At 45.2% G+C, this 72,089-nt stretch overlaps 1 protein-coding gene across 1 annotated transcript; it reads left to right on the forward strand.

The window, feature by feature from the left end:
* The first annotated feature begins 29,145 nt into the window (after positions 1–29,145).
* Positions 29,146–39,870, forward strand: LOC134575291 (DPY30 domain-containing protein 1-like). Its single transcript, XM_063434552.1, has 5 exons — positions 29,146–29,206; positions 30,926–31,074; positions 36,940–37,062; positions 38,775–38,882; positions 39,363–39,870. The coding sequence occupies exons 2-5, from the start codon at positions 30,928–30,930 to the stop codon at positions 39,675–39,677; spliced, it is 693 nt and encodes a 230-aa protein (XP_063290622.1). The 5' UTR covers positions 29,146–29,206; positions 30,926–30,927; the 3' UTR covers positions 39,678–39,870.
* The last annotated feature ends 32,219 nt before the right edge of the window (positions 39,871–72,089 follow it).

Genomic DNA, 72,089 nt, shown 5'->3' on the forward strand with positions numbered 1-72,089 from the left:
ATAACTGCTATATCTGGAATTTCAGGGAAAAAAAACAAGAATTCCAAATGTAAGTATTAGAGCCCCCAAAAACATTATAAGCCACTCTTCTTCAACACAGTGACCGTGTCATCTTCCTCAGAGCAAAATTAACAATAAGGAGACATTGGGAGGCCGACTAGGGCACAGGAATTAGATAGGGGATCCAGAACCAACAATTTCCTTGTTCAACATCCCTGTGTGACGAATAAAGAGGGGGCCCCAAACTGGCAACTTGCTTAAGTTTCTGTGGGATCTTGATCATTTTCTGGTCTTTATAATGTAATTTAAGTAAACCTGCTTTAACATGTATGTACGTAGTGGGGAATTACGATGCAGCATAAACATAATTAAACCCCATTCAACCTCCCCCCAATAACGACAGACAACGTGGTATGGATGAACAGGCCGCAGCATTTATTATAACATAAATAAATTACTGTATAACACACCCATAACTCCATATATTAAACTCTTCTTTCTGTAACGAAATTGTTAGCAACAAAACATAAATAACATATATATATAAATAACAACTCAACATACAGTGCTATACAGAGAACCCCCCGTCCTTGCCAATAAAAACCTGCAGTGGCTCCTAAACACCACTGCCTCTCACCTCCCCCCCCGTCATAAAAAACATATTCCAATGCCTGCCATCAGCCGACCTTATCCACGCTCGATGGGCACGAGACCTCAGGCAACCTAAAGATAAACCTTTTGAAGCAGGGGAGGCTGAGACCTGTAAACATGAGGAACTTATTCCATCCTTAACATAACCACACTTAATTGGCAAGGACATACCCCCGCCACCAGACCCGCTGTTTTACCCCTAAATCAGCGGGGAACCCCACCAAAACCAGCCATGGCCTGTTCCACCGCCTCCTGTAGGGCGAGATTAAAAAGGTCGAGCCCGACCTCCGTGAGATGTACCCCGTCCCTGCAAAAAAAATGAGCCGCCTCCTTTTCAAAAACCCTATGGCGGACCGGGAGTCCATGAGCCCCCAAAACAAACTGGGAAACCCGCTTATTCAACTTGCGCCGGCAACGCTCCATGGCACTCTGACTCCTGGCGCCACGCCAATAGTTGCGGGCGACAACTTCAGACCAGATTAAGCGCACGCCCGGGAACAGAACCAAGATGCGGGCCAAGTCCCGCTTCACTTCCGAGATCAAATCCCAAATGGGCACCGAACCCAGATCATTCCCCCCCAGGTGGATCACCAGGACACTCGGCGCACCCAGGAGCATAGACAGCCGTACCAACTCGGGGAGGAGCCGTGACCACCGCATACCCCGTGCCCCGAGCCATCGAACATCCGCTTCGGAGGGCGAGAAACCCAACCTCGAACCTCCAGGCCGAACCGCCGCCCGCTGCCCAGCCCAGTAAACATAAGAGTGTCCGACGATCCAGATCCTGGGGGGAACAGAAACTGTAGAAAGAAATCACGTCAATAAACCGGCCGGACGAACATATGAAATATAGCGCCCTGAGTCCCACCTACCAATCCTCTGAACCACCTGCGCTGGCATGCCTAGCCGAGAGGCCTCGGTCGCCGCCCCAATACGGAAGGAATGGCCCCCGAACTCCCTGCTATCCAACCCCATTGCTTCCAGCCCCAAACGAAACACTCTAACAAACTGGAAATGGGAAAGGAAACTACCATCCCCATGCACCAGGAGAGGCAGCGCAGGAGAAGAGCGCACAGCACAATATTCCCCAAAGGACCACACGGGACAAATGCCGGAACCCGGCACAGCCCCCAAACGGACCCACTTACCCTTCCCCAAGACATCCGTCTTAGAGCGGCGTATTCGGAACGAGATCTGATCAGTGATGCACGAAACGTCACCAAATAGCACCCCCCCTACCTGCCGCCGGCTGGGGCACACTAGCTCCCCAATCCGCATGGCGCCGAAAAATGCCAGGGAAAAGGCAAGGCGAAACAGCCGAACCTCGAAATCCGAATGGCAAACCTCGTGCAACGCCTCACACAAAGCAGTCAGGAGCGTGCCCGAGACCGGACGCCTTGAGTCCAGCACAGACACCCTCCCCCGTCTCAAGCCTTTTAGTGCCTGCCGCACAATGAACGCCTTAGTAGCGTCCTCCCAACCCCGTAACTTAAACAGGAAGCTGAGTCCTGACAAGCGAGCCGAAATGGCCGAGGGCGACAGTCCTGCGGCCTCCCAATCCCCCAAGAGCCGAACCAAACCCTGCAGACGAGAGGATGAGTCCTGGAAGCCCCCGTGGGCTCCCTCCCACCCTTCCCATTCCCGCCAAACCTTATTATAGCGGTCCCATGTTGCCGCAGTGACCGACCCACGGACCAGCTCCATCAGTCTGCCAGACCCAAGGACCACATCTCTGCCGGACACGGGACACCCTCCATTTCGGCCTGTGGAGCCACGGCCCGAAACACGTCCCACTGTGAACGAGAGAGAGCATCGGCCATCACATTACGCACACCCGGGATGTGCACAGCCCTACAATACACATTCAGCTCCAGACAGCGCAGCACTAGGCGCCGGAGCAAGCGAACCACGGGGGGGGAAGATGCAGACAGCTGGTTGATAGCCTGGACTACACCCAAGTTGTCACAATGAAAAACCACCCGCCTATCCACCAGCAGGGAACCCCATACCTCCAATGCTACCAAGATTGGGAAGAGCTCCAGAAACGCCAGATTACGAGTGAGCCCCTCCGCATACCAGGACTCCGGCCACGAGTCAGCGCACCACCTAGCCCCTAGAATGGCTCCAAAACCGGCAGAACCCGCCGCATCGGTAAACAAATGGAGGTCCGCATTAGAGACCTCCGGTGCCTGCCAGTAAGACCTGCCATTATAGGAGGCCAAAAAGGAGTCCCAGACAGCCAAATCGGCCCGCAAGGGCCGGGTAAGCCGGATAAAATGCAGCGGATGAGCAACCCCCGATGTCGCCGCCGCCAGGCGCCTATTAAAGATCCGCCCCATTGGCAAGATCCGACAGGCAAAATTAAATTTCCCCAGCAAAGACTGCAGGCAGCGCAGCTGGATCTTACGCCGACCCAGTGCACGGGACACCGCAAGGCGCAGGTCCAAGACCTTATCGGGCGGCAGCCGACATTCCCCAGCCATCGAATCAAGTTCGATGCCCAGAAAGCTCAAGCACGTGACCGGACCCACCGTCTTGTCGTGCGCCAGCGGGACCCCGAAGCGCTGAAACACCTCCCCGAGAACCCGCACCAGGAGAGCACAGACGTGCGACTCCGCCGGGCCTACACACAGGAAATCATCCAGGTAGTGCAGGAGGGAAGCGACCCCCGCTTCCCTCCGCACCACCCATTCCAGAAAAGTGCTAAAGCACTCAAAATAAAAACAAAATAGCGAGCAACCCATGGGGAGGCACATGTCCACAAAAAACTGGCCCTCAAAGGCACACCCCAAAAGATGATGGCAATCCGGATGCACCGGGAGCAGCCGGAAAGCGGATTCCACATCCGCCTTAGCTAGCAGCGCCCCCGGGCCCGCTGCTCTCACCATGCGAACCGCCGCATCAAAGGATGCGTAGGAAACCCTGCAGAGTTCCGTGGAAATGTCGTCATTCACCGAACCACCACGAGGGTATGACAAATGGTGAATCAAACGATATTTCCCGGGGTCCTTCTTGGGCACCACACCCAAGGGAGAAACCCGCAAATTCGCCATCGGTGGGGCGGAGAAAGGGCCGGCCATCCGACCAAAGGAAACCTCTTTATCCAATTTCTCCCGCACCACTTGGGGAAAAGCCCGCACGGACTTGAGGTTCCGTACGGTGAGCATAGGAGGGCGCTCCGTGAACGGGATCCAAAACCCCTGTTCAAACCCCTCCACTAAGATACGCGCCGCAGCCCGATTCTCATAAAGGTCGAGCCACGGGCGCATCGCGTTTACGAGGACCGGCGTCGTCGCCCTTTGCCCCCATGTCCCCTTTCTCCCCCGTTTTGCCCCGCTTGAAACAGCGGGAGGCAGGATGGGCCCCACCGCAGCCGGAGCATTCGTGCTTAAACCGGCACGAGGACCCCCACTTACAGAGACTGTCGTTAAATTTCCAACAACAGCCGGACCTCGGACTGGAGGCCGATGAGGAGGAGGATGCGCCCCCACCGGCCCCCCCGAGAAAAGACGAAAAAGCACCCTGTTGAGGGGCAGGACGAGTCATGATGGAGAGCCACAGACCGATATCCATCTGGTCCCACGACAGCGAGGGACGCACTGCCAGCCGCTGTCGAAACTGCTCGTCGTACCTCCACCAACCTAATCCCCCATAGGTGCGACAAGCGTTCCAAATCGTGTCCTGATAACAGAACAGAGCGGAACACTTCTGGGGAGACTTCTCCCCCACCACACTGGCCAAAATAGAGAAAGCCCGAATCCAGTTCCCAAAGTTTTTGGGAATTTTGCGATAACGGTACTTCTCCCTATCCTTTTCTGACTCCTTGCTGTCCTTGTCCGCCACGGGAGGAGCCTCCTCCAGCGGCAGAAGGGAAAATATCTCTACAAACTCCCCCTTCCAAATTTTTTCTTTAGTCTCCTGCTTCAAGTGCAAGCCCAGGGGGCCAGACCAGCACATGTAAGCAGCACCTCACGCCACGTCTGCGACCGCGAGACAAGCATCGTCCGCGGCGGAACCAACACTGGCCACCGTGGGCGCCGGGGAACCCAGAGGTACCGCACCGCCACCCGACCCGGGAAGGGGCCCAGTAGTAGGAGAAGACTGAACCTGAGGAGGGAGCAGGGCAGGGGACCACGCTGACCGGAGCTGACCATCAATAGCATTACCGCTAACCGCCACCCCCTTCTCCCACTGATCAAAAAAAAACCCTAAGACCTAAGAGGAACCCCCCCAACCCGGGACCCGCAGCGCCAGAAACGGAAGGAATAAGGTACTCACCGGTCGCAGACTGGCGATCCAAGCCCGGTACTGCGCTCACAGAAGGCTGAGGCAAGGAAACTGCAGTTCCAGCATCCACTGAAGACGTCAGTTGGGATCCAGACGCCACCTGCTGGACGGATCCATGAAGTGCAGCAGTATCCTGAGAAGAGAGCAGCAGAGAGGACGTGAGCCCATGCCCCAGCGGAGATGGCCGAGGTAAGTGACCTGCAGGGGGGGAGGGGGGCCAGGCAGGGCAGAGGAGGCAGGATAGAAAGGAGGGGGGGTAGACAGGGAGGAAAGGGGACCAGAAGAAGGGGAAGAAAAGACAGGAGGAGAAAGAAAAGAGGGTGGAGGGGTAAGAAACGAAAGGAGAGGGGGAGGGGGCCCCCCAGAGGAGGAAAGGGAGGGGGCAGAAACCGGGCCAGATGGAGGGGGACCAGGGGGCCCAGGAAAGGGGAGGCTGGGCCCCCTGGAGGAGATAGCAGAACGAGGAGGGGAGACAGAGCCCTGGGAGCCATCCTCACTGGCAGAGGAGGCTCCTGACGGGCAGGGAGACCCCCCACGGACCCCCAACGGCGGTACAGAGGTACCCCGCGCGGCCCGCGAGGGCCTACTCACCGCCCTACTGCCCCGCCGGCCGCGGGGGGACCTGGATCGTTGCCGGCCGGCCGCCTGCCGCCCGGATGGCATATTCCGCCGCCCACCGCCCCCGGACCGCAAACCAGCACAGGCGGCCGGGGTGGCAGGTGTAGCAGGGGATCCACTGGTAGGCCGCGCGGCACCCGCACCAGGAGGCCGCATCCCCGGCCTGGGAGTGATAGGCCGCGCGGCCTGCGGCCGCGTCCCCGGCCTCAAGTTGGTAGGCCGTGCGGCAGTAGAGGCGGCTGGCCGCGCGGCAGTGGCAGGCCCCGTGTCTGAAGGCCGTGCCACGCGCGCGGCCGCAGAAGGCCGCAATTTACTCCTCCTAGTAGCAGGCCGCGTGTCTGGAGCCCCAGACACGCGGTCCTGGCGACAACTCGGGCCCGGGCTCCCAGTCCTCAACCGGTCCCGAGGAGTAGGATCAGGGGAGAGCCTGGCAGGCGGCCGGGAACGCCTGCCAGTGCTGGTGCGGCCCCCAGGGGCAGGGACCGTAGAAGGAGCAGCAGGGGGGACCACAGAAGATACCCCAGGGGAGGGTAGGCCACGGGGGGTGCCCACACCGCTAGCCATACCTCCAGTAATGTTGGCAAATTGCTCCCTCAGTTGCCGGCCACCATCCAGCGCAGCAGCAGCCCTGAGGGATGACAGAATCGCCTCAACATCCATCCCTCAAGCTGTGGAGACTAAAGGCCCAGGCAAACAGGAGCAAGAGGAAGCTGTTCACTGGCCCGAATCCCAAGTGGCACTGAGGTAAGACCTCCCCCCTGCTAGCTCACATAGCCCTAACCCCCACCCACACAATACACCCACTATCAAAGACCCTCCCCTGCATCTATCCCCACACTCCTACATGTGCCCTTGTCCGCTTAGCTGCGCTATCTCCCCAGGGCCTAGACAGGGTTTTATAGAAATCTTAATGCACTGTCACATTTATGTCTATAATTTGAATGTATCTTTAGCAGAAAAATAACCTTTTAAATGGCGCTGTTTTGTTTAGAGATACATTTTAAAAAAGTAGAATTAAGCAATTTTACTGAATATCAGCAATCCATTGAACAATTTAAAAATGCTGTCAATAAATATATAAAGATATACACTGCGTGCAGAATTATTAGGCAAATGAGTATTTTGACCACATCATCCTCTTTATGCATGTTGTCTTACTCCAAGCTGTATAGGCTCGAAAGCCTACTACCAATTAAGCATATTAGGTGATGTGCATCTCTGTAATGAGAAGGGGTGTGGTCTAATGACATCAACACCCTATATCAGGTGTGCATAATTATTAGGCAACCTCCTTTCCTTTGGCAAAATGGGTCAAAAGAAGGACTTGACAGGCTCAGAAAAGTCAAAAATAGTGAGATATCTTGCAGAGGGATGCAGCACTCTTAAAATTGCAAAGCTTCTGAAGCGTGATCATCGAACAATCAAGCGTTTCATTCAAAATAGTCAACAGGGTCGCAAGAAGCGTGTGGAGAAACCAAGGCGCAAAATAACTGCCCATGAACTGAGAAAAGTCAAGCGTGCAGCTGCCAAGATGCCACTTGCCACCAGTTTGGCCATATTTTAGAGCTGCAACATCACTGGAGTGCCCAAAAGCACAAGGTGTGCAATACTCAGAGACATGGCCAAGGTAAGAAAGGCTGAAAGACGACCACCACTGAACAAGACACACAAGCTGAAACGTCAAGACTGGGCCAAGAAATATCTCAAGACTGATTTTTCTAAGGTTTTATGGACTGATGAAATGAGAGTGAGTCTTGATGGGCCAGATGGATGGATTGGTAAAGGGCAGAGAGCTCCAGTCCGACTCAGACGCCAGCAAGGTGGAGGTGGAGTACTGGTTTGGGCTGGTATCATCAAAGATGAGCTTGTGGGGCCTTTTCGGGTTGAGGATGGAGTCAAGCTCAACTCCCAGTCCTACTGCCAGTTTCTGGAAGACACCTTCTTCAAGCAGTGGTACAGGAAGAAGTCTGCATCCTTCAAGAAAAACATGATTTTCATGCAGGACAATGCTCCATCACACGCGTCCAAGTACTCCACAGCGTGGCTGGCAAGAAAGGGTATAAAAGAAGAAAATCTAATGACATGGCCTCCTTGTTCACCTGATCTGAACCCCATTGAGAACCTGTGGTCCATCATCAAATGTGAGATTTACAAGGAGGGAAAACAGTACACCTCTCTGAACAGTGTCTGGGAGGCTGTGGTTGCTGCTGCACGCAATGTTGATGGTGAACAGATCAAAACACTGACAGAATCCATGGATGGCAGGCTTTTGAGTGTCCTTGCAAAGAAAGGTGGCTATATTGGTCACTGATTTGTTTTTGTTATGTTTTTGAATGTCAGAAATGTATATTTGTGAATGTTGAGATGTTATATTGGTTTCACTGGTAAAAATAAATAATTGAAATGGGTATATATTTGTTTTTTGTTAAGTTGCCTAATAATTATGCACAGTAATAGTCACCTGCACACACAGATATCCCCCTAAAATAGCTATAACTAAAAACAAACTAAAAACTACTTCCAAATATATTCAGCTTTGATATTAATTAGTTTTTTGGGTTCATTGAGAACATGGTTGTTGTTCAATAATAAAATTAATCCGCAAAAATACAACTTGCCTAATAATTCTGCACTCCCTGTATAGACCATTAAGAAAACCAAAATACAGCTAATGTGGGAGGAATAACAGGTTCCTATATATTTATCTCATATATTTAGCACATAGCTAGACAATACGTTTTGCCATTTTTATGTTATAATTGGAGTGTTTACAATTTTAATTTTGATGTAGACTGCCACTTGTTTACATTGACAATTGTTTTTTTGCTTTTTTTCATTGAAGGAGGGATCTGGAGAAGTTCTTACTCTCCAGTAACACATCCAAAGTGTAATGGAGGAGTGCCTCTCGTAGCATAAATTCGGCACTGGTTAAGGATTTCATTAATATTTACAAACGGTTTTATGGCATTTTGACCTCTTATCAAATAATGTTAAAGGACCACTCTAGTGCCAGGAAAACATACTCGTTTTCTTGGCACTAGAGTGCCCTGAGGGTGCCCCCACCCTCAGGGACCCCCTCCCGCCCGGCTCTGGAAAGGGGAAAGTGTTTAAAACTTACCTTTTTCCAGCGGTGGGCGGAGAGCTCTCCACCTCCGATCCTCCTCTTCTCCTCCCCGTTGGCTGAATGCGCACGCGCATTCAGCCGGTCACATAGGAAAGCATTCATAATGCTTTCCTATGGACGCTTGCGTGATCTCACTGTGATTTTCACAGTGAGAATCACGCAAGCGCCTCTAGCGGCTGTCAATGAGACAGCCACTAGAGGAAATAGGGGAAGGCTTAACCCATTCTCTGAAACTGCTATGTTTATGAAAAAATGGGTTAACCCTAGAAGGACCTGGCACCCAGACCCCTTCATTAAGCTTAAGTGGTCTGGGTGCCTAGAGTGGTCCTTTAAAGTCAGGTATGGTTAAACATTGCTGGTTTAAGAAATACAAACAATAGATTCATGTTAAAACAATTAATTAAAACTCACCGTAAGAAAACCTGCTGATAAAATAATGAAAATAGCGATGGTGCAGTTTTAGGACAATGGAATCCTTTAAAATACACTCGTAAAAAGGCAATTTTTAAATCATTTAATATTTATATATTCTATGAATTTCGTATTTATATCATATGTATATTAAATAACTGAGCACCTGGACTTCTATTATGATGTCATTTTTCTACATCACACAACTCATCACATGCACCTCCATATAAGGGCAGAATTCCTTTGTGATGTAAGGGATGTGTGACCACTGAGTATTGTGATTTCACTAACCAGTGATCCAAGGCGCACTCAGGAATTTTGATACCTATTGCAATATAAACTGCTAAAATGTTTGCCAGAATTATAGTATTTCTACGATTAATATTTTCACGATTATTATGTATTCAAGGGGCTGAAAATGGAGGTAAGTTTAATATTATAAGTAATATAAAAAGATGTAGCTATAAAGGCCATTGAACATTATTACAAGTGTGAATATCTAATACACTCTTTGAAAAGTGGACAAACTACAATTTACATATTGTAGCTACCCATAATGAGGGAGTTGAGCCCTCAAAGAGTTATAGTACCCAGAGGAAACAAATTATGGCTACAAAGAAATTTTCATTAACAGTTTACTTAATTTGTTAATTATTTAAATTTTTGTTAACAAAAGCTATCCATTACAAAAAGGAAACAAACGAAAAATATAACTAGCATATTGAACACAAAACAAACATATATACACCATCAAATTCCTGCTATGGCTTCCTACATCTAAAGAAGTCTACCTGGAGAGTAATAAAGATGGAGACCGTAAACTCCCTGTTATAATTCATAGCGCTTTAATTAGAAATGTTTCTTCTAGGAAATATCCAGCAAGGCACGCAGCCCCAAAGGAGAATAAGACTTAGAAGATCTCCTCTTCCAAATATAGAGACGATCGGTCCAATGGACATCGCTCAGCCACCCCCAACACCAGCACGAACCGATGCACAAGTTCGCCGTATGCAGCGGAGGAACAGGGGAGGTATTATAGTGGGGAATATGCCTCAGGCTCTTCCAATTGAGAATGTGAGCCCCCTAGAAGCATAACATCAAGGTTGTTCGGAGTTGGATTCTTCCCCTGAGACTGGTAAATTGCATATGTTATACCACTTCACTAAAATAGCCATATACATTTATGTGTGTAAAAAACATGTAATGAATATTTTTGTACACTCTAGGCTAAATACAGTCAGCAACCAAAACATAGCGTACTAGCCAAGACAAAAGTTTATTTCCCTGATTCAGGCCTTGCCAGAGGTGTGTTTTTCACATTGTTTTGAGAGATTATGTAACAATTTGTGGAAATCCATTTCTTTCTTAGTTTTATCACTTACTGGGCTATTTATTAAACTTTGAATTGTAGCAAACTGAAAATCACATGATAAAATATAGGCTGTTGATTTAAAAGAACAAAAATCGCAACTCAGCCATTGGCATATATTGGCTATTTTAGCCTAAAGGTTGCCATTCGGATTAGTTTGGTGCCATTTGGGGTTTAGTGAACAACCACCTGAATATGCTATTAAACCTGTTACGGATCATAAAATGTAGTTCCATTCATAACAAGGTCAGACAGAAGTTCAGATTTTTTTACCCAGTGTAGAAATGTTACAAAAAATAATTATATACAGACACTCCTCACTTACCGACTGGGTTCTGTTCGTACGACAGGGTCGTAGACAGGGGCGGACTGAGAACCCTCAGGGCCCCCGGGCAAAATAAATCAAGGGCCCCCTTACAGGCCCCACCCATACTCCGCAGCAAGCGCCACCCATGTCCCGCCTCCATGCACCGCCTCCAGCCACACCCTACACAATCTTTAGACACAAGGAACAAAAGTGCAATAATCCCTTCGAGGCCCCAGTAGAGACTACAATTGAGGGCTAATGGGCCATGGAGGGGGGTCTTTCTAGCAGAGGCTATCTCAGTGTTCTTTAGAGAGTGTGTTAGAAAGAATCCCCTCCAGGCCCTATTAGAGACTACAATGGAGTCTAATAGGCTTGGAAGGGGTACTTTCTAACAGAGGCCATCTCAGTGTCCCTGCTGGAAACAGTCGCCTCCAGGCCCCAGTAGAGACTACAATTGAGGGCTAATGGGCCATGGAGGGGGGGAGCATTCTAGCAGAGGCTATCTCAGTGTCCTTTAGAGAGTGTGTTAGAAAGAATTTCCTCCAGGTCCCATTAGAGACTACAATGGAGTCTAATGGGGCCTGGAGGGGGGTCTCTCCAACACTCTGGTTCCTATTCACAATATAGCAACACAACATAGCTCGCTGATACCTAGGCCAAGTTAGCTCCTCTTACCTTAATTACTGTTGCTGGCTGGCAGTCTGTGGGCTTGCTGGAAGGCTGTGGGCTTACTGGCTGCGGCTGGCAGGCTGTGGGCTTGCTGGCAGGCTGTGGGCTTGCTGGCTACTGCCGGCAGGCTGTGGGCTTGCTGGCTGCGGCTGGCAGGCTGTGGGCTTGCTGGCTGCGGCTGGCAGGCTGTGGGCTTGCTGGCTGCGGCTGGCAGGCTGTTGGCTTGCTGGCTGCGGCTTGCTGGCTGCGGTTGGCAGGCTGTGGGCTTCCTGGCTGTAAGCCTAACTGGTGGCCTGTGGGCTGGCTGGCTGGCCGGCCTGTGGGTTGGCTGGCTTGCTGGCTACTGGGGCACTTGTAGATTATTTCAAGAAATAATCCATGCACAATAACCACTACTGCTCTGTGTTGTCGTTATGGTGCCAGGACCTTTCAGAGTAAGTAGTCAAACCGTTTAAGAACAGTTTGACAACTTAACTGGGGTCTGCTGGGATATGAGGCTGTAGTAGGGTATAGGAGCAGTGGTGCAATGTGTAAGGGGTGCAGTGTGTGTGAAAGGTTCAGTATGTGTGAGGGGGTGTAGTGTGTGAATGTGTAGGGTGTGTGGGGCAATGTGTGTATGAGGGGCTGTGTATGTGTGTGGCAATGTTAGTATGGGGGGCTGTGTGTGTATGGGTGGGCAGTGTATGTGTGTGTGTGTGTGTGTGTGTGTGTGTGTGAGGCAATGTGTATGGTGTGTGTGGGTGTGTGGGTGTATGGGGGGCAGTGTGTGAATGTGTATGGTGTGTGGGGGCAGTGTGTTTATGGGGCTAGAGTTCACTCTCACCACTGCGACCACCAGGAATCCCTGGTGGTCACAGTGTTGAGAGTGAACTCTAGCCCGTAGCTCCAGGGCTAGAGTTTACTCTCGCAAGAGCCGTAACGTTGCCGTGGTAACCGCGGCAACGATCTGTGCTCGCGCAAGAAGACCCAGAGGAGCTGCAGGCTGAGCTCCCGGGTCCTCTCTTCCTCCCTCCCCTGCCGGCTGCCCGCACGGTGCCTGCGGACAGGGGAGGGGGCAATTGCCCTCCTCTTACTCCCCCCTCCCCCTCTTCTTACCCCCCTTCTTACTCCCCCCCTCTTCTTACTCCCCCCTCACTCTCTTCTTACCCCCCTTCTTACTCCCCCCCTCTTCTTACTCCCCCCTCACTCTCTTCTTACCCCCCTTCTTACTCTCCCCCTATTCTTACTCCCCCCTCACTCTCTTCTTACCAGCTTCTTACTCTCCCCCTCTTCTTACTCCCACCTCTTCTTACTCCTCCCTCTTCTTACTCCTCCCTCTTCTTACTCCTCCCTCTTCTTACTCCCCCCTCTTCTTACTCCCCCCTCCTCCTCTTCCTCTTCCCTCCCCCCCTCTTCTTACCCCCCTCCCCCTCTTCTTACTCCCCGTCCCCCTCTTCTTACCCCCCTCCCCCTCTTCTTACCCCCCCTCCCCCTCTTCTTACTCCTCCCCTTTTACTCCCCCCTCCCCCTCTTCTTACCCCCCCTCCCCCTCTTCTTACTCCCTCCCTCCCCCTCTTCTTACTCCCCCCTCTCTCTCTCTTCTTACTCCCCCTCCCTCTTCTTATCCCCCCTTCCTCTCTCTTCTTACCCCCTCCCTCTCTTCTCCTAACCCCCCTCTCTCCCTACCCCCCCTCTCTTCTTACCCCCCCTCCCTTTCTCTTCTTACCCCCCTCCCTTTCTCTTCTTACCCCCCCTCCCTTTCTCTTCTTACCCCCCCTCCCTTTCTCTTCTTACCCCCCCTCCCTTTCTCTTCTTACCCCCCCTCCCTTTCTCTTCTTACCCCCCTCCCTTTCTCTTCGTACCCCCCTCCCTTTCTCTTCGTACCCCCCTCCCTTTCTCTTCGTACCCCCTCCCTTTCTCTTCTTACCCCCCCTCCCTTTCTCTTCGTACCCCCTCCCTTTCTCTTCTTACCCCCCCTCCCTTTCTCTTCTTACCCCCCCTCCCTTTCTCACCCCCCCTCCCTTTCTCTTCTTACCCCCCTCCCTTTCTCTTCTTACCCCCCCTCCCTTTCTCTTCTTACCCCCCCTCCCTTTCTCTTCTTACCCCCCTCCCTTTCTCTTCTTACCCCCCCTCCCTTTCTCTTCGTACCCCCCTCCCTTTCTCTTCTTACCCCCCTCCCTTTCTCTTCTTACCCCCCCCTTCTCTTCTTACCCCCCTCCCTTTCTCTTCTTACCCCCCCTCCCTTTCTCTTCTTACCCCCCTCCCTTTCTCTTCTTACCCCCTTCTCTTCTTACCCCCCCTTCTCTTCTTACCCCCCTTCTCTTCTTACCCCCTCCCTCTTTCTTCTTACCCCCTCCCTCTTTCTTCTAACCCCCTCCCTCTTTCTTCTTACCCCCCTCCCTCTTTCTTCTTACCCCCCTCCCTCTTTCTTCTTACCCCCCTCCCTCTTCTTACCCCCTCCCTCTTTCTTACCCCCCCTCCTCTTTCTTCTTAACCCCCCTCCCTCTTTCTTCTTACCCCCCTCCCTCTTTCTTCTTACCCCCCTCCCTCTTTCTTCTTACCCCCCCTCCCTCTTTCTTCTTACCCCCCTCCCTCTCTGTTCATTCCCCCCCTCCCCTCCCTCTCTGTTCATTTCTCCCCCCTCCCCTCCCTCTCTGTTCTTACCCACCCCCTCCCCTGTAGCGTGGCCGAGCTGCTCTCCGGTCCGCAGTGCCCGGCCGGAGTGATAGGAAGGTGCACACTGAGTGTGCACCTTCCTGTCAGTCCGTTCGGGTACAGGAAACAGAAACTCCTGTTCCGCGCGGAACAGGAGTTTCTGTTTCCTGTACCCGGTCGGACTGACAGGAAGGTGCACAGTGTGCACCTTCCTATCACTCCGGCCGGGCACCGCGGACCGGAGAGCAGCTCGGCAACGCTACAGGGGAGGGGAGGTGAGAAGCTGCAGCCGCCTGAGGCTCTTAAGAGAGCGCTCAGGCGGCTGCAGCATTTAAAGGGGCGGCCGGCCCCCTCAGAGTGTGCCGCCGGGCCCCCTGATGGCGGGCCCCCTTCCCGGCCGGGCCCTCGGACCATGTCCGAAGTGCCCGACCGGTCAGTCCGCCCCTGGTCGTAGAACGAATTGGTCAGTAAGTGAAGAGTTAAGGGATTCCCTGCTCTGGTGCGCTTGTCTATGTTCTCGGAAATTTCCCCGAACATAGACGAACGCACCAGAGCAGGGAATCCCTCTAATCTATGTTCGGGGAAATTTCCTTGAACATAGATGTAAGGCGTTACCTGCTCTGGTGAGCATGTCTGTGTTCAGGGACATTTCCCCGAACATTGACGAAATCACAAGAGCAGGGAATCCCTCTAATCTATGCTCGGGGGAATTTCCCCGAACATAGATTAGATGGATTCCTTGCTCTGTTTAATTCGTCTATGTTCGGGGAAATTTCTACGAACATAGAAGAACGTAGCAGAGCAGGGAATCCATTTATTCCCACGTTGGTTCGCACTCCGTGAGAGAGCTGGTCGTAAGTGCGAGCCGTCGTAAAACAGGTAGGTCGCAAAACAAGGACCACCTGTATTAGTAAATCCATACTGAAATAAAAAATCATGCAAACATCAACATTGGAATCAGTACTCATCCAATACTCCCTAGTATACACAGTGTATTGCTTGTAGATTAGAGCAAGCCACCAATAGCCTATGTCTTTAGGTGTTCAGTGTCAATGAATTAGTAGCATGGAAGCAATAAATGAGTACAGGAGGTAGGACGATAGGTCCCCCCTGCTTTTGTCACTTAGGGCCCCTACCTGCTGCTAATGGGTGGTGGATGGGCGGGGGACAATATCCAACGTACAGCGCTGCAGACTTTATTGGCGCATTATAAATAATAATAGGTCCCCCCTACTTTTGTCACTTAGGGCCCCACCCACTGTTAATAAGTGTAGGCCGAGGAAACAATAGGTCCAACCCCTTTTGTCACTTAGGGCTCCAACTCGCTGCTAAAGGGTGGGGGCCAAGAGGGGGACTATAGGTGTGTGCCCCCCTTTAGTTACTTAGGGCCCCACACACTCCACTAATGGGTGAGGGCCACAGGGGACAATAGGTCGCCCATTTAGTTTAATTGCTCCCATTCGCAGGGCATGAGTTGGGGGCTAGGATGAACACTATGTCAGCTGCAGTTTTTTATGGCAGCTGAATTTGGGTCTGAATGGCGAATAAACCGGAACAAATTCGGGTCCTATTGGCTGGTGGAACTCGGGTGGAAGGTAAGGGATCCTGACACCGTATTATGGAGAGACAACATTCAAGAAACAAGCCCAGACTCGAAAGGGGGCATGGCCAGCCGTGCAACCAAGCAGACGTGTTTGCAGGGAGCTCCTGCTAAACACCCTAAAAACGACCCAAAAAGCCACGAAAACCAGCAAAACTAATCCTATAGCTGGAACCCTGATGACCCTGAACCCCCCAAGAGTGAGATGGGGCGTAAACATCGCAAACTATCGACTTCGGAGGCTTCCACGCTGCCCGACATCAGACGGTCCTTCGACAGGCCGCAGAGGCCAATACAACCTAAAATGGCGCCAGATAGGCCTCCAGACTCCAGCGAGTCGGAGCTGTCCCCTGACGAAGAGGGAACTGAGGCGACACAAGCCTCCAACAGAGTATACCAAAAGGAGGACTCCGACTCAGACATGTCACCCTCTACCAAAGGGGACATTAAAAGGCTTCTGCTGGAGCTCCGGGGGGTGTGGAAGAAGGACCTGGATGGAGTGCGAGGGGAAATGGGCGGCATTGTCTCATGCTTGGGAGCGATGGAGGCTCGAGAGGTAAAAAGGGATACCGACCTCACGGAGACCCAAGCGACCGTCGCAGACCTCTCCCAGCAGCTTCAGCGACTCACCCGCACCGTCACCTCCATAGAAGCTAGGCACCGAAAGAAAAATATACGCATCAGGGGGGTGCCGGACGCGGTGGGACCGGAATCGGTATTGGAGTTCGCCAACAAAGTGGCCTCTGTGATGAAGGTGAGAGGAGAAGGTGGACAACCACCGATAGCCTCGGCATTCCGTATACGGGAAGCCGCTACAGCCCCGGTGGACGCCCCCACGGACATTATTGCAGTCACGAGGAGCGCGGCGGTGAAAGCTGCAGTGCTGACTGCCTCACGGAACACACCTCTCATCACTGTGGAAAAATGCCAGGTACGAATCTTTGACGATCTGCCATTCGCGGTACTGCTGGAGAGACGCAGATTCATGCCGGTCACCAGGACCCTCAGAGACCATGGAGTCAAATACAGATGGGGTGCTTTGGGTACCTTGGTGGTACCGCATGGAGACACACTGCTATCGCTATCCGCGGGGGAAGACCCGACTGAGTTCTTGAGGACTCTCAAACTGCCAGGACTGCCTCCAGCGACGCACCAGACCCCACAAACCTGCACACACACCACCGGGGGAAGAGAAACCCCTTGTGCAACGGTGGCGGAGCGGAGACCTGCTCGCCAGTACCCTCCATAAACCAGATCCTGAGGCTCCTCACAATGCCTGGTTACCTGCTTAACTCTGCTTCGGAGGTGAGATACTTTTTCGTCCGTCATCCCTAAGATTTTGTGTATTTGTCGTTATGTTTCGGCAATGACCATGCCCCTCAGAGAAAAGCCCCTCAGAGAAAAGAGAATACACCATTTCCCCTTTCAAAGCTTTTTACATATGTTGGACGCAAGGCTTGTAAGAATGGGCACTGTGGTTTGCAAGCTTAAAATCTTTTACACATTATCAAATATGACAAGAACTATGGTTATGGAAAACTGATGAAAATGGTTATGAAAATACACGTGAACTGTATTATCCTCAGCCCTCTATAGTGGATTACTAACATGTGGGAGTCCAACGGTGTCAAGCAAGAACATGCTATGGACTTTATACTAATACAGACTCGAATCACTGTTATCCTTAGACTATCTCTATGGTTTTCCCATCTAAAGTGCTGAGACTAGAATGGTCTTTAGTTCAGGATCGTTCAGCAAGTTTTAGTCATGATTTCTCACACATGTGTACGGTTTCAGTGCTACGCAAGACCACATTATAAACGAGCAATGCAATCGCATACAGGTGCAACATGTTCTCTGATTATAATGTATGCATGTGCAGTTTAGAGCAAAGTAATTGTACCTGGGCCAGTGACCCGTCTTTAAACCCATATATCAAGTAGATCATTATATTACTCCATAGCACAGCTGCAGGTTAACGGCATTATATTACTAAACCATGTGCCCACATACTAACTATACTAACTTTACTTCTTTCAGTACAGCAATGTTGAAACAAGGGATGGTAATTCTGGTTCGACAGGGCGAAAAGCATTATACTTAAAGAAATAGCCATAAGTTTTTGCAGTGTGCCGGCTTGGAGGGAGCCAGGAGCTTTGTCAATATACTCAGTCTGCCTCACTTTAATCCCTGGGGGTAGTCTCCCTCATTCTGTTCCCACTATATCCCACAGTTCACTCATATGCTACCTTCTGATGCTATCCTCTAAAGACACGGCTTTGTGACGAATTAGTGCTCGCATAACCAATAAAGTCTCTTGTGCGGCGAGATTATAGACATTCATAGTCTGAAAGTGCAGAGCCTTCAAGAAACACGTACAACAGCTTAGATTTCACGCTCTAGAGCTCAGGTGCAAGATTTACCTAACTTGCACAGATTTACATTGAAAAGAAAGGTTTTATGCGTTTGACTTGGGCTGTAGGAGTACAAAAGGTGAAAGACAAAAGACAACCTTAGAAAGCACTTACTGTAATCTAGGGTAGATGAAAAATGTAAACCAAAATACTGCATGATAGCAAATAGGGAGAGAAAGATTTTCAGGATGGAGACAGAACAGAGAAAAATTCATTAGAATGTCTGTGAAGGGGCACTGACACTGTGACTAATAAGTTCTTTAACATGTACATATGATATGCTATGGCTATTTCACAGTTGCGACTAGGCAACGAAAAACAAAATGGCCGTTAACTCTAGGTTTTACATTGCGTTCACTTTACACTTTTTCTTTTTTTTTTTTTCAAAATATATGCATGTATGAGGTAGCACTTCCAAGCATGTTACGTTACTTAGAATATGAACAGAAGAAAAAAGTGCACTGTATTTTCACATACCATGTCACTCTATGTTACTGAATGAACGGTTGGCTGTAGCTATTGTGGCGCAGCACGCCAGACTGTAATTTCATGCAAAAACACAAATAAAGAATTTAAAAAAAAAAAAAAAAAGAAACAAGCCAAGACTCCCAATTGTACAGTTGGCAGTTTGTTTTTCCAACAAAGCTCCTCCTCTTCCACAGCCTTCTGATATAAAACCAATTCCTTTTTTTGTTTTTGAAGTATCCATCTTGTCTCATTGTACCCATCGTGTATAATTAATGCAAATTCTACTTTTATTGTTAAAATTACTGTAGATTGTCACAATGTATTTTTGTTTTAAATGCCTATGGTTGACATCAATCTTTCTAAATTTTGGAATTTTTACTGTCACTCCTTCACTGAAAAAAGTGGATACCTACATGTACACGAGGTGGTAATGGTAGATATTGCATCTTTCATATATAGCAATAAGTCTGCTTTTTATATATATGCAGTTTTTACAATTTCTTATTTTTATCTTTCTGGTATTTATTTGGGGTTTTAGTAAATATGATCATTTAGAGATTGGCACACTTTATGTTATTTGTTGTGTATTTATAAGGGTTTTACATGAAATGTGTCCTTTGCTGAATAGAAACAATGTGTTAATATATAGCCTGTTTAAGCAATGAGGGGGTTAATGAATGGTTTGATGCACAGCCTCAATGAACTTAACAGCAATTATGCAAATTAAAAACTTGCAGTTAATCCAATGAGAAGTGGAAAAGACTCAGCACGAACTGCCCATAATTCTTCTAACAAAGATGGAAGAAACTATGACTCACGTCCTGGCGAAGCCGCAGGCCAAACGTGTGGACGTGCGTAGTGACGCCACACGGTGGGCGAAGAGATTCGAAGCATAGCTGCAGTGGAGATATACAGGCGAGAACTCCTTTACAACAAGGAAACCTCATCAAGCAAGTGTTTTGGATTACACAGACTGATTGGAGGTCTGAGCCTTTGTGAGTAGATATGCTCACGAGCGATCTCTAGAAGGAGGAAGTATATCTCACCTCTTTTCCTTTGTTCTGTATGTGCAATATAATTGTATGTGCCATATATTTGAATAAACATAATGCAATATAAGTGTATGTGCAATATACTAGTATTTTACAGCTTTTTCTCTTATTTATGGAATAAAGTTTTGTCAAATTGTTTCAACATCTTTGCACTTTATAGTGATATGTGAATGTACACAGGCTATAACAGAATTACACTATCTATTTTTATCCCTTCTTTTTTTCACATGTCAATGGAATTATCTTGACCAACAATAAGAGTCATCTGAATAAGTATTTTTGAGCTCCACTTTTAATATATTTTCACAATAAAACCAATGCAGTTAAGAGATACCAAACTATTAAAGTAATGCCAATTGAAGGGTGTGGTGTGCCTTTATTTTGGCAAGAATTGACATTTACACAAGAACTGTTTGATCCGTCCAGAAAACTTGAGCACCTAAGGAAAATTAGGGGAACCGTTTTTTTAATGTTATGCATACATGCCTCAAACTAGGCCCCTATTCCCTGTCATGATATTTTGGGGGGAGAATCTCACCAAGCACAAACCTTTCTATGCCAACTATAGGTACAATCCCCTTGCCTTATCTCCCTTGTCCTACAACTGTTCCTGATGTCGCACATCGGCTGAACACATTATGACAACACAACAAACTTTGAGTACAGCCCAACAGCCGACAACAAAAGGTCCCTGCAGTCCTCCAATGCTCCTGGTGACAAAGTCTGACTGTCCACAGATAATTAGCACGTGTCCTGTTCTTCAATTTGCGTGTTTTTCTTTATTAAAAGAAGACTTCGGACACCTGACTATAACACCAGCAGGGACATTTAGGACATTGCACTCTAAATACATAACATTAATATATAGTTGATCTCCCCTTTGCAGCTATAACAGCTTCCACTCTTATGGGAAGACTTTCCACAAGATTTTGGAGTGTTTCTGTGGGAATATTTGCCTATTCATCCAGTAGAGCATTTGTGATGTCAGGCACTGATGTTGGACAGGAAGGCCTGGCTTGCAATCTCTGTTCCGGTTCATCCCAAAGGTGTCTGAGGTCTGGGCATTGTGCGGTCCAGTCAAGTTATTCCACACCAAACTTATCCAACCATGTCTTTGTTGACATTGCTTTGTGCACTGGGGCACAGTAGTGCTGGAACAGAAAAAGACCTTCCCCAAAATGTTCTCACAAAGTTGAAAGTAGCATTGTATGAAATGTCTTGGTATGCTGAAGCATTAAGATTTATCTTCACTGAAAGTAAGGGGACAACGCAACCCCTGAATATCAGCCCCATGCCATTATCCTTCCTTCACCAAACTTCACAGTTAGCATAATGCAGTCAGACAGGTGAATTCTCCTGGCATACGCCAATCCCAGACTCACCCATCCGACTGTCAAACACAGAAGTGTGATTCTTCACTCACATTGTTGGCATGTTTTACACCACTCGATCCAACACTTGGCTTTGTACTTAATGTGATGCTTGCATGCAGCTGCTCGGCAATGGAAACTTATTCCATGAAGCTCCCACTGCACAGTTTTTGTGTTGATATTAATGCCATTGTAAGTTTGAAACTCTTCAGCCATGAAATCAAGAGCGTTGGTGACTTTTATGCACCATGTGCCTCTACACTCGGTGACCCCACTCTAGGACTTTACGTGGTATTCCACTTCATGACTAAGCTGCTGCTGTTCCTAAACGCTTCCACTTTCCAATAATATCACTTACAGTTGACCGTAGAACACCTAGCAGGGATTAAATTTCATGAACTGACATATTCCAAAGGTGGCATCCTATCACAGTACTTCACTTAAATTCACTTGGCTCTTCAGGACGACCTATTTTTTCATAAATGTTTGTTAATGCAGACTGCTTGACAGAGGGGGAAGCTATAGTGCCAGGAAAATGAGTTTGTTTTCCTGGCACTATAATTACCCTTTAATATAACCACACTGCTGCTATGTATTCAAATTTGAATAGAAAATCAACTTTTTGACCAATCAAGTTTTTGATAAAGACTCGATTGGGTCAAATTGTTGATTTTCTATGCAAATTTAAATACACATAATTGTTGATTCACAAATCCAGTGAGTGTTCTCGTTTTTGTGTATATATATATATATATATATATATATATTTATATATATATATAAATAAATCAAAAGAAGCTCTTGCACTCCAACAAAAAAGTTATTTGATACCTGGAACTCTGGTAGCTTGAGAGTATAGATAGAAAAAATACTGGCACTCCTAGGTTTTCCAAGAAAGTATTCTTTATTCCAGAGGATAAGATCAACGTTTCAGCTCCATTGCAGAGCTTTCATCAGGACACTAACAACATTTAAAAAATGAAAGGCTTAATGGGAAGCTAAATAAAGTACTCACATTTACAGCTGGAGCTCATTCCCTGATCCCGCCCAGTGCGCTCAGGTCGCATGTGTGTTCACTTCCGGGTATGGACATGTAATCAGTTACTGCAAAAGAAACCGTTCCGATAGGTCAGGCACACCACGTTTCACAGGTAACCATGGGCGCATAACCTCATTGGTTGATCCCCCGTGTACTAGTGCCAATCAGGCTCAGTTTTCATCATAGTCACGGATCTCATGCTGTGCGTTGTCATGACAACCCGAACGCAGCCGGGCAGTTATCTAAGGAAGAGAGCATCATAAAATACATGAATGAGAGAGAAATACCCAAATTATATCAACTGACACAGAAACAAAACAACAAATAGCATATCAATGTACAGTGATCACTGATATGCTTGGAGTAAAGTGTAAATTCATTATAAGGAGCCATTAAATATGAGCTCTTACATGTATATCTCCTAAACAGTGAATTAAGAAATAATTTTAAAAAAAACTTTAAAATTGCTAACTACTAGCTGTGCAGATTATTAAAGTGATTACAGTAAACTGCTTCAGCTTCTAACATATATCATGTATGTATACGGAAAAGTTTTTACAGTGTGCAAAGAAATGTTTGAAAACCGTGCAAAGTGCTAGAAATTATTTTTGAAAAAGTGCAAGTGCTAGAAATTATTTTTTATGTATGTCAATCAATAAAACTCTTAGCTCTGTCCCATCTTTGGGACTTAGTGCTTGAGTCATCTTGCTCCCCAAAAGTCCAGTAATGCATTTCTCCGAAAGACCTGTAAATCTGAGTCTTCCATTTAATTAAATAAAAAAAGAGCGTTTTGATAAATTTAAAAATTCTTAATTGACAGTACTATTATCAAAATACGAACAATGTAGTGTAGGAGAAGTTACATGGTCATAAATTATTGTCAAAAAGGTGAGTCACGGCACTTCTACAGAAAAGCTGTAAAGGAATATATATATATATATATATATATATATATATATATATATATATATATGCAGAGAAGTGGCAGCACTCACGGTCTTCCATAAAATCAATTCTTTATTGTAGCAAGATTAAAAGTGGGATCAACGTTTCAGTCCTTTCCCAGGACTTTCATCAGGATCAATATAATAAAAATAGATAAATTCACTATATATATAGGAGTTATAAATTAGAAAATAGACTCACCTCAGGTACAGTGCATGTCCATCGGCGTTCTATCGGAATCAGTGCGCATGCATGAATATGCTCCACCCCTAAAAATAACGTGATAGCGTGATGACAGCCTGCGCATTGGCATGGAAATGCGGAAAGCCGTTGATACCGGAGAAACTGACGGAAGCCAAGCACAGAGAGATGGACACAGGTTTCTTCAGGAAGGAAGAGATTCTTTATTCGATTCACCGATCGGGACTCAGAGGGACTAATGTCACCAAAATACAACAAGTTCTGAGCCCCGGACAATAGTGTAGGCTCCTTATATAAGCATGTAACTCCACCCATAATTAGCTCCACCCACACATTCTCTTACCCAATCAATCGAACAAGAACTAACTTCCTGTTTGACCACATGGTTTGCCCAGCACAATGGAGGAGGGGAATACTACATCCGATATTCTAGCACATGCTCCGTACACTACTGATTGTATCTTTGCCACGTGCAACCAACCGACCGATACACCAGTATATGCACGTACACATGCCACGTGGTATTCTCGGCCTACTAAATTTATTTTTACCGAGATTCCACCACACCGTGACTGGTAAGTATAGTTAAATAAAAATTTAAGAAAACACCCACAATTTTTTGCTTTCCTATGGACTGTTTGAATGTGCGTGCAGCTCTTGCTGCGCATGTGCATTCGGCTCCACTCGGGAGCTGACGTCGCGGGGGAGAAGAGGTCACCCCTTAAAACCCATTCAGCCACTTACCTTTCTCCAACGTCGGGCTCCCTCGGCACTTGTGACCTCTCCTCCCCCTGCCGACGTTAGATCCGAATGCGCATGCGCGGCAAGAGCCGCATGTGCATTCAAACTGCCCATAGGAAAGCATTACTCAATGCTTTCCTATGGACGTCCAGCGTCTTCTCACGGTGAGTTTTACAGTGAGAATTGCGGAAGCGCCTGTAGCGGCTGTCAGTGAGACAGCCACTAGAGGCTGGATTAACCCTCAGTGAAACATATGTTTTCAGCTGCAGGGTTAAAACTAGAGGGACCTGGCACCCATACCACTTTATTGAGCGGATCCTTAGAAATAGCATAGGAAAGGGATTTGAGTTCAAAAGATGTAGCGGCTAGGGCAGAGGTTTTGTAGAAGGGGGCCAGGGCAGAGGTTTTGTAGAAGGGGCCAAGGCAGAGGTTTTGTAGAAGGGAGCCAGGGCAGAGGTTTTGTAGAAGGGAGCCAGGGCAGAGGTTTTGTATAAATGCGCTTTTGTAGAAAGGGGCTGGTGAGAAACTTCTAGAAAACTCCTCCCCTGCCCCTTTCTACAAAGCCCCTGGTCTCGTCCCTTCTAGAAAACCCCTGCCCTTCGCCCTTCATATAAAAACCCTGCACACTGATCACATAAATTTCATACACTCCCTACACATAAAAAACCCTGCACATCCCCCTTAATTAAAAAAAAAAGCTGCACACCCCCTTAAAAAAACCAAAAACCTGCACAACCCCCCTTAATTAAAAAAAAATCCTGCAAACCCTTAATAAAAAACAAAAATCTGCAGTGCACATCCTCCCTTAACCCCTTAAGGACCGGCCTGTTTTTGCGATGTTTGTACGTTAAGGACCAGAGCAGTTTTAACACTTTTGTGGTGCTTGTGTTTAGCTGTAATTTTCCGCTCTCTCATTTACGGTTTCCATACAAGTTATATATTGTTTTTTTCACGACGAGAAGGGCTTTCTTTACATACCAGTATGTATATTATGTCATATATTGTATTTAAAAAAAAAAAAAAAAATATGGTGAAAAATTAAAAAAAAAACGTTTTTGGACTTTTACTTGAAAAATCTTTTACTTATCTACAAAAGCTAATGAAAAAAACTGCTAAATTGATTCAAAATGTTGTCCCGAGTTTAAAAACACCCAGTGTTTACATGCTTTATTGCAAGTTATAGGCCTATAAATACAAGTAGGAAATTGCGGTTTCAATATATATATATATTTTAAATGTATCAATAGTGACATTGTAACACCGTTATCTGTCATAAATGCCCGAAACACACCTAACATGTACATATTTTTTTAAAGTAGACAACCCAGGGTATTCAAAATGGGGTATGTCCAGTCTTTTTTAGTAGCCACCTAGTCACAAACACTGGCCAAAGTTAGCATTTATATTTGTTTGTGTGTTAAAAATGCAAAAAACGCTAACTTTGGCCAGTGTTTGTGACTAGGTGGCTACTAAAAAAGGCTGAACATACCCCATTTGCAATACCTTGGGTTGTCTTCTTTTGCAAATGGTATGCCATCATGGGGCTAATTCTCATTCCTTGGCTACCATACGCTCTCAAAGGCAACCTAACCAATCTGACAAATTTCAATAAAAAAAAAAAAAGTTAAATCAAGCCTTATATTTGACCCTGTAACTTTCACAAACACTATAAAACATCTACATGTGGGGTACTGTTATACTCAGGAGACTTCGCTGAACACAAATATGAGTGTATCAGAACAGTAAAATATATCACAGCAATAATATCCTCAGTGAAAGAGCTGTTTGTGTGTGAAAAATGCAAAAAACTTCACTTTCACTGACAATATCATCGCTGTGATATGTTTTACTGTTTTGAAACACTAATATTTGTGTTCAGCGAAGTCTCCCGAGTAAAACAGTACCCCCCATGTACAGGATTTAGGGTGTCATAGAAAGTTACAGGGTTAAACACAGTGCTAGCAAATTAAATTATCTGGACTTTCGGCCTGGGTTGGCAGGCAGGTCCCTCAAATTGCAATCATTAAAATTACTTAATTAGGTAAAAATATTACATAAATATGCACGTATAATTTTAATATATATACATATTTATATATTTGACGTCTACGTGTATATTTATGTAATTATGTATGTGGACATATGTATATTTCGTATTATTTTTATTTATTTATTTATACATAGATATATATATCATTACATTCTAAGTGTATTTTGATATAAATATATATATATCAATATCAAAATACTGTTAGAATAAAATTGCATATATATATATAATTTTTTTTTAATTATTAAAAATTATTTTTATTTTTTGTTATTTATTTTTATTAACATATTATTTGTATTTTATAATAATATATATATACCATATATATAGTTATTATATATATATTGTATATATTCGTGTGTAATTTAAATATAAGTGTATTTTTATATTAATATACGTATATATGAATATAAAAATACACTTAGTATGACATTATATATATACATATATTATATATAGGTGTATATATAGATATAATACATGTATATATATACATATTATTTTTTTTTTTTACACTGATTGTTTTTTTTTTTTACTTTATTTTATGATTTTTTACTTGCAGGGAGACTGCCTGTCAGCACAGACAGTCCCCCTGCAGGCAGATACACAGACACCTATTGCGGTCATGTGATCGAGTGATCACATGGCCGTGGGGTCCTGATCTGCCGAGGGGGGACTGCCCGGGCAGACAGGCAGTCCCCCTGGACCGGGAGGAGCACTGATCGCCGCCGTGGGACCGACGGCGATCAGGTAAGTTGCCCAAAACCGTTATGACGGTTCAGGACCGTCAGCGGTCCAAACGCACGTTTTACCGCTGACGGTCCTGAACCGTCAGCGGTCCTTAAGGGGTTAATAAATAAAATACTGCAACCCCCTTAATAAAAAACTAAAATCTGCAGTGCACATCCTCCCTTAATAAAGAAAATACTGCAACCCCCTTAATAAAAAACAAAAATCTGCAGTGCACATCCTCCCTTAATAAAGAAAATACTGCAACCCCCTTAATAAAAAAAAAACCTGCACCCCCCTTTAATTAACCCCTTAAGGACCAAACTTCTGGAATAAAAGGGAATTGTGACGTGTCAGACATGTCATGTGTCCTTAAGGGGTTAAACATACCCACTCTAAATAAACTTCCCCTGTGCTGCACCCCCTTTAATTAATCCACATCCCCTTTAATTAATCCACCCCCTCTTTAATTAATCCACAACCCCTCTTTAATTAATCCACAACCCCTCTTTAATTAATCCACAACCCCTCTAATTAATCCACAACCCCCAATTAATCCGCCTCCCTTTAATTAATCCACCCCCCTCTAATCCACCCCCCTCTAATTAATCCACCCCCCCTCTAATTAATCCACCCCCCTTTAATTATTTCAGCCCCTCTAATTAATCCACCCCCTCTAATTAATCCACCCCCCTCTAATTAATACGCCCCCCTCTAATTAATACGCCCCCTTTAATTAATACACCCCCCTCTAATTAAGCCACCCCCTCTAATTAAGCCACCCCCTCTAATTAATACATCCCCCTCTAATTAATACATCCCCCTCTAATTAATCCACCCTCCTATAATTAATCCACCCCCTCTAATTAATCCACCCCTCTAATTAATCCACCCCTCTAATTAATACACCCCCCTCTAATTAATACACCCCCTCTAATTAATACACCCCCCTCTAATTAATACACCCCCTCTAATTAATCCACCCCCTCTAATTAATCCACCCCCTTCTAATTAATCCACCCCCTCTAATTAATCCACCCCCCTCTAATTAATACACCCCCTCTAATTAATACACCCCCCTCTAATTAATACACCCCCCCTTTAATTAATACACCCCCCTTTAATTAATACACCCCCCTTTAATTAATACACCCCCCCTCTAGTTAATACACCCCCCCCCCTTTAATTAATTCAGCCCCAGACATAAAATAACTACTTTATACTTACATTTTAATGATGCCTTGCTTGCCCGCCGAGTCTGACCACTGGGTGCCTCACCGCCCGGAAATGGATCCTTCCGCTGAAGATCCGTGAAGGTGGACTGACGGCGCTGCGCACGTTGTCATCACGTTGCGCGACGCCGCGGCCCGCAACGCTCCTCCCCCTCCTCCTCATAAAGAAGGAAGTCCCGCCGGTGTTTGGCCGCAAAGGTGCTGCGGCTGTGCGCAGCGTAATGATGGGGGGTGACACATGACACTGGAAGTCATGGCACCCCCCTAGTCAGTGGCACCTGGGGCGGGGCGGGGCGGGGCGGGGCGCCCCCCCCCCTTAGTACACCACTGATACACCCCTATATACTTATTAACCCTTAATAGGGAACACATGGGATGGGCGGCAGCATTGTAACATAGCTGTATGATACAAAAAGTGAATACAAAAAAAAACAAGAACATTTTTTTTTACCTGGTAACTTTTTCTTTGGTTTTTACTGTATGTATTGGGGCTGATGTGTACTGTGGTCGTTGCTGCCGCCCAGGAGTGATGGGAGTGAGTGCCGGACTTTCTTTTGTATTGGTAAGTATAGTTACCTTAACTGTACTTAGTTGTTTAATGTAAAGTGACTATGCCTATTTAAAGCACGCCAGTGATATAGGCACAGTCGCATTCACACTATCACGTTATTTTTAGGGGCGGAGTATATTCACGCATTCGCGCTGATTCCGCCAGAAAGCCGACGGACATGCACTGCACCTGCATTGTGTCTATTTTCCCATTTATAACTCATATATATAAATATATGTCAATGTATTTATTTGTATTATATTGATCCTGATGAAATTCCTGGGGAAGGAATTTGGATATTTAAGGTCTCAGGCTTAGCAAGCGGCAAATTATTGGATATTTCAGCCAATGTGCAGTGATTTTCTGCGATAGAGCACAGTAATGAAACAAGTGTATGTTGCTTAGAGACATCTTTCAATAACATTAAAAACAATCCATATGAAGAGAATAAATATTGTGAACGAAGGGAATCCCCAGATGGCATAACCGACATGTACCATAACAGCTGGGGTTCAGAAGGGGTTAAGATAAACATAGAGCACGTGGTCTCTGTAGTTACACTAGTGTTCGCTATCGCAGTGAGGAGCCGCCATTTTGTTGGTACACTGGCTGCGCTTCTTACTCTAACATGGTTCTGCCACACTCAGCACGCGCCCCGCCTTACAACACTGCGTCACTTCCGGGAGGTCACTAGGCAACCAAAGGACGCTTCCAGCGCAGGCTGAGTGTGAAATCCCGATAGAAGGTAAGAAGCCGGAAAAAAAAGAGAGAAATAAGATTAAATGGAGATCGCAACACACCGTGTGCTGCCCACCTGACATGTATCAATACAGTATCAATACAGGAGCTATGGCGGTGTGTAAGGTGGAAGTGTGGATATGGTATATCTGGTCTGCATGGTGGCTGTCTATAGAAATACCACCTTGCTCACACACTCACATTGTCTGGGATTCGTTATTAAACATTTTAAGCTGAAATACCTCAAATAACATTATTATTGCCGTGGAGATTTTTTAAATTGAGTCTATTTTGCCCTAATAGTGGGAATCCCCCTAGAACTCCTTTAAAATTCACACTTTGGTTAAAAAAAAAAAAAAAAAAAACTTGTAGAGAAATGAAATCTGAATGGCAACATTTAGGAAAGAAGAGAGCAGTTGGAGAAATTCAGATTCCAGTTCAATACTAATTCCATCAGGCTTATTCACTAAAGTGTGAATTGTTTGGAATTACATTTACATTTAAAGTTTGTTTCAAATTCAGATAGCATTAATACTAAAATGCCCCAATGTGCCATCTAGATCCAGCAACAAAATTAGCATTTTAAAAAAACTTGAAATGGATAGGTCTCTAATTTGCCCGTTAACTTAACCCCTTAAGGACACATGACATGTCTGACATGTCATGATTCCCTTTTATTCCAGAAGTTTGGTCCTTAAGGGGTTAAAGCGGCACTGTCACTTCCAGAAAACTGAGATTTAAGTACATTCTATTTGAGCACTTACTAGGGCAAATATTGCAAAGGGAGTAAGTTAAAACCTGACCTCTTCAGATCCCAATTTGCAGCAATTCACCATCCAATATTGCCTTGGGTGTGTGCCTGTGCACATAATTTAAACAAATTGGTGAAAAAAAACAGCCCATGATAGTGTTCGAAATATGCTATGTAAGGTAATTCTGCCTGACTACTTTTGCTAACAGTATGCATATGTACAAAAATCTGTACTGCGTGAATAGTAAAATGTCCCATAAATAAAGACTCGGCAACAAAATTTCAAGTTTGAAAACTAAAATGGGTAAATCTGTAATTTGTCAATGTAGCTTCATCTTTAAATGGTATAACTACAAATTGCCCAGTGTCAGATCAAGACTTTATGGGTATGTAGCGTGAATGCAAACATTCTTGCTGTCTAATCCTTCAATAAAACACAAGCTGCAAAACAGCCAATTGCAGCCCACCTCAGGGCAGGTCTTGCTTACACTTGGCTTGTCCAGTTATGTCACTAATTATGTCAAGAGATACTTTCCATGCATGTCCATCATTGCTGCAGACCATTGGCAGATGTTCATTGGGACGTACCTCTGACCATTATTAATCACTGGGCAAGCCTCATGTTTCCTACTATGTTAATTTTCATTAGTAGGCATCCAAAGCACTGTCACGTGGCCATTTTACTTTGCATTTGTGCTCTTGTTATCCAGTAACCTTGCTAGTAGTATGGGAGTTAAAAGCTATTGTTAAAACTGAAAATGTACAGCTTGAGGCTCAAAAAACTGAAGCATTTTCTTAAGAGCAAAAATCTCCCCAGACACATGGCCACTTTTCTGAGGAAACATGCAAAACAAGAACAGTTAGAAGTAAACTATTTTATGCATATAAGTAATGCAGATGGAAAATTGTATGATCACATTGAAAAAAAACATTTGTCCACCATACTATTGAGCTGAAATGATATTTTCTGCACAGATATGGATTCTGAATATTTGAAGAAATGTATAGGAAAGTGCCTGGCAGAAGGACTAGCAGAAGTGGCTGAAAGAAGGCCGATGGATCCCATCCAATATCTAGCACAATGGATTTACAAATATAGAAGCAATTTAGATGAGTATGAAAAGGTAAGGTTTAACTCTTCACAACAAGGAATCTTTGCACGAGAGTTTTTGTTTAGTCATAATTTCCTATTAACCAAATGACAGACATGCACACATTTTAAACACACTTCTTGTTCCTTTATTATACAAGTCAATGGTTTGGTCTACCATGATGTCTTCTTGAGGACAGTGGAAACCAAAACCTTGTACAATAAGAGCACACAATTTTTTGTTTAAAGCGGCACTGTCATGGACAACTCCCCCCCCCCCCCCTCCCTCCCAACTCTACTACCTCTAATTGCCCCCCTTGTCATCCACAAATGCCCCTAAGTCCCCCATATTATCTTTTTTTTTTAACTTTATTTTGTGACCGGTCCTGGACACTGCCATCTTTGTGTGGGCAGATGAAGGCCCTGTGGGACACATCTTCTGCCCACACTAGATTGCACTGTGAAATTCCCCTGCATGCCCAGTTAAACACTTGGGCATTCGCTATTGTCCGAAATTTGGACGGGAATGTAGTCTATTCAATCATCAGAATGAAGAAGGAATGAATAGAAATGTCAGAAGAACAAACAAGCACCGAATGTCGGTGTTCGTTCGTTCAGTTTATTGCAAGGAGGGAGCTACCATCGTGCAGCTCCCTTCTTGTAATAAGTAAAAATAGAAGCGTCGGGGAGCATTGCTCCCCGCTACTTCATAAGCCCCCCATGTCCTCCTTCACTCTATGGGGTCAATATGACCCCCATAATAGCAAAAGGGAGATTAATATCTCCCAAATGCCCCTAAGAGCTATGCAGTGAGTAGGGGCATGTCTACTAAACAGCCTGTGGCTGCTTACTGTTGTAAAAATAATAAAAAAAACAACAAAACATCCCCTCCAATAAAGTGCCCCATTGTGGGGCACCTATTCAAATAAATAATGGTGGACATAGTTAGACATTATTTTGTGCTCTGTTTTTTGTTTTGTTTTTCATTTATAAGTTCAACAGGAATTATGGATTTTTATTTGGCCTTTTTGGGGGCTGAAAAAAGAAGGTTTTAGAAGAAAGAATGGTTAGTATGACTTCTAATGGTTAGTATGATTTTATTTATTTACAGGTATTTAGTTTTATTGTCTCCCCCTCACTATTTTTTTTTTATTCTTAATTTTTTTTTTTGCATATGAAAAAACAAATAACATTTAATCTTGCAGTGCCACAACAGCGGCTGCAGGCTTGTTATGAACAGGAGATTGACATGGCATGCGAATAGACGGCACAATTTTATATTATATTATATTATCGAGCTAGTCGTTGAGAGATTATGTCCGTGTAATAAATGTAGCTTTAAGCAAAATAATCCAGCTGGTTCAAGAATATTCAGAGTATGCATTGGCATGAATAATTGCATATGTTGCAGAGGAGCAACAGGCTTAAACGGGTAGCAGTGGTTTGTCAAGTGCCACAACAGTATCGGTCTACCCATGCATGCGGGGTTATCTATGGCAAGAGTGTTTGCCCCTTATTAAATATTTCCTAGCTTAGTGGAACAAGCAGAAGAGCTTATTTGTAACACAGATTCACAAGACATGTATATCTTTCAAGGTTCTATAGCTAATGGAATCCATTATCAATAGTGTTGTCCAACAGGCTGTATAGGGGCACACACCTCAGGCTATCCCCGACAGGAGGGGGCATTACTGCATTGGGGAATAGATGCAAGATTAAGTGGGTGAGGATGCCGTCCGCGTCTATCCCCCCATGCCGCCGGTGGCCACGTGGGGAGGGGTAGTTCTGCGTTATGCGGTGTTGCCTTAAAGGATAAAGAAAGTTAATATAAGCTCTACATGTGGGAACAGAGACCTGTAAACCAACCGCCAAGATATAGTTAACCCCTTACTGATAAGCTTAGTCAGTGGGGGTTCTCTGCTCGGGGTACAGTGGGGATGATGTATCATTAATGCTGGGTATTACAAGTATGGTAAGCTAGGGTCTCTGCCTATCACTGCAGTATAGTTACCCCTTTAACTGGCTTGAGCATTGGTAAGACAACGAAACAATAAAATACAAGGCAACAGGCCAAAAGCAAAATAAAACTTTCAGGCTCATTTGCATCTAGTGAGTGTAGGTTCAGCAATCTCCTCTTGTATGAATCCTTCTCTGTTAGATCCCCAAGAGTGGAGGTTGCCGAGGTGTGCTGACTGATCTGTGCTGTCCGCCCATCCGAGGCTCCCAGGGGTACGCCTGCAAACCGGTCCGCTCCTGCCTCCACACAGTGACCTTCAGCAGATTCATGCTGTGTGGTCTGGAAGCACCACGCTGCCAGCCCCCTGTACTTCATGGAACCGCTACCTGCGCCCTCCGTCCTGTCCCCTCATAACCAACAACGGTCCTGGGGCAGGCAGCGTGTCCAGGCATTGGGCCATGGTGAGAGGGTTTACCTCAGAGGACTCCATGCCCGGGAGGTCAAGTGGGCTAGAGCTGCAGTCTCACTTATAAGGCCGCCCGCAGGTGAGTGAAGTTGTTTAGGTCAGCTTCAGTTACTTTGCCGCCATTTTGTCGCTCGGGCTCCTGGTGCTCTGTGCTGGGTAGGCCTGGTGTGGGGCCGATGTTAGGCGGTATTACCCCCAGTGGGGTCCGGGATAACCCCCCCGGCCCAAGGGGGAGGAGCGGGGCCCGTGAGGCACATCACAAGATCGCTGCACGGCTGTCTGGCTCATATACAGGACGGCGGCCGTCCGTCCCGATCTTCACCTTCACAGGCCGCAGGCCCCAAAGCCTCGTATCGCCCCCAGGGGCTCCAAAACTGCCGATCTCGGGAACCGCAGCGCCACCAGCAGCTTTCTGGATACTTGGGGTACCTCCTGGGCTCCAATGTAGGTAGGAAGCTTAGGTATTTTGCCCCTGGAGAATACGTTTTACAGGAGCCTCTTCCACCCGCGACCGGGCAGCATGGCGGTCGGGCCTCGCCCCCCCCTCACTATTTTTATGGTGAGGGGGGTAAGTAGGGCGTTATTTAATTTCATTTGGGGGGGTGCTGACTAGGGTCTTGGGGACCCCTAGTCACCCAGGGGGTCGGGGGTATTTTTACATTTAGCCCCCACCCGTCGCCCATGGATGGGGGCTTAGGGGAACCCTATGTCAGGGGAAGCAACAGGTCCTCCCCCCTATTGTCTTTTAGTTCCCCTATAATCTTTACTTAGTATTAGTAAAGTTGGCTGAAAGACCAATATTGGTCTTTCAGCCTTTTGGTAGATAGCTCCCTGATACCGTGGGATGCAAGATGCAGCTGCAGCACAGATTGGAATTTCATTCATTTGAATGAAATTTCAAACCAAACTAAAAGTACCGAATGTCGTCCTAACATGAATGAAGAAACTGTTCTCATTCTGTTAGGACGAAATTCGGTAGTTTCGCCGGCATCCTGTCAAAATGACTGGAAGTTCGGAAATACTGAAAGCAGGCATCGCGAGATAATGGAGGAAAGGGTAAGTATTGTGGTAAGATTTCTCTGACTGCCAGGAAGCGGGTCAGAGTGGGTTAAGCATAGAAAAAATACATAAGACAAAGTAGTCCCTTCTTTGTCTTGTGTTTAAAGAAAACTAGATTACATAGGAAAAAAAGAAAAACAGATCCTGAGAGAGAAAGAGAAGAGGAAGCGATTTGGGAAAAGTAAGTTTGGCATGACAGTGCCGCTTTAAATTAACATGAGTGCTCCTATTCCTTTGGTTAATGTGTACTATGTCACGTTTGGATTTATCCTGCACCTGGGTATTTGCAATGAAAATCACGAGGGGCATATAATATAATGTGAAAGATATTTTTCACCAAATAAGGCGAGTAGTGGTTGTTCTTTTCATTTCAAAATGTCTTTAACCCCTTAAGGACACATGACATGTGTGACATGTCATGATTCCCTTGTATTCCAGAAGTTTGGTCCTTAAGGGGTTAAAAGTAATAAAAATAAATTTTATAAAGTCAAAGGAACATTTAAAACCATAACGTACTTGTTGTAGGCAGTTCATATAATAGAAGGTAAGGATGTTCTCATAGACCCTTTTCCCACACTATTTAATGTTTAATAATATTTATTGGTGAACCAATCTGATGAGTCTCTATAGAGCATACACACAGAAACCAAAAATAAATACCTAGCTCTTAGAGGTCAGAATCATATAGTACACAGCCAGGCAGCCTATACTAATTAATCCTTGCGTAGAGATATTGATAAGTGTATGAAATATATTTCACAATCCATCTTCAGAGAACATACTGCCCAGTCACATTTGTAAATCTAGTCATCCCTCTAACACCCAAGGGAAAAGTAAAAAAAAAAAATAGATAAGAAAGGTGCTACCCTGACAGGCAGAAGAGCTGCAGTCATTCCACTCCACATGAAAAAAATGGTCCTGCCAATATGTGATACCTCAGTACTCCAGGATGTGATTGTGCTGAGACCTACATTGACTTGCAGCACTTCTGACTCTTCCCTATTTCCTGACTATTTCTGTAGAAGGAAAACAGTGATCTACTCATTTATTCGCCCATGCCTGAGTGTATGTATGTGAAATAAACAAGAAGAATAGGTAGAAAAGCCCTTATAATTACATTGCCACATTGTGACAGGCACCACTCCAACTCCTGCTACTAAACCAGCCTCGCCACTGGGAAAACTAGTTATTTTATTTGTTATTTTTATTCCTGATGACCTCAGGATTATATTTAATTTTTTAACTAAAAGTCTGAATGTAGAGTCATCTGCATTAAAAAATAAAATTTTATATATATATATATATATATATATATATATAGTATTTTTTTTTTTTTTTTGAGGTATTCTAAAATGAAGCATGGTTACTTTTAAAGACAGTTAAAGAGATCCTATAGTGCTCAGAAAACAAACCAGTTTTCCTGGCACTATAGGCTCTTGGAGAGTCCCCCCTCCCTCGGCGCTGAAGGGGTTAATCCAGCGCCGGGTTCCCTCAGTGCTGGTGACATCTCCTCCCCCGCCGACGTCACCTCCCTAGTGGAGCAGAATGTGCATGTGCGGCCAGAGGCGCATGCGCATTCAATCCCGCCCATAGGGATCTTATTGGACTCTGGACTCCTTGAGAACATCCAGCGTCAGATAAGTTTGATTTGTAAATCGTGGAAGCGGTCTCTAGTGGCTGTCAAGAAGACAGCCACTAGAGGCTGGATTAACCCTGCAGTGTAAATATAGCAGTTTCAAAACTAGGGGGACTTTGCACCCAGACCACTTCATTGAGCTGAAGTGGTCTGGATGCCTATAGTGGTCCTTTAAAAGTAATCCTTTGACGGCATCTTGTGTCTAAACTCTGCATTACACTTGGAATATTCTAATTTAGCCTTAACATGACCTATTGATTTCACTCATTAATAGAAAAATGTCTGTGGTTTACTCCTTATATATGGATCGCCCACATATTTTGGTGGTAGTAGTGTTATATAGGCATATTCCTATTTGTTAAACATTTAGGGGCATAAACAAATCCATGAGTCCAGTCTGGCACCTCACCAATTTGAAATGTGACGTCTTTATGGCTCAGACCTGCCACATTACTGTGCCTCTATCAAGTGGCCAAAACTAGGCAACGAAGTTTCACCTTGTTGCTCATGCTGTCCTGTGAAGCAGCTCAGGTGCATATCAAAATAGCTGACTCTTGTCCTCAGTGCATGACTGAAAAAAAATCACTTGATATCATAAATAATCATATGCTCAATAATTCCCTAATTTGTATGATTGGGCATGTAATTATTGTTTGTGTAGCTCTATCACTTCCAGAATGATGGCACCGGAAGAGGACCAGATCATATAAAAGATGGACTCTAAGAGGTCAGTATTTATTTGCAAAAATCTCTTATATCACTAATTTTTGTTTATTTGAAGAGGAAACTGGAAAGAGAGGAATTGGAAAGAGAAAAAGAGGAGGCACGCATGGAGATAGAAATGGCTGAAAAACTCAAACAAGAGGAGATTCTTATCCAGCAGAAAATTGAAGAACAACAGAGGGTGAGGACCAAAAAGACCATATAGTGTATTGCTGGAGTGAATGTGTTGTGGGATTACAGCTTAGAATGACCTCTGCTGATGTGTTACCATTGGTGGTGAATGTAAATGTTACATTACTACATTATCTCTGTGCTAGAGTAGTGTTGGTTAATTTTAACTAATTGTCACATGATTTGCATGACTCTTCTAAAACACAAGTTGCTGTTCTTCTTTGAAGCTTTAAGGGAACCACGTACCAAAGAATGAGCACTATTAAGAAGAGAGCTATGTAATTAGTAATAGGGGGGTAGCCACTGAATTTTGCTCCTCTGAGATACAAACGTCTCAACTGAATCCTAACATGTATAAAACTGTTATAATGATTGACAGTGAAACTATAGGCAGCTCAGATTTGTGCTAACTGGTCCAATATAATACTCTTCCTCGCTAAATAACTGCAATGAACAAGTGAATTTGCCAACACAATCTGTACAAACCATGGTTATGGAATGGTAATATATTCTACAACAGATTTCTCTTTCATACAGCCTAACTTGCACTAACATGCCACATGTGGTGTAATTAGATCTATCAATCTCTTTTTAGAAGGAATTTAAAAATGCATATGCATTTTTAAAAATAGTGAATCAATGATGTATCTGTTCCTCAGCTAATGTGGTATAATTCATGTAACTTGTGCGTGGATAATACCCTAACCATGTGCGCAGCTTGGATGAACAAATCTCCACTGCTGTCAAGAGTCTAATTGGATCCAACTCACTTAGTAAGGGTCAATTCCTTACTAGAGAAATAGCAAGGCAGGAATAGCACAAAGCACGTATTGCCAGTTCTCAGAATGGGCAGGTTTAACACAGCATTCCCAAACAAGATAAGAATGTAGTGAGGATTTTTCTGGAGTGACGGGGTGTGGCTAAAGAGGCAGGCTTCCCTGAGTGTCCCTTTAATTTTGTTGTTTGGCATGTAATTTTAAAGAAACGCTAAAAACACCTCAAGCACTTGCTGAAATGCTTTATGTGTGAAAAGTGGGTTATCTTTTTGTAAATCTAAAAAAAAAGTGCAGAATTCAATAGAATTTGGTACGTTTATAAATTAATCTTCTAATACCCCCTGGCTGTCAACCAGACACCCTGTCCTGTTTCTTTCTGGTTGTTTAGCTTGGTGGATCTAAACTCAAGACGCAGGTGATTGCTCAGAGTGCCTACCTTATAAAGACTTGTTGTTGAGCTGCATTGGGAAGTATGTGGTGGACAGCTACAGAAAGTCTGGATAAGGGAAGAAGAGGATGACTTGCAAAGGCTTCAGATAAGAAATCTGTAGATTTTGTAATCTGTTTACATATACCTGCAATGAAGCAATCCATAATTAAACGCATGCATGTTTTTATTGGGGTATATTAGCTAAACACTTTTATTTATTTATTTAAAAACCTTTTACAACTAAAACAGTTGCACTATTTTTGCAGAATGAATAGTCAACATAATTTCTTAAAATAATGTGTGCTTTTGACATTTTTATTTTATTTAATTTACATTAAAAATTGGTAATATATCACCCCCAAAATTTCCATAAAGATTTGTAACCTTTTATTTTCTATTTAATTGAAGCACACCATTTTATATATATATATTTTTTAATCAAAATCAGCTTATTTAGCAGCACATTGTATTTTACTGAATCACATAGAAAAATTATGATTTACAATCTATTGGCAGAATATGATTTCAGAGCAATATCCCCAAAAGACACTAGCAGAACTTACGGAGAAGTTTGGAGCACCACATCTGCCAACTGTGCAAGAGACAGACGAATCGTTGTCTTCTGTAAGTATCTGGGTAAAAATAGTTCCAACCATATATAAAAAAAAAAGAGAGACATAAAATACATTAAACATCTATTTTTTATACCTGTACATATCAAGAACAGTGATTCTACCGATCCATTAGTAAACGTTCCTTATTTTGTTAAATGCTTAACCTATTTAAATACTGACCAAAGGTTGAAGAAAATAAATTGTTTCCTCCAATCTGTTTTGTTCATAATATCATGTAGACTACAGATGCCTTAATCAATGGAGTAATTAGTTGTAATAATTAAAAAATCACGGAGTATCTATAAGCATTTCCTTCTTCTTGTGGTTATTAATGTTTAATCGATCTGCTGAAAGGAATTCAAAGCTCTTTTCTTTTGAAGATCATTAGGTGTGTACTGGTTGGACATGTGTCTACTCTGCATACTAATTCATATAAGATATACAGCAGCAACTGTAAACAATAAATTTCCTTCATTCCACATGTATTAAGGGTGCTAAACTGACCAGCCTGGAGATATCGTCTGAGGTTGAAAACACAGGAGAGTCATTGGAGAATCCACCTCTAAAGGAAACTGATGATCAGTTAATAAACAGTCAGGGCCATGAAACAAAGGAAGTGGAAGGATATGCAACTTTTAGAATGGAGGAAAATCAGGGAGAGATGGAACCTTCTCAAAAGGATGGAGATATTTTGGGAAATACAGTGCAGCCTACGAATTCTGACATCCAAACTGAAAAGGAATCTGAAAATCAAGACACCCCTCAAGAACAGTCATATTCTAGCATCGGAGAACAAACCATGTAAACTTTGAGAACCTCAATTGTGAAAATTAGTCTGCTCAATCATGTCATTTGTTGAACTGGTCTCAAAATTGATATACATGTTTGGGGACTTCATTTAGAGTAATATCCAATTTCTTAGTGACTACTCAGGATTTCTGAAGATTTGCCCTTGAATGTGTGTCTGCGTCAATTTAATAAAGTTTCATGTATTCACATTTTTCTTTTTAGTATTTTATTATATTTTACTTGACCAAATATATACCCTAGCATAAATGCCTAGCAAGTTAAGGATGCCATTAGGGACCTGTATATTTAACATAAATGACTACAAATATCCAATTGCTACTTATAATCTGTATAATTTTGCAGTGTATGTTTATCATGCGTCCATTAACGATCCAAAATATTAAATAGTAATGTTGGAGGCAACCTTAAGATGTTTGTTTCTCAGAAAATAGTTGAATACACTTGAACAATACTGAAATAATTGCAGAACTACTTTTAGTACCATAGAGACATTTAACGTGTCCTACCAATTATCAGAGTTTGTGATCTTTCAATAAAATGGTTGTTTTTCTAGTTTTTAATATAATGTAAAATGAATAGTACTTTACAAACTAATGAAATGTAACAATCGCCACGTTTGTGGCTCTATAACCTTTTGCATTTTCCTTTACAAAGCTCACTTTGTGCATGAACTCAAAGGTAGAATCACAGTAGCTATAGGCGCTTATGATCATGTGTTTTCCTTTGGTTCTCACAATGTCTAACCAAACATATGCTATACATGCAGATAGTGACACACCTCACACACATTATATAAATATTGTCACATACTATAAAACACACACACAAAGATTTTGAATTCTGCATATACATGTATGTATCAACACGCAAAGGGAGTGGGCTGTAGATGTTTTGCACACTATGTTCACAAAATGAACATGTGTGCTTCTGGGGCTCACTGTGACTGAAGCTCTACACAACATCACACGCTAAACATACAGTGACACATAACAGCATGCACCTTTAATGTGCCTAAAGTATTTCACACATTTAAACAAAGTGTCACTCACAATGGTTTTGTTTTTTCACTTGTATTTTATTGGTTTTCAAGGATGGGCAATACTGTTGTGAGGTTCCAGCGCAGTGGACCATTCCAAACAGAAAATGTTGCTTAGCCATACAGTACATTGCCACTTAATATTAATATATACAGAAAGATAATATTGCAATAGTATAAGGAAAGAATGTGGAAACAGTGTAAAAACTAGAAACTAACTAAAAACTAACCGTTGGGCACAAGGTCTCTGTGAACATTGTTGTCAGTTAGGGCAGTAATCATGCCATCCAACCCATCACCCCAATGCAACCATCATCATGATGAGGTTTGTGTCTGATAAAAAAAAATGTTTTCCTCTCCCACCTATTGCGGTAGCCAGATGATTATCCAGTCAATCCATGGTTGCCAAATTTCATCCACTTTGTGCCTCTGTGTCACAGTGAATGCACCTGTGCATTCCAGCGTGTAATTTAAATTCAATTTTTCAACAAGACTTGTGATAGATGGCATTATTGGTTGTTTCCAATTTAACCCCTTAAGGACCAAACTTCAGGAATAAAAGGGAATCATGACATGTCACACATGTCATGTGTCCTTAAGGGGTTAAAGCGGCACTGTCATGGCCGAATCACGTTTTTTTTAACCCCCCTCCCGACTCCACTAAATCTTGACCCCTTAGTCACCCCAAATGCCCCTAAGCTCCCCACATTACCTATTTTGTATTCTTTATTTTCTGCCCCGATCTATATTCAGGGCGCCGCCATCTTTGTGTGGGTAGATGAAGTCCCTGTGGGACACGTCATCTGCCCACACTAGATAGCTCTGTGAAATTCCCGCACATGCCCAATGAAACACTTGGACATGCGAACGGGAATTTCATCTATTCATTCATTCGTCAGAAAGACGAATGAATCAATGGATATTTCAGACGAACAAACAAACACTGTGTATAAGTGTTAGTTTGTTCGTGCAGTTTATTACAAGGAGGGAGCTACCGGCACGCAGCTCCCTCCTTGTAATATGTAAATATAGAAGCGTCAGGGAGCAGTGCTCCCGCCTCTTCCTAAACCCCCCATGTACCCCCTCACTCTATGGGGGTCAATATGACCCCCATAATAGCATAAGGGAGATTACAATCTCCCGAATGCCCCTACTTGCGGTATGTCCAGAGAACTTTCCCACGCTGTGTAAAATGACACAAAGCACTCTGATTGGATGGATTTCAAGCCACCCAATCAGAGTGCTCTGTGTCATTTTACACAGTGTGGGAAAGTTCTTTGGATTTTTCCCACGCTGTGTAAAATGACAAAGAGCACTCTGATTGGCTTAAACCAGCCAATCAGAGTGTTCGTAGCCTAATTGCAGGGTGGGGCAAGGCTTCCCCCACCCTGCAGAGCTCAGTCAGCGCGGAGCCCTCCATTGGTGAAGATGGATTCTTTTTTTTGCGCTCGGGTTTTTTCTTTTTCTTCTGTTTTTTTTTTTGCGCTCAGGTTTTTTTTATCTTATTTTAAGTTCGACGGGTATGGTGGTTTTTTATTTGGCCTTTTTTGGGGCTAAAAAATTAAGATTTTAGAAAAAGAAGACGTTAAATGGTTTAATTTTTCTTTACAGGTTAGTTATTTTATTCCCCCCTCACTATTTTTTAGGGAGAGGGGGGTAGGTGACTAGGGGCTTGGGGACCCCTAGTCACCTTTGATGGGGGTGGGGGCCAGGGGGAGATCAGTAGGCCCCCCCCATTGTATATTTAGGGCCCCCACACACTGCCCATTGTAATTTATGGCCCCACCGCGCAGGGGTGTGGGCCAGGGGGAGGACAGTAGGTCCCCCCCCCCCCCCGATTGTCCATTATGGCCTCCACCCACCGTTCAGTGGTGGGGGCCAATAGGTTAAAACATTTTTTTTACAGTGAGCAGCCACAGGCATTACCCTACTCGTGGTATAGCGAGTAGGAGCAGTTCATTTACTAATCTTTACTTAGTATTAGTAAATGCGACTGAAAGACCAATTTAGATCTTTCAGCCTTTTAGTAGATAACTCCCTAATTCCCACGGTATTAGGGAGCTATCTACTAAGCGGCTGCAAGATGCAGCCGCGGCACAAATTGAATCGGAGTTTCAGGAAGTGGTAATTCAATTCATGTGCCCTCAGGAGGTTGTCTCATATTTGGAACATTAGTTTCATGGTAGGGAACATGTTCGGTGTCTGTTTTCTGTAAGTGCTGGTGGCCACAGTATTACTGTAAGGGATGATCCCCGGAAGCGCCTTCATGTCCACCCAACCCAGTGAACCCGCCGTGGAATGACTCTGCATGACGCCCTGCAACACCGCTGCTCTGTAGTACATAAGTTAACTCAGCATCTTACAAATTAAGGTAGTTGTTTAGAATCCTCTTGTTGGGGAGAGCAGTGAAAAAGAGGGGAAGAGATCATTAAGTATGAGGAAAATAATTAAGAGAGTTAACATCAGCTTAAAACAAGGTGAGACAGGAAGGAGTAGAGGAAAGAATAATGGATAGACAACAAGTTAATGATCTTTTCTAGGCAACTGTGTGTAAAAAGCCAAGATATTGCAGATAGTAGGATATTTAAGGTAGAGGGCTAGGGAACTTACTGCGTATGGTTACAGGGCATGTGGAGTTATGGTACGTAACATTAAGACTCAGTAGATGTGAGTAGGGATAGCAGATAGCGTTCAGGCCTGTATCAACTGCATGCACCTACCCTCTCTTTCTTATTAATTGTATTTCATAAAATATATCCCTTCAAGTCAATGCATTTGTCGTTCTCAGGGCCAGATTAAGAGCCTATTGGGCCTGGTGCTGACAATTATGATGGGCCTAATTATAGAATATTATTGGCAGATAACACTAAAATAGGGGGCCGGGGGGGGGGGGAGGACATTGTACCTCCCTAGCTTTATTTGTCTAGCAGAGATGGTGCTGGAGGGAAATTCACAGGATATAGCTATCAGAAAACACATACCTTATGCTAAATCTCTCGCTTTTCATCTTTCAAGTAAATCCATACCCCCTAACAGCAGTGTCCATCCCGGAGAAGCAGGATGCCGGTGGGTGGCGTAAAAGGGTGCACAACTGATTCAAACCACTTAAACAGAAACGCCCACAGGGGTGAACATGCCCAAAATATTGGGCGTGTCTGCCCAAAGAATTGGAAGGCCAGTCTGGCATAAATGCATGTCACGCTGCCTGCCAATCATGCTGTCACGTATTCATCCACATATAAAAATGTGATTAATTACTTTTACTGTCCTGACAGGAAAAGTTGTGCCGGGAAGCAGTCAAATCCACATGAGGGTTTGTGCTGAGCAGCAATCAAATCCACATGAAGGTTTGTGCTGAGCAGCAATTATACAAATGGGAACCTGGTAACTCCCTTTGGGGGTCAAAGGCTGATTACAGCCTTTCAGATCCAGAAGAGGGGTATTTAGGCCCAGTTCTCATCCTGCTCAGAGCCCTGTCGTGGTTTCCCTAGTGGTTGTCCGAGAGCGCGTTCCTGATTCAAGTGTTTCTTCTGGTTTTTGACTTTGGCTTTGATTTTGACTTCCCTGTATTTTGGTATCCCTGACTTCTGGCTTCCCCTTATCGTTGTGTCTCTTTCTGTATCCCCTGACCTCAGCAAGTATCCTGACTACTCTTTGGTACGTTAAATCCGGCCATTCTAAGGCCCGGTAATACATTACCTATTAGTTATCTGTGTGACACAATTCTACGTGCTGGATCAACTAGTAATCCTGACATTACGACATGGCCATAGATCCTGTAGAATTGTGTCAGCAATGATCACTGTATGGATCATTGCCCAGGCTTTCAGTACGCTCCTTACTCGAACAACGCATCTGCAACCTGCGGCTTCTCCAACTGTGTCACCTCCGCCTAATGTACCTCCTGTAGTACATAAGACACCTACTATCTCCCTATCTCTTCCCCTGCATTTTGATGGTAATATTCAAGAATGCCGGGAATTTATTAACCAAATTGAGTATCATTTTGAGGCCTCACCGGGATCTTTTCCCACTGACAGAGCTAAAATTGGTTACCTGATGAACCAACTTAAAGGTAAAGCTTTAGCTTGGGCCAATCCGTTATGGGAGAGTAGTAGGAGCATTGCACACAATTACCAGGAATTCCTTATGGAATTTAAACTTACGTTTGAACCATTAGGCAGGGAGGGTGACGCCTCCACTGCCCTAATGCATATTAGACAAGGGAACCGGTCTATCTCGGAGTACGCCATAGAATTTCGCACATTGGCTTCCGAGATAGACTGGACTAACAGCGGATTGATCTCAGCATTTAAGAAGGGTTTATCTGAGACTCAGTTGGATGAGATTGCTGCCAAAGAACTACCCAAAAAAACTAAATGAGTTTATTACGTTTATTATGTTAATTGATAATAGACTCAGAACCAGAAATAAAGTTAGACGTATGGCTTTGCCATTAGCACCTCATTTCTCCAGACCAGTTGTTCCTGACCTCTCTATACAGTCCGAACCCGAACCTATGCAGTTGGGGCTTACTAGACTGTCCGAGGCAGAAAGACAACATAGGAGAAGAGAGGGTCTATGCATATACTGTGGTAAAAAAGGACATATGAGGAGTACTTGTCCCATACGTCCGGAAAACTACCGCACCTAAGAACCTTAAGGGGACAGATCTTAGGTGTAATGGATATGTCCTCTGGGAATAACATAAATAGATTTCTCCTTGATATTATGGTCATAGTTGACAAAAATAACTTTTCATGCAAGGCCCTGATGGACTGCAGGTGCAGCAGGAAATTTCATTGATGTTAATTTTGTTAAAAAGAATGCTATACTTATCAAGGACAGAATACCACCTCTGGCCGTTGAGGCTATTGACAGGAGACCACTCTCTCAACACTTATTTACCCATGAAACCTTGCCCATTAACATGTCTATTGGTGCCTTACATAAGGAAGATATAACATTCCAAGTTATTGCATCTCCTTCTTGCCCTATCATATTAGGCTTTCCTTGGCTTAGTAAGCACAACCCTCATATCGACTGGGCTAATGGGGAGATATTGGAATGGGGCAAGGATTTTAATGGGAAGTTTATGTTACACCTCACCAGGAGAGTGAGTACCATTAAATTACCCACTACTACACCTCAAACCCCCAAAGTTCCCATACAATACCGGGAGGTTAAGGAAGTATTTAGTAAGAGTCAGTCCAATATCTTACCTCCTCACAGGTCATATGACTGCTCCATAAATCTGTTACCCGGTGCTATGCCACCTAAAGGGGCAGTATATGCCTTATCGCCACAGGAGAGTAAAATAATGGAAGAATATATCAAAGACTCACTAAACAAGGGCCATATACGGAAATCATCCTCACCTGCTGGTGCAGGCTTCTTTTTTGTAGAAAAGAAAGATGGAGAATTACGTCCATGCATTGACTACAGTGCATTAAATAGGATTACTGTTAAGAATGCCTATTCTATTCCTCTCATTTCTGAATTGTTTGATAGACTCCAGGGTGCTAAGATCTTTACCAAACTGGATCTCAGGAGTGCATACAATTTGGTAAGAATCAAGGAAAATCATGAGTGGAAAACGGCATTTAACACTAGATGCGGGCACTATGAGTACCTTGTTATGGCTTTTGGGCTATGCAATGCACCGGCCGTATTCCAGGATTTTAATAATGATGTACTCAGGGATTATTTCTATTCATTTGTCCTGTTTTTTTTGGATGATATACCTATTTATTCCCCTGACCTTCAAAACAACCACAAACAGGTCAAACAAGTATTGCAGACTTTACTGGAAAACAAACTTTTTTGGGGGTATAACAGTTTTTGGGGTATAACATTTCTGCCTCTGGTTTTCAGATGGACCCTAAAAAAACTAGAGGCTGTTATACAGTAGCCAGTACCTAGCGGACTAAAAGCCATCCAAAGATTTATTAGATTTGCGAACTATTACAGAAGATTTATCAAGGGGTTTTGTTCTGTAATAGCCCCCATCACCAATATGACACATAAGTATGGTATGGTCTAAGGAAGCTAGAGAGGCTTTTGAACTTCTTAAACAAAGGTTTGCTTCTGCCGACATACTGAGACACCCTGACACCAGCAAACCTTTCATATTGGAAGTCGATGCCTCCGAAATTGGGGTAGGAGCGGTTCTTTCTCAAAGGTAGAGTTAGGACACCCATTTGCATCCTTGTGGTTACTTTTCCAGAAAGTTGTCTCCCGCTGAGCGCAATTATGATATTGGCAACAGAGAATTGTTGACCATTGTCCTAGCGCTTAAAGAGTGGCAACATCTTTTGGAAGGTTCCAAGGATCCCCTTTTGATCATTACGGACCATAAGAATTTGGCTTATATAGGGGATGCTAAACGTCTAGACAGGCTAGATGGTCTTTGTTTCTGTCTCGCCTCAACTTCCTTATAACTTACAGTCCTGGTCCCAAAAATGTGAAGGCTGATGCCTTGTCTAGACAGTTTGATACAGAGTCTTTACAGGAACACGAGACATCCCCTATCATGCCTCCTGAATGTATCATTGCTTCTACTGTTCTTTCACTGTCTTCTCCCTTGCTTGGTGCTATAATGGAGGCTCAGTCTCAGGCACCATGCAATAAACTACTGGACAAATTGTTTGTTCCATTAGGTGAAAGAAAGAATGAGCTGAGGGTGTTCCACCTCAATGTGACTGCTGGACACCCAGGTATCAATAAATCCATATCTGCAATCACAAGATCATTTTGGTGGGATTCCCTTAAAAACGATGTGAAGGACTATGTGCAGGCTTGTTCAGTTTGTGCTGTTTCTAAGGTCCCTCATAAGCTTCCTTGTGGTTTGTTGCAACCACTTCCTGTACCTAGTGTTCCATGGTCCCACTTGTCGGCGGACTTCATCGTTGAACTTCCAAGTTCCAATGGCTAGGTTGACCGTTTCTCCAAGATGGCTCATTTTATTCCACTTAAAAAACTCAAGACCTGGTTCTTATCTTTATATGTGAGATTGTCTGACTGCATGGCATTCCTCACAATATTGTGTCTGATAGGGGCTCTCAGATTGTGTCTCGGTTTTGGAGGGCGTTCAGCAAACAGTTGGGCATTGAATTGCCTTTTTCTTCCGCTTACTATCCCCAAACTAATGGCACGGCTGAGAGGGCTAACCAGTCATTGGAGTTACATCTGCGTTGTTTTGTAAATAGCCCTCAAGATAATTGGTCCGAATTACTACCCTGGGCCGAGTTTGCTAGGAACAATGCTACCCATGACTCTTTTGATCACAGCCCATTCTTTGTTAATAACGGTCATCATCCTACTGTCCTGCCAGGTGTTTTCTCTGAGACAACTATCCCTGCTTTGGATGATCGCCTTTCTTCTATCCGTGATACTTGGACCAAAGTTAATTCAGCTCTCAAAACTGCAGCTGATCGCTTCAAGTTCTATGCAGATAAACGGCGGGGTGCCAACCCCGTTTACCAAGTTGGTGACAGTGTATGGTTATCATTGCGCAACATCAAATTGAAAGTTCCTAGTATGAAGTTTTGTATCCTTCGGAGGATTAACCCTGTGTCATATTCTCTGGCCCTCCCGACCTCATTACGTATTCCAAATACCTTTCATGTGTCGCTACTCAAACCTCTTGTTTGCAATAAATATACTGTCTCAAGTGTCCCTCCTCCTCCCTTAGTTGTTTCTGGACAGGAAGAGTATGAGGTCTCTTCCATAATTGATTCCAGGTTTTCTCGGGGCACTTTACAGTACTTGGTGGATTGGAAAGGTTATGGACCAGACGATCGTTCTTGGGTTCCGGCATCTGATATACATGCTGGCGCAAGATTTGCTATTTTCACGCCAAATTTCCTCTCAAGCCTGGTCCTGCCCGCCCGGTGGGCGTTCTTCAGGTGGGGGTAATGTCATGTATTCATCCACATATAAAAATGTGATTAATTACATTTACTGTTCTGACAGGAAAAGTTGTGCCGAGCAACATTACTGTCCTGACAGGAAAAGTTGTGCCGAGGAGTAATCAAACCCACATGTGGATTTGATTGCTGCTCAGCAATTATGCAAATAGGAACCTGGTAACTGCCTTTGGGGGTCAAAGGCCGATTACAGCCTATCAGACCCAGAGGAGGGGTATTTAGGCCCAGTTCTCATCCTGCTCAGTGCCCTGTAATGGTTTCCCTAGTGGTTGTCCGAGAGAGCCTTCCTGATTCAAGTTTCTTCTGTTTTTTTACATTGGCTTTGATTTTGACTTCCCTGTATTCTGGTATCCCTGACTTCTGGCTTTCTCTTATCGTTGTGTCTCTTTCTGGCAAGTATCCTGACTACTCTTTGGTACGTTAAGTCCGGCCATTCTAAGGCCCGGTAATACATTACCTATTATTACCTTATTGTTGTGTCTCTTTCTGGCAAGTATCCTGACTACTCTTTGGTACGTTAAGTCTGGCCATTCTAAGGCCCGGTAATACATTACCTATTTGTGTGTGACAGAAATCTACGTGCTGGATCAACTAGTAATCCTGACACATGCAGGCTGGACAACTAAGGGCATACCATGTAGACAGCACCCTGAGCTTGACATAAATGTGTCTAATGATGCACTTGCTCCACGCTTTATAAGGACTGTCCCATAGCACTTATTTGTCCACTCCTCTCCCTACCTTGTTACTAGCATATAGTCTAGGACAGAGAAAAGTTGTATGTAGTGAGGGTAGAAGTACATGCCACAGTGTTAGAGAGACTGAAGCAGCAAGAGCATTTGCATAGTGCGCTAAGTCAGCTTTACCTTAACTAATGTAATTGTCAGCTAGCCCACACAAGTTTTGTTCCCCTACATCCCTCTTAAGTTTACATTCTGGGGGCGGGGCTTGAATGCTGAGCTGAGAAGTCGCATGTAGATGCAGCTCCAGCTCTATTCGACTAATACAGCGGGAAAAATCCCACAACACAGCCCAGGAACTTTAAAAAAAGGGCTACCAGTAGCCAGGCGAAGTGCTGCAGAACCTTTTGGTACCACACGAGCGACTATTATTGCTGACTACTGCGATATGCGCCTGAGGCCTAGCATGGATGGCGGCCTGGAGGCCGGGGGAGGCGGGCGATCTCCCGACACTGGGTCTGCACTGCACAGCGGCTCACCCGTTCTCCCGCTACCCCTCCTATGGACCTGCGGGGGATATCCCGGTCCCCGCTGGAGGGTTATTCTCACCTACAACAAGGGAAAATATCGCTGAGCGGCGGGTCCCACAAAGCACCTAAGATGGCCACCAAGCCGCACCCCCAGCTACATGAGGAGAGCCCAGAGCTCCAACAATGGAGACTGCACTCCGAGATCCAGTTTGAGCAAATCTGGCAAGCGTTCTGCAGGCGCTTACAGCACAGACCCCCCTCTCGACGCAGGAAAACAAAGCAGCAGCAGCTCCTCATCCATCCTATCCTGGGCAGGAGGCCCACACAGAGGTGCGTCCGCCCGGCCACTCCAGTGGCTGGAAGGCTCCCCGTAAACCACAGAGCCCTGGGACCCAAGCACACGCTGAGCGGAGCAAGGCCAAGCCACAGCCTGCTAAGCGGAACCCTACCACACAAGTTAAGAAGCGGAGGAGGGTTGTCAAACGCTGTTATCATGGTCCGGCTGTGAGCCCTCACTGCCGGCACGACCCACGCCCTGGGAGGAATCCTGTCTACCGCATGGCAGAGCAGCATGGAGGAAGACCGCAACCTCAAATGATGAGGCAGGCTACAACACATGCGAGTGCCTACCCGGGCCCATCAGGGACAGATAAGGCACTGCAGCCTGGGAGGGCTGCCACAGCAGCTTACACTCCGTCCTTGTCTCTTCAGCCTGACCATATCACCTGAATATGAGGAGACGTTGGACTGGGGAAAAGGCCTGATCCTTTCGACTAATGACAGCGTCTCTCCCACTGCAGGCATCGGATGAATGGGCTGCTGACCACCCTACAGCAAAGCTAATTTATATTTTTTGTCCTTTCACAAAATGAGACATACTTCAGATATCTTGTTCATGCAGTTATGGTGTATGCTAAGCTGTAGCTTAATTAACACAATCCAGTGGTACTTCTATCTTGTTATTTTCATCTTGTTATTCTAGCCATGTACACCATCATTTAATTTACTTTATTTTTTATTTAAAATCAAAAGATTTAATTTACCACTCCTCATGGTTATATGCCAGATAAGGAAACTTAAATTTGCTACTCTCTGCACATAACTAACTAATGGCAAGCCTCAAATATTACCTGTGTGAGACTGACATGTCAGTCATGACATGATATAATAGCCTAACCGTGCTTATTGCACCAACAATGTGCTCCATCGTTTAAATGTAATGCTCATTTTCAGTCACAGCACGACAAGAGCTTAATTTGTACAAATTGTAAGGTGATAAAAAGACTGGCCCCTGCGAGATACCTCCCTTGGAGGCATAAACCCCAGAGTCCACCAGCCTAACTAACGGACTCCCCTCCCACAGGGGAGGATAAACCTAAGCTCAGGGTGGGAATGCTATCTCAACTAATACCCCTACGAATTGCATCTTGAACATGCTCCACCCCTAGGAATAGTACCCAGCGGATACTAAGCTACAGAATAAACTTAAGATTAACGTGTTACTCTATCTTACCCCAGTTTACTTGACGATGTTAATGTCTGCCTACCCAGTAAGCCTTGATAACACTTGTTGCCTTCGCATTGTCGGACATAACTTATTTCAGCCTGTATTAATACAAAAACGTGCATTTCTAAAAAGTACGTTAGCTTTACCATGAAAATGGGTGCAATTACTTCTTGTACTTTAACTTTACCATAAAAATGTGCAGATGCAGCGAAATGAAACAAAGTAATACCTTGCATATATCAAAACATTATGTACCAGTTTTCATTGTGAATTTTGCATGTTCCTGCATTCGTTGTTGTGACGATGCAGGATGATTTGTACACCTATGCACAATAAAAATTAAGAATTAAAAAAAAAAGTTTACATTCTTAAGAAACAGCATGTGAAGAGTAGTAAAGTAAATATATATATTCTTACAATTTTTTTTTTTTTTTTAAATCAGTGGACCTATGCCATGGCATGGGCCTGTAGCTGCAGCTCCATCAGCCCCTATGTTAATCCAGCCCTGGCCGTTCTATGTTTTTTTTCTTCCCACCCCACATATCCTGATCTTTCTCCGTCTAAGCTTGTCACTCCCACTTTATCAGCTCCGGACTTCCTTTTCTCAGCCATAGGAAGTGAATTTTCCCTATTGAAACCCTACCAGGTCGTATGCCTCAAAACTCTTTGTTATCTTTTTGTTGTTTGGACTCACACAGTGGACAACTCCCCCCTACCTCAAAACCGGACCGGTAACATGTTAGATCGTAACTGAAATGGATTAATGAGCACCTTTACCCTTGTATCCTGTGTCACACCACACAATTGATTAAGTAATGTCAGGATGCTCTATTATAACAGCTGGCCTTTGATCATGATTTCTTGTCCCCCCCCCCCCCCTGCACTGGATATCCTGTTAACACCTTGTCTTTGTGGCTATTGGGAAGTGTTTGTGTAATGCCAAATGTGCTTTAAGTTCTTTGAAGATGCAATTGACAGGAGATGACTGTATTATGTAAAGACAACCCCTTTTGGATGTGTACAGCATTCCGTTATAAAATCTGTGTTTTTCCCCAGGAGCAGTATTTTGTCATACACTTGTGTGATGGAGAACTGCCCTCCGAGCTTGTATTTCTACTGTGTCCATTCCTTGTCTTCATACCTTCATACCTGAGAGAAAACATTGCTGTCTGCTGAATTTAAACCACAACAGTAACATTATTAATTTTTTTCTTTAGCTTTTCCAGCATACATTTTCCACTTTCTGATGATTGTAGGTTTATGTGCCCCATCTTCATATATATATATACCCTGCCTTCAGTCTGGCTCTTTGTTATCTAAGGAGCAACAATCTACCATGCTCGAACCTCTGCTCTCAGCCTCCTCCTGTTCCAATACAGCAATCTTCCTTGCTATTTCCTAATGAATAGGATTCCAATTACAACCCACTCCTTAAGGCCTTAATTAAATATTGTTTAAGATTTCCAAAGGGCTATTATTTTTTGATACATTTTTTAAATAATTTTGTTAACATATTTAAAATTAGAAATATATCATATAAACCGATATATAAATTAATGTCAAAATATTGCATAATTAAAATATTCTTCATAATAGTAAATTATTTTAAAAGTTCAGAAAATTGTGCAAAGTAGTGGAGCAAAACCACACCAAAAACTCAAAATTCAAAGTGCTGTTATACTTATTGTTATACTTATTATTGAACAGCAGATGGCACCAAAACGATCATCACGTTGCATATAAAAGAGAAAAAATACAAATAATAGTGCATAGTCTAAAACCAGTATAGTGTATATACAGTAACTTAATATAGTCCTATATTAAAAGGGCTAGATAAGTAACCAGCATAGTATATAGGCAATACATTGATATGGTCCAATATTGTTTAGAAAAAGCTATTATAGCTGGAAGTGCCTAACAATCTTTATTATACATAAAATCAATATAAAAAAAAACAAACACACTGTTACTTACAAGAAATATACAACGCTACTCATCGCCAGGCTTTATGTTTTTAAATCCATGCAACGGGGCTGTGACTTGTAGCTCTGTGTCTCCGTGCAGTCTGTGATGCTATGAATCAGTGCAGCTGATTTCCTCACTCTTGGCTTACAATACAAATTTAGGAGTCCTCAAATGGTTAATCTCAGAGGAAATGACCACATTCCAGAATATGGTCAATTTGGATATAGGCAAATTAAAACCACGAAAATAAGTTCCAATCAAATTTAACACCACAGAAAGGTAGAGTCTTAAAAGGACTCAAAAATAATACCAACATACCGTATTTATTCACAACACCTTCTTGTAAGATAAAGTGTGTTTGTTTCTTTAATATTGATTTTATGTATAATAAAGATTGTTATGCACTTTAATAGCTTTTTCTAAACAATATTGGACTATTGGACTATATCAATTTATTGCCAGTATACTATACTGGTTACTTATCTAACCCATTTGCACTAATATTGGACTATATTAAGTTACTGTATATAGACTATACTGGTTACCTATTTAGACTACCTGCACTATTATTTGTATTTTTTCTCATTTATATGCAATGAGATTATTGTTTTGGTGCCATCTGCTGTTTAATAAGTATAACACAGCACTTTGAATTCTGAGTTTTTGGTGTGGGTTTTTCACCTAAATATTGCTCCACTACTTTGAACAATTTTCTAATCCCTTGTAATTTTGTGTGTAGAGGTAAACACAATAGTGTGTAGCATAGGTGGTCTTATAATTGTAAAGCGCTACAGAATCTGATGGCGCTATATAAATAATAAAATTATAATAATAATTTTATTAAAATTCCATATTAGTGGTAATTTTTTTTTTACATATCTTTAGCGCACCAGATACTTCTCTTTTTGTTAATTTTTAACGTTTACCCAAAAATATTAAATCAGTAGGTAAGCTTATCCACAAATAAGGCTGCGACAATATGGCCCTGGCGTCTCTGGTACGGAAGATGTAGAAGTTCAGGCATGTAATCGTCCGTGGGTTTCTTTCGCTACCCTGCACAGTTAACTTATATACTAAGAAGTAAGACGCAGTAACTTGAGTCGTGTATCCACCGGCAATGCAGGAGAAATGGCACTGATAGCTCCGGTTGGTATAAGATATTCTATCTATTTAACTAGGTAACTGGCCATTCTCTATCAGCAACAACTCTATAGTGAACAAGAAACAGAAATATACTTGGATGCTTCCAGTATTAATTTTGTCGACTAACAATTTTAGTCAAATTTTAGTCTACTAAAATTTTTAAGATTTAGTCGACTAAAACTAAACAATTAAGATGGCTAAAATACAACTAGAGCTAAAATGCCATTTTAGTCAAAACCCTATGACTAAAACTAAATTGAAATGTGATGCTAAAATGAACACTGCTGTTGGAAGGGGCGAAAGAGGCTTTAACTGCACCCATTAGATATTACTCATTAAAATCCACTGGAGATTTTGTTGACTAAAACAATCCAGGTGAATAAAATACGACTAAAACTAAAATGGCTTTTTAGTAACTCCAGCTCCTTCTTGGTAAATCACAAACACACTTTTTTCCAGGTCATAGACAGAATATATAGCAGTTCTCCAAATAACACATAAACAGGAGTGACCAATCAGAGACATGAGAAGCCCAGGGGGAAATTAAATCAATTATAACATGGTAAATCTCAAACAATAGAGATCCTATGACGATATGGCTCTTGCGTCTCTGGCACTAGATGTACCAGTTCAGACCTGCTATCGTCCGTGGGTTTCTTTGCCTAACCTGCATCGCTAACTACTGTTCAACTAAGCCCCAAGGTTGTGTTTGCTTGGTAGCGGACTCACCAACAATCCCCCCCATACTGTGGTTGTATGTTCCGGTTGGTACAGAGCATACTAACCAACTTGTTCCACAGGCAATACACTTTGTAACGGATCACCTGGCACCCCGACTGGGTACCTTCGTTGAAAGATGCTTGTGACGAGAGCAATCTCGCCACATTGCATTGGAGAAGCCTGGCTGCCCGCCTGCTGCCTTTGGACTATGGCCCTGGGAGATTGGGCCCTTTAAAAACAGTATTCGGCCATACCAGAGTGTATGTCACTCATTCTGGCCCTTTAAATACAGTGGGGCCATTCGGTACTTGCCCTGTGTGAGCAGTGATACCCCCAGATAGCTATGCCATGGAGCCTATTCATATAATGAAAGACTATGGGAAAGACTTTGGCTCCATGGCAATTAAACTGTATTTGTGTGGTCTGCGTGCCATTCACCTAATAATGTGCACTCAGACCTGAGCTATCTGGGGATATGTGAAATGTCTGTGTGTTATGTGTAAAATGTGACTTTATGTATTTTAAAGTGTTTTATGTCGTTTTGCAACCATGTGGTTAATGGAGTCTGCCTCTAGTCCTGGATAATTGGATTACTTCTCCAATTATCTCCAGGGCAGAAGGGAGGAAACCGGGATGCATTGTGGGGATGTTTTTCTTCTGTTTGAGCCAGATTTTGCCATGCTGCAAGCCAGGGCCCAAAAGATACTTTTAGTAACTTTTCAACCCCTGGTCTGATTCATGCAATTTTTGAGTATGTTGTTCCTCCGAATGGATTGATTGTGAATATGTATTTTTATGTGAATGCGATGTATGGTTTTAAAGTTATGAAAGTTGTGTAAAAGTATATTTTGAACTGTATGCATAATGGGATTATGTGTCACACTAAGGGGAGGGGATGTGTGGGATGTAACATCTATGTCATTGGTTATTTTATGCCTCCCCCTGGGTGTGGCCTGTATGTGTACTCATGTAATAAAAACCAGGCTGGGTGCCCCAGCACCTGAGACCACTGCTTGACCTTCAACACGGAGCCTTGTCTCGTTCTTGGGGGGATTCACTGTATGCTGTTGGAGATTGACTGCTAGGAGTGTAAGCTGATGTCTGCTTTTCCTATTCATCTGCTAGCAGCTATTCGTGAGGTTCCAGTTTGGAGTGCTATTTTGTATCCAGTTCTGGAATTTGGTGTTCTGCAGTAGCTGTGCCTGTCTCTCAGAAAGGGGCATATCGCCTAAACGGATTTTAACCCCTTGTCTGCTAAAACGGTCCGTTACAATTGGTGGCAAGCGGCGGGATCGTTCCTACAGCCAGAAGGACAGCTACAGGAAACACCATTTCTTTGGATTTAGAAGTGGGGGCAACGCATGTCCCAGTACAGCGACTCTAAAAGCAACAGAATGGAACCAGCAGTGTTATACGAGGAGGAGGACCTGGATCGCCGGGATGCATTAAGGAAAAGCATCTGGTACCAGGCCCTGGATGTACAATACCAGCGGGGTGAGAGTCTCCCCAGTGAAGAGCAGCGGTTGCAGAAGCAAGTGGCCCTGCGGATGCCCTTCCTGGGAGAGCAGCCCCTGGAGGAATGGGTGAAGGAATTGGAGCTCCGAGTATGGCAGGAGATTTGGCTGGAAGATGCCTACCAGGCACTCTGGTGGTATATGGCACAGTATATACCCTGGACAGCCGAGCATGACAAGCCAGAGGGAGAGGAGTTTGATGGTCCTGGCTTGTTATGGGAGTCCTTTGCAGAGACGGACTTCGGGAGCCCTGCGCAGACCAGACTTCAGGATATTTTCTACACAAGGGAGGCTAGGCATGACTGGGATGACCCCCATGAGGTAGGGCAAGACCTGCTTCACCTAGCAACCAGGGAGTGGGAACTGGAGCAGGACTACCGAGATCTCTTCCACTCCATTGGGAAGGCTCAGCAGGACAGTAAAGTGACAGACCCAGATCCAGACCCATTCCGCTGGGAAGATATTGTGGAGATTTACTGGGAAGAACCCCAGGTGGCCGGTAGAGATGGGACCGAGGTCTCTCCACCGGTCCTGCAGGGAATTGGGAGCCCAGTCTCCATTCCCCAGCGGCAGGCTGAGTTACAGGGGGCAGAGGTAGTTGGTCCTACCCCCCAACAGCAGAGTGATATGCCGGGAAGGCAGTGTGAAGTGCAGGGAGAGGAGAGCAGCGTCCTCCCTCCCCAGCGGCAGGCTGAGTTACAGGGGGCAGAGGTAGTTGGTCCTACCCCCCAGCAGCAGCGTGATTTTTTGGGAATAGAGAGCCCAGTCTCCTTTCCCCAGCGGCAGAGTGTCCAGCAGGGAATAGAGAGCCCAGTCTCCTTTCCCCAGCAGCAGGACACTGTATTGGGAGAAGAGACAGTCGGTCTCCCTCCACAGAGGATGGAAGTATGTATGGGAGAGGAGCTTGCTACCACCTCTCCCCAGCAGCGGATCATTGATGAGCAGGGAATAGAGAGCCCAGTCTCCTTTCCCCAGCAGCCGGACACTGTATTGGGAGGAGAGACAGTCGGTCTCCCTCCACAAAGGCGGAAAGTATGTATGGGAGATGAGCTTGCTACCACCTCTCCCCAGCAGCGGATCATTGATGTGCAGGGAATAGAGAGCCCAGTCTCCTTTCCCCAGCGGCAGAGTGTCCAGCAGGGAATAGAGAGCCCAGTCTCCTTTCCCCAGCAGCAGGACACTGTATTGGAAGGAGAGACAGTCGGTCTCCCTCCACAAAGGCGGAAAGTATGTATGGGAGAGGAGCTTGCTACCACCTCTCCCCAGCGGCGGATCCGTAATGTGCAGGGAATAGAGAGCCCAGTCTCCTTTCCCCAGCGGCAGAGTGTTCTATTGGGAGAGGAGCCTGTTACCCCCTCTCCCCAGCGGCAGCTTAAGGTACCAGGGGGAGACTGTAAGCCCCCCACCGGTGCAGATGGGACCGTGGTCTCTGCACTTACCACACAGGGGGTAAGGATGGTCGGTCCTGCCCCCCCACGACAGGGCTGTTTAGCCAAAGGGGAGACAGTCGGTCTCCAGCAGCAGAGCTGTGTAACTAAAGGGGAGACAGTCGGTCTCCAGCAGCAGAGCAGTGCAGCTAAAGGGGAGACAGTCGGTCTCCAGCAACCAGGCTTCAACCAGACTACTCCCGTGGTAGTGCTGGCATCAGGGCAGAGTACCGCTGGTCTCTGCCCACTCAGCAACCCACCAAGGCAGCCTACCAGTCCCCCACACAGCCATGGTGAGGCACCTGGACATGGACAAATTTCTCCTCTACCCAGGTGTAGTAACCAGTTATTGTGGGTGGGCTGTACTGCTGTTTCTGTTTTGTGGGTGGGCTGCTGGACTAACAAGGGCACTGACCGGCAGGAGGTCAGATACCCTGTTAGTCTGTTTGGAAAAGGGGAGAGATGTGACGAGAGCAATCTCGCCACATTGCATTGGAGAAGCCTGGCTGCCCGCCTGCTGCCTTTGGACTATGGCCCTGGGAGATTGGGCCCTTTAAAAACAGTATTCGGCCATACCAGAGTGTATGTCACTCATTCTGGCCCTTTAAATACAGTGGGGCCATTCGGTACTTGCCCTGTGTGAGCAGTGATACCCCCAGATAGCTATGCCATGGAGCCTATTCATATAATGAAAGACTATGGGAAAGACTTTGGCTCCATGGCAATTAAACTGTATTTGTGTGGTCTGCGTGCCATTCACCTAATAATGTGCACTCAGACCTGAGCTATCTGGGGATATGTGAAATGTCTGTGTGTTATGTGTAAAATGTGACTTTATGTATTTTAAAGTGTTTTATGTCGTTTTGCAACCATGTGGTTAATGGAGTCTGCCTCTAGTCCTGGATAATTGGATTACTTCTCCAATTATCTCCAGGGCAGAAGGGAGGAAACCGGGATGCATTGTGGGGATGTTTTTCTTCTGTTTGAGCCAGATTTTGCCATGCTGCAAGCCAGGGCCCAAAAGATACTTTTAGTAACTTTTCAACCCCTGGTCTGATTCATGCAATTTTTGAGTATGTTGTTCCCCCGAATGGATTGACACTAAGGGGAGGGGATGTGTGGGATGTAACATCTATGTCATTGGTTATTTTATGCCTCCCCCTGGGTGTGGCCTGTATGTGTACTCATGTAATAAAAACCAGGCTGGGTGCCCCAGCACCTGAGACCACTGCTTGACCTTCAACACGGAGCCTTGTCTCGTTCTTGGGAGGATTCACTGTATGCTGTTGGAGATTGACTGCTAGGAGTGTAAGCTGATGTCTGCTTTTCCTATTCATCTGCTAGCAGCTATTCGTGAGGTTCCAGTTTGGAGTGCTATTTTGTATCCAGTTCTGGAATTTGGTGTTCTGCAGTAGCTGTGCCTGTCTCTCAGAAAGGGGCATATCGCCTAAACGGATTTTAACCCCTTGTCTGCTAAAACGGTCCGTTACAATGCTCCTAGCGCTTCCTGGGGGCTCCAAGCACTCCACCCCAGACCCCACGAACCGCCGTAGCTTGGTTGGGGTCTCGCCGTCTCCTACCCACCCTGGACTTACGACAAGGCTCCAGGTTCAAGTGGGTGAACCTCTCTTTTCCCCAGAGAGCAAAGCAGGAACAGGAACAAGCTCTTAAAAGAGCTTAGTGATTATAGCAAGGGAGTATGAAGAGCATAGCAATCCCTTGTAGCAGATTCTCCCAATAAGAGACAGGACTCTAAACTGAGGGTGAAGTAGAACTGGTTTAATGAGCATAAAGGCATTTCTTATATACAGTTTTACCCACAAGGTTACCACCCAAGTGGACAGCCAATTAACACAGTATTGTACAGTTAGACACTCCCAGCTAATGTACACAACCCCTCCCCTCTGCCTGTGATACAATTACCAAACACAATGGACTAACACAATTACCACAGGCAGAAAATATCCAGTTTTACCCAAAGTCCAGAAACACCCCAAAACAACAACATATCCCCACAATCCCTGTTATAGTGTTATCCCTGGATAGCCCTAAATCTGGGTGAACAATATATCCAAAAATCACCCAGATCAGGGTTTTATGGAAGTCACATTTGACCGACCGCAAGCATGGCTTTCATGCCCAAAATAGTTCCACAGATGTAGGCTGTGCGGCCGGTCTATCTTCTCCTCTATCCTGGAGATAATTGGCTGTGGTAAGCCAATTATATCCAGGTACAGGAAATATCTCTAAGTCCAAAAACTGTTACAAAAACTACATAAAAATACATAACTTATATAATACAATGTTTAACCTATATGTCCAACATATCCCCAGATAGCTTGCATCTGAGCGCTCAATATGTCCAATGTCAAAAGTGCCCCATAGTACAAGGAACGGTGAGGTCAGAAAATAGCAATGGCTGATGGGAGATTGAAGAGGGACAAAGCAGCCAGTTTAGACTGGTCTGGCAGTGTCCCCGGGACAACACCCTGCTGGAGAAACAATAAGACAGGAAAAAGGGGGAGGGGAAGAGGCACATTTTCCCATGGATTTGAAGGGGCAGACAAAGTGTTTTAAAATCCAATAAGCCCAAATAGACGTTTTAGCATGTCTTTTTGCAGGGCCCATAATCCTGAGGCAAAAGGCTGGCAAACAGGCCCCTCTAAAACCCAGTGGCGAGGTTATTTTCGCCACATCTCTCCCCCTTCCAGGGAAGACTAACCAGGTACCTGACCTCGCGCCGGTCGGTACCTGAGTTAGTCTGGCAGCCCATCCACAACCAAATACTGGACCTGGTGAATTTGGTAGCCAGTGAGTCCACCAAGGTTGGGTTGAAATCTGGTACTCCCGGTCTCTGGGTTGCTTTCTGGCTTGGAGTGGAGGTTACTTTGTAGGCAGAGATCAGCAGTACTCTGTCCTGGTGCCAGCGCTTCACCTGGGTTAACCGGGCACAGTCCTGCCCTGTAACAAAGGGACAGGTAGGGCAGAGGCAAGTGGCCCTCTTCCCAGATGCCAGCTCTTCCGCTGGGATGGGGTCAGTGAGTACAACCACCAGGACCTGGATGCGGATCTGCTGTGTCGAGGAGGGCTCGCTTACCTCCTCCTCCTGGCATTCCTGTGGGGTTGGCTGGGGATCTGGACTGGCCGTCCAGCATCCCTGTAGGTCTGGTGCAGAGACCGCTGTCCCATCTGCACCATCGGGGTTAGGGGTGCTGCCCCCCTGTGGTTGGGGAGAGGGACCAGCTGTCTCCTCTCCCTGTAAGGTACACTGCCGCTGGGGAGAGAGACCAGTTGTCTCCTCTCCCTGCAAGGTACACTGCTGCTGGGGAGAGAGACCAGTTGTCTCCTCTCCCTACAAGGTGCACTGCCGCTGGGGAGGGAGGACGATGCTCTCCTCTCCCTGTAACTTACTCTGCCGCTGGGGAGGGAGGACGATGCTCTCCTCTCCCTGTAACTCACTCTGCCGCTGGGGAGGGAGGCCGATGCTCTCCTCTCCCTGTAACTCACTCTGCCGCTGGGGAGGGAGGACGATGCTCTCCTCACCCTGTAACTTACACTGCCGCTGGGGAGGGAGGACGATGCTCTCCTCTCCCTGTAAGGTACACTGCCGCTGGGGAGAGAGACCGGTTGTCTCTGCTCCCTGCAAGGTACACTGCGGCTGGGAGGGAGGACAATGCTCTCCCCTCCCCGTAACTCTATCTGCCGCTGGAGTCTCTCCCAATGTGCCAACTGGCCTTCCATCTCTGCCCAGTGTCGCAGGGTCTCGATCACTAGGTTCCTCACGAACTGCACGGATTCCTTATCTATCCTGGGTCCGTAGTAAGACATCCGCAGTTTCATCATAGCGTGATCAGCACAATAATGGATCATGTTCTTTAGTGGACCAGACATAGTGTCTGTAAAACACATGTTGGATTGCCCTAATGCTCTGGATCTTAGGGCATACAATGCAGCTTCAACTATAGCTAGTATGCCAAAATAACACTTCACATAAGCCATTTTGTCACAGAGCCTAATTTAACACAGGCAATTCATTTACAGGCACATCCAGACAACAGGTAATGTTATTAAAAATATCTAGTGGTTCCTTACTATAGAAATAACAAGGTCGAAAATAGCACAAAGCATATTGCCAGTTCTTAGCATTTCCAAAGAAGATGAGAACGTATGAGGAAAAAACAAAGTAAACAATATCAAAATAGGTACTGAGTATAAGCTGGGCCATAATTACAAATGATAGAATAAATTAGAAACTAACATTTTGCTAATGTTTTAATGCAATTTCCTTATAATTCATTGCAATTCAAGTAGATAGTATCCCTTTAAACTAAAACATTCACTATTGAAAGAAACCAGGTATATTGAAACAAACTCAGAAGATAAATAAAGCATAATGCTAGATTGTAAGCTCATTCGAGCAGGGTCCTCATCAAACTATTGTTCCTGTCATTTGTCTCAGTTATGGTTAAATTCCCCCCTTTGTAACATTGAAAAGTGCTGCAGGATAAGTTAGCGCTATATAATTGCCAAAAATTATAACAACAATGCATTTAAAATGTTGTTGGTTTTACAGTCTTTAATTTTAAGCCAGGAGTGCCACCTTGCGGCCATTGCAAGTATAGCCTCCAGACCACTAAAAGGGACACTCCATTGCCCATTTAAAAAAATAACATTGAAAATTGCTCTGTAGTATAGGTATCCCAAGTGAAAACCCAAGTAATAATGCATTTATTCATTGGGGTAAATATGTAAAAACAGCTTGATAAACTTTTTATTAGTTGTAAGTCCTCCCCTTCTAACCTGGCCAGACTTTCTGTGGCTGTCCAACCACAGACTTCCCAATACAGCTCAATGAAAAGTCTCTGCAAGGCAGGTGCTCTGAGCAGTTGCTGCCTATTACGGCCCCACTGAGCTAATCAAACCAAGAAGTAACAGGACTGGGTGTCTGCTTGAAAGTCAGGGGAGTGTAACCAGTTTGATTTATAAAACTGGCAATTTCTATTGAAATCTGCACAGTTTGCACCAGTCCTGTTTGTTTAGTTTGGTGAAGGCAATTGCTCTGAGTGCCTAACTTGCCAATACTTTTCTTTCTTTCTTTCTCTCTCTCTCTGTGCAGAGTATGTATTTGTTTATTTGTCCATGAATGTTTGTTTTTTCTGTTGCGTAGTCTTTGTATAGATTATTATTTATGTGGTGGTCTTACTAGGTCCCAACAATCTTTGATTGGGAAGTTAACTCCTGGGGTATCACTAATAACATCATAAAAGTATTCCAAAACTATGTGCTGTCAAATTTGCAGATTGATATGTAGAATCAATAGCTTTTCTCTTTCTGCTTTTGAGTGAGCTCAATGGTAAGCTGTCACTTACATGATGCAAGGCTCAGGCGATGAAGGAAGACCGCACTGTAGTCTTCCTAGACCAGGAGTACCCAAAAGGTAGATCCCAAGATGTTGGAGAACTAAAATTCCCAGGATGCTTTACATGCCTTTAGAATGTTTTTAGAATGACAAAGTGTCATGGAAGCTGTCGTTTTAAAACATCTGGGTATCTACCTTTTGGGCACCACTGTCCTAGACCATTCCCAGTATTCAGCACACTATATCTAGATAATGGCATTGCTTGCCAATCTGCCAAATAATCTACACACACAACAAGACTATATCTAGAATGTGCAATGCTTTTCAAATCAATTATCATGCTGTAGCATAGAGTTAGTTTAAAAAACTTTTACAAAAAAACTGCCTCACTATTTTTTTCAAGTTGAATAGTCATTATTTGATAAAATACTGAAAATTGGTAATATATCACCCCCCAAAACAGTCATAAAGATGTATAACATTTTGTTTTCAATTTAATTGAACCACACCATTTTATCATTTTATATAAAAATCAGCTTGTTTTAGAGCTGTGTATTTTACTGAATACCATCAAATAATGATTTTCAATCTATTGGCAGAATATGATTTCAGAGCAAGACACAGAAAAGTCAATAGCAGAGCCTACTGAGAAGTTTGGAGCACCAAATCTGCCAGCTGTGCAAGAGACAGACGAATCCTTGTTTTCTGTAAGTATCCTGTGAAAAATTGTTTCAACCACATAAAAATGAAAATAAAATCCATTATGTCAAGTTTATTATATGTGTACATATCAAGAACAGTGATTCTACAGATCCATTAACATGCTTTACTTAAATGTATAGCCCAGTGGTTGTGTGTGTGTGTGGAGGGGCAGGATGTGTGTGGGAGCAATATGTGTGTATGGTGGGAGTTACCTTTGCCTGGGAGTGGGAAAAGTACAAGGCAATCCCTGGTAGTCCGGTGGAGAAGCTCTGGTGGTCCCAGTGGTGAGAGCAAAATCTAGCAGCTCCTGAGGCTAGATTTAACTCTCGGGAGATTCCGAGATTTGCCATGGTAACCGCGGCAACACTCCGAGCTCGCTATAGGAGCATTACAGTGCTAGCCAGGGCCAGACTGGAGCAAAAATTCAGCTTGGGCATTTAAAGGCAAAGCTGCCCTCGGAGGGGTGTAGCCCAAGAGGGTGCATGTTGTGTCATCACCAATGACATTTATGCCTCTCCAAAGTGGACACATTTGTTTACTACCCCTCAGGGCAATCCACGTGTAGTGTGTGTGTGTGTGAGGGGGAGACAATAGGGGATGTTAAGTGAGGGCGGAAAAAGAGATCTAGAGTGTGGAAGGGGGAAATGGGGCTGCAGAGTGTGAGAGGGGACATGGGGCTGCAGGGTGTGAGAAGGGGACATTGTGCTGCATGTTGTGAGAGGGGACATGGAGCTGCATGGTGTGAGAGGGGACATAGGGCTACAGGGTGTGGGAAGGGGACATGGGGCTGCAGGGTGAGAGATGGTGTCATGGGGCTTCTGGGTGTGAGGGAGAAAGGGGCTGCAGGGTGTGAGGGGACATGGGGCTGCTGTGTGAGAGGGGGCAGGGGCTGCTGGGTGAGAGGGGGGACATTGGGCTGCTGGGTGAGAGGGGACAGGGGCTGCTGGGTGAGGGGGGGGACAGGGGCTGATGGATGAAAGGTGGGGCAAGGGCTGCTGGGTGAGAGGTGGGGCAAGGGCTGCTGGGTGAGAGGTGTGGACAGTGGCTGCTGGGTAAGAGGTGGGGACAGTGGCTGCAGTTGGGGGGCATGGGCTGCTGGGAGACAGGGGATACAGGATATGAGAGAGGCTGCTGGGTGAGAGGGGCAGCAGCTGCTGGGTGAGAGGTGAAGAGGCGGCTCCTGGTGGGAGTGCTGGGTGGTGGGACAGACGCTCTTGTGTTAGAGGGGGAAATAGAGGATGCAGGGTGTGAGGGGGGAGACAGGTGATGCACGGGTGCTGGGTGTGGGGACAGGGGCTGTCAGATGTCGGAGGGGGAAACAGGGGATGCAGAGCATGAGAGGGGCCATGGGGCTGCAAGCTGAGAGTGGAAGACAGGGGTGCTGGGTGGGGGGACAGGGGATGCTGGGTGAGATAGGGAAGACAGGGGATGCTGGGTGATAGGGGAAGACAGGTAGTGCTAGGTGAGAGGGGGAAACAGGGGCTCAGTGTATGAGAGGGGCAGGGGCTGCAGGGCAAGAGGGGGCTGCAGGCTAATAGGGGGGCAGGGTCTGCAGGATAAGAGTTGGGCAGGTGCATAGTTGGGCAGGGGCTGCAGGGAAAGAGGGGGGCAGGGGCTGCAGGGTAAGAGGGGCAGGGGCTGCAGGGTAAGAGGGGAACAGGGGCTGCAGGGTGAGAGGGGGGCAGTGGCTGCAGGGTGAGAGGGGGGCAGTGGCTGCAGGGTAAGAGGGAGGGGCAGGGACTGCTGTGTGAGGAAGGGGGACATGGGGCAGAAAAAAAAACCAAAAACTGATGTGGCAAACCTAGCCACTTCTGAACTATATGTATTGCAGGTTGTCCATAGGCTGAATGTATACTGTAAGTCCTCACCTGTATAAGTGCTGTGTTATGGCCGTTCGCATACTGGCAGCCGTACGCTGCCAGCATACAAAGCATTCGTTCGACGAAACACGGCTATCCCGGCCGTTCGCCGTACGAATGCGGGCTCCCCAGGTAGACCACACATTCACAAGTCGTGTGGCACCAATTAACCGATTGCAACAATGTTGCAATCGGTAATTAAGGGCTCTCCTAGGTGGCCGCCGTTCGGCTACCGACCATGCGGCGGTCGGCCATCTTGGATCCTTTGTCTCTGCAGCGGTGTTCGGTCGTCGAGAGCCTGGAACTGAAAACGGCTACTCAATGATCCGAACACCGCTGGACTTCCAGAGCGTTCGGGAGTTCCGCGTTCGGTACATTATGTTCCCCACAACGATTCGGTACTTTTAAACCGAACTCAATGTTTGAATGTATTCTGTGCGGCGTTCGGTCAATTCAGCTGGGATCGGAGCGGTATTCTCACAAAGTATGCGCTCCGACCCCAGCTATCTGTCGAACGTTCCGCCAGCGCAAAGTACCGAATATTGTGTAAAATATATATTTTAAAGTCAATTGTCAGTTTTGCTGCACGAAGGGGATAATCCACTTAATCGTCCATTTTAGTGGGAGTATCCCTCTCGTGCAGCGGTGCCTATTGGGAAAGTCACAATGCATGTTGGGAGAAATCCCCTGGATTATCTGTGTGGAAACCCCTTGCATGGGGAACTGCTTAAATATGCCAGCTTGCGAATAAACTGAGTTAGTTGACTCCCAAACTGTGTTTCGTCCGGTTATTGGGAGGATGGGGAATATTGCCGTGCTTTCTGTTCTGACTGTGGATTTCCTGAGGATACCAACGGATATCGTGGACTAATGTACTGCATTCCGTTACAACTGACATACTCCCCCATCCCTCTTCCTTACTTTGATCATTTACATAGGCACAGAAGAGAAATGAGATACGGCTGTATATAATCTAGAACAGGAACAGAAAAAGATACATAGTGTGATACAGTAAAACACAAAGTAATGCGCCAATATAATAATGCACTCACGAGATCAAAGTGAATAATGCGCCTGAACAGGTGCCTGCCCCGATAAATTTGGGCGGCTGAGCGTCTCCACTTTCCACTGGAACTCCAAGCGGACCAAAAAATGGACTGAGACTTCAGTAGAGGTAGGTAAAATAAATATGCAGATTTATTGTAGAAAAAAAGGCTACAGATGGTAGCCGCATTCAATAAAAAGTAAAAGCAAAGGGAAGGTCCTACGCGTTTCGTTCCTGTGCAAATGAACTTACTCAGGGACCAAAATTCAAATAAAATCAATCAATACATACAAAAATGCATACAATGTTATCCCCCCCATGAGTCTCTATAAATAGGCTAAGCCTATAGTTCATTGGTGGATCCGGTGGGAGTTACCATTGATTGTAGATCCTGTTCAGTTGCAGAGCGTTCATCAAACCTGTTCAGGTGTAGAGAAGGTGTTCCGATATTCAGTTTTGGCGCCAAACGACGAAACCGGAAACCGGAAGTAGTATTCCGTTTGTACTTCCGCGTTCCATTGCCCTGTGCGTTCCAACTCAAAGATGAAAAGGGATTAGACATATTGCCACCTAGAGGTCGCCCAGGGTATAGCGGTTCAAATGTTAATGGAAAATCAAACATATTATGACAAATACTTTCCTAGTGATGGAGGATAATTACAGTCCAAATAATTAGCCATAAAGAAGAAAGAACCCCTGAAACCAATCAGTGTTTACTTAATATTCTGCTGTTACAATTGAATATAAAGAGATCACAATTAAACTCTTTATCCAAAAAATGACTGAATTCCATATGTGTTATCAATACTAAGAAATCTTTTAAGTAGCATTTTGATATTAAATACAATCGATATATTAGGTGGGACATCTTATAGCTTAAATGATCATATTATGTGTATGTGTCAGGGTACCTGAGGTCTCTACCTCCGAGAGAGGTAGAGACTTAGTCGTTCATCCATCCGGACGGCCTGATTTCCCTCTTCCTCGCGGTCCATCCGGTCATGCAAAGCCGGCCGCGAGGGAGTGACTCCCTTTTATAGCATGACGCCCGGAGGTCGACGTCAGGACGTCAACCCGGAACGACCTGTCACTCAATTGGTTCAGGACCAATCAGGACTCGACGGAGGTGTGTCTACTTATCTGAACAGGGCATTTAACAGTGCTTCTTTCATTAGCTCATTGCCCTGTCGTGGTTCTAGCTTGTTCTAGTCACTCAGTGCTCGTATTTTCTAGTTATCCCTTTTGGTTTTGACCCGGCTTGTTTGCTCTATTCTGCTTATCTCTGTTACCCTTGATTCGGCTTGTCTATCGCTTACCTGTCTTCTGTTACCCTCGACCTCGGCTTGTCTTTGACTATTCTCTACTGTACTACTTACGTTAGTCCGGCCATTCTAAGGTCCAGTATACGTATCTGGCTACTGTTTGTACTCTGCGTGTTGGATCCCTGTCCCGATCCTGACATTACGACAGGGCCAATGGATCCTGCAAGTACAAACAGTCAGCTTGGTTCTCCTGATCCTAGGTTTGAGGCCATGGATCACAGAATGGATCAGATGGCGCTAGCACTACAGGCGTTATTATCTCGTGCCAATAATCCACCAGAAGAGTTACGTACTACTCCTATCTCTCCTGTAGGTTCAGGCCTAGAAGTAGCCACTGTAGGTGCTTCTTCTCGCATTACCCCACCAGTACGTTATGGTGGTGCTCCTGAGAAGTGTCGTGTTTTTTTAAACCAAATTAGTATCCACTTTGAATTGCAACCTCGCTCCTATCCTACGGATAGGGCAAAGGTGGGATTTATTATTCCCTTACTCATTGAGAAGGCTCTGAGATGGGCCAATCCACTGTGGGAGAACGATAACCCGTTAGTATATAACTATAACGCATTTGTAGCTGCTTTTAGAAGAACTTTTGACCCTCCAGGTAGAAAGGTTAATGCAGCCAGATTACTGTTACGCCTGAGACAGGAGAACCGAACACTTGTGGATTATGCACTAGAGTTCAGGTCTCTGGCGTCAGAGGTCAAGTGGAATGAGCAGGCGTATATGGACGTATTTTTGAATGGGCTATCAGATGTAATCCTTGACGAGGTTGCTACTAGAGAACTTCCTGAGAATTTAGAGGATTTAATTTCGTTCATTTCTCGTATAGATGAACGTTTAAGAGAGAGACAGAACACTCGAGAGAGGAACCGGAGACCTTCCTTTAGGTTAGCTCCCGCATTTCCAAGTCCTGACTCCACGGTCTCATTGCTCCCTGAACCTATGCAGGTGGGCTATACCCGCCTCTCTGAGGAGGAGAGACAGTACAGGAGAAAGGAGGGGTTATGTATGTACTGTGGAGTCAGAGGTCATTTACTCTCGAACTGTCCTAACCGCCCGGGAAACGCTCGCACCTAAGTTTCTCTAGAGGACAGGCCTTGGGTGTTTCTATTTTGTCCTCTACTCCTAATTACAAAGATCACAGGCTTCTGCTACCAGTTTCCTTAACCTGGGAGAAAGAAGTGGTAAAGGCTATGGCCTTGATAGATTCCGGAGCTGCTGAGAATTTTATCGACCAAGCCTTTGCTACTAGACACAATATCCCATCCCAGTTAAGGGAGACACCCTTGGCCGTTGAGGCCATAGATGGTAGACCATTACTGGACCCCGTTATCTTTCGTGAGACCATACCCATTAACTTAAATGTTGGTATCCTACACGTGGAGAATTTATCTCTCATGCTCATTTCGTCCCCTTCTGTTCCCATAGTTCTGGGGTATCCATGGTTGAAGAGACATAACCCTATTATCGATTGGGAATTAGGGGAGATACTCTCGTGGGGTCTGAGCTGCCAGGAGAAGTGTTTACGCAGGGTTTCTCCATTGGCCAATATTAATACACCAGGTAGTTCTACTCAGTCCACTGAGAGACAGATACCGCCCCTGTACCAAGACTTAAAGGCAGTATTCGACAAGAAGAATGCCGATTCATTACCTCCACACAGGCCATTTGATTGTAAAATTAAGCTTCTACCTGGTACTATGCCTCCGAGGGGTAATGTATATCCTTTATCTGTTCAGGAGAACTCTGTTCTAGAGGAATATATCCGTGAGAATTTAGAGAAAGGATTCATTAGGAGGTCTTCTTCTCCTGCCGGGGCTGGGTTTTTCTTCGTTAAAAAGAAGGATGGCACGCTGAGGCCTTGTATTGATTACCGAGGTTTGAATAAAATAACTATCAGAAATGCCTATCCTATCCCATTGATTACCGAGTTGTTTGATCGTCTTAAGGGCTCCAAAATCTTCACCAAATTAGATCTCAGAGGGGCATATAATTTGGTGAGGATCCAGCATGGACACGAGTGGATGACGGCGTTCAATACTCGGTATGGCCATTATGAATACACAGTCAGAGGCGGCTCTAGACTTTATGAGGCCTTAGGCGAAACTCAAACATGAGGCCCCACTAACAAAAAAAGTGTCACATATACACATTGATGCACAGTTTACCTGTGTATGTGCCTGAGAGTGTGTCTGACAGAGTATCCTTGTGTGTGAATGTATGTTTTTGTCTGAGACCCTATGTGTATGGGGTAGCTGCTTGAAGTGTGTTGTGTGTATGGGGGGGTGATGGTGAGAAGGAGAGGCGGGTGAGGGTGACAGGGAGGTGATGGTGTGGGGGGTGATGTGAGAGGGGTGATGGTAATGTGAGAAGGGGGGGTAATGTGAGAAGGGGGGTGATGTGATGTGAGAAGGGGGTGTGGTGGAATCTCGGTAAAAATAAATTTAGTAGGCCGAGATTACCACGTGGCATGTGTACGTGCATATGCTGACGTATCGATCAGTTGGTTGCACGTGGCAACGATCAGTAGTGTACGGAGCATGTGCGAGACTACAGGATGTAGTATTCCCCTCCTCCATTGTGCTGGGCAGGCCATGCGGTCAAGCAGGAAGTTAATTCTTATTTGTATTGATTGGTCAAGAGAATGTGCGGGTGGAGCTTAATATGGGAGGAGTTATGTGCCTATATAAGGAGCCTGCACTATTGTCCGGGGCTCAGAACTTGTTGTATTTTGGTGACATTAGTCCCTCTGAGTCCCGATCGGTGATCCGAATAAAGAATCTCTTCCTTCCTGAAGAAACCTGTGTCCATCTCTCTGTGCTTGGCTTCCGTCAGTTTCTCCGGTATCAGGGGGTGATGTGAGAAGGGGGGTGATGTGAGAAGGAGGGGGGGTAGATGGTGAGGGGGGGTAGATGGTGAGGGGGGGTAGATGGTGAGGGGGGTAGATGCTGAGGGTGGTGGGGGTGGTGAGGCAGAGGGTGGTGGGGGATGGTAAGGCAGAGGGTGGTGGGGGATGGTAAGGCAGAGGGTGGTGGGGGATGGTGAGGCAGAGGGTGGTGGGGGATGGTGAGGCAGAGGGTGGTGGGGGATGGTGAGGCAGAGGGTGGTGGGGGATGGTGAGGCAGAGGGTGGTGGGGGATGGTGAGGCAGAGGGTGGTGGGGGATGGTGAGGCAGAGGGTGGTGGGGTGGTGAGGCTGAGGGTGGTGGTGAGGATGAGGGTGGTGGGGGTGAGGCTTAGGAGGGTGGTGAGGCTGATGTTGAGGGTGGTGGGGGGGGTGATGTTGAGGGTGATGCTGGGGGATGGTGAGGCAGAGGGTGGTGGGGGATGGTGAGGCAGAGGGTGGTGGGGGATGGTGAGGCAGAGGGTGGTGAGGATGAGGGTGGTGGGGGTGGTGGTGAGGATGAGGGTGGTGGGGGTGGTGGTGAGGATGAGGGTGGTGGGGGTGGGGGTGAGGATGAGGGTGGTGGGGGTGAGGCTTAGGAGGGTGGTGAGGCTGATGTTGAGGGTGGTGGGGGGGTGATGTTGAGGGTGATGCTGGGGGTGGTGAGGCTGAGGGTGGTGGGGGTAATGCTGGAGGTGGTGCTGAGAGTGGTGGGGGTGATGCTGAGGATGGTGGGGTGGTGAGGCTGAGGGGGTGGGGTGATGTTGAGGGTGGGGGGGGCGGTGAG

The sequence above is a fragment of the Pelobates fuscus genome, chromosome 10 (assembly GCF_036172605.1).
Source record: "Pelobates fuscus isolate aPelFus1 chromosome 10, aPelFus1.pri, whole genome shotgun sequence".
Lineage (NCBI taxonomy): Eukaryota > Metazoa > Chordata > Amphibia > Anura > Pelobatidae > Pelobates > Pelobates fuscus.

Coding starts and splice junctions, on each gene's coding strand:
- LOC134575291 (XM_063434552.1), top strand. CDS start 30,928: ATGGATTCTGAATATTTGAAGAAATGTATAGGAAAGTGCCTGGCAGAA. Junction 31,075..36,939: donor ATTTAGATGAGTATGAAAAG/GTAAGGTTTAAC, acceptor GTTTATTTGAAG/AGGAAACTGGAAAGAGAGGA. Junction 38,883..39,362: donor CAGACGAATCGTTGTCTTCT/GTAAGTATCTGG, acceptor ACATGTATTAAG/GGTGCTAAACTGACCAGCCT.